The 72089-nt window shown below is 42.4% G+C and overlaps 2 protein-coding genes and 1 pseudogene across 2 annotated transcripts in view; 2 read left to right on the top strand and 1 right to left on the bottom strand.

The window, feature by feature from the left end:
* Positions 1-10006: 10006 nt before the first annotated feature.
* LOC115778263 (adhesion G-protein coupled receptor G5-like) lies at positions 10007-25617 on the bottom strand. Its single transcript, XM_030726321.1, has 10 exons — positions 25612-25617; positions 25401-25526; positions 25216-25261; positions 24946-25046; positions 12915-13039; positions 12333-12601; positions 12164-12260; positions 11709-11838; positions 10734-10890; positions 10007-10101 (listed from the first exon to the last, which is right to left on the bottom strand). Exons 1-10 carry the CDS (start codon positions 25615-25617, stop codon positions 10007-10009), a joined length of 1152 nt encoding a protein of 383 aa, XP_030582181.1.
* Positions 25618-31075: 5458 nt separating this feature from the next.
* Positions 31076-34109, top strand: LOC115778265 (uncharacterized protein K02A2.6-like; annotated as a pseudogene).
* Positions 34110-61106: 26997 nt separating this feature from the next.
* The window catches only part of mmp15b (matrix metallopeptidase 15b), a 24606-nt gene continuing 13623 nt past the window's right edge, over positions 61107-72089 (top strand). The window contains exons 1-4 of the mRNA XM_030722966.1: positions 61107-61226; positions 69484-69632; positions 70204-70326; positions 70621-70928. Of these exons, the coding sequence (XP_030578826.1) occupies positions 61107-61226; positions 69484-69632; positions 70204-70326; positions 70621-70928 (700 nt within the window). The remainder of the gene's footprint in view (positions 61227-69483; positions 69633-70203; positions 70327-70620; positions 70929-72089) is intronic.

Below are 72089 nucleotides of genomic sequence, written 5' to 3' on the forward strand. Positions count from 1 at the left end.
ACTGAAATTGAAAAAACATTGTCGTTAGCTAAAATAAATAAAAACTAAAATTAAAAGGAAAAAACGATAACTAACTAAAACTGTATTGTGAGTTTAAAAAACTAACTAAAACTAACTAAAATTATAGATAAAATGACCTTCCTTTTCTTGTTTGTCATTTTATTTAAAAGCCTTATGGATTGATCATTTTCCGCTCTCTGAGTTTAAGCTGGGAGCGCCGTCGGGCAGCTGTGTGCGCCTGCTCACCGCGCTGGTCCTTAAAGTAATGGCAGCGGTCTGCCGAGAAAGCGGCAGAGTCCCATATAGAGTTTCTTTGAGTCCGATAATACAGATAGAAGAGTGTCTTGTTGTGAATGATGAAAAATGTATGGAACACGTCTCAGTGAGGAAAAAACACCAACATCAAAGTCCACCTGAGATGCGCACACAAGGCAGCTACGTAAACCGCTCTGAACCGACAATCTGGCGTTCAGCTCCGGAGAAATGTGACTACTCGTCGCTGCCACGCAGCTGCAACATTGTGATGAACCTGTTCTGTCCTTGTGCGTTTCCGGCCACTTTATCAGTGAGAGAATTACAATCAGGAACAATCAATACAAGGACTCGAGGGAATGAAGAACGTGAAAAAAACAGGGACAAATATGTTTGCAGCCAAAAAACTGAGCACAAAGAGTGAGGACCAAAAGAAGTCCCAGCCAGCACCGCATATAAAACACCAGCACACGACCAAAAGTTAATGAACACACACAATCAAGCTACACAAGCAGAAATGCGACATGAGGCCACATATCGAGCATCTAACCAAGCTAGCTCCCAAACAGAAGCTGTTGTTAATCTGCTGCACTGACGCTGAACTTTATTGTAGAAGTTATTGTGTTTGGGAGTTCATGTTTTTGTTTCTCCCTGTTGATGTTCATGTGTGTCCTTAATATTACACACATTTAGCACGCAGTGCTGCTGTCTGTGAACAGTTGGTTGTTTAATATATTCCTTTAAAGGGTATCTTTGGTTGAGTTTTTATTACACAAGAGTTACTCTTGTACCTTGAATCTTGCACCTGACAAAGTATGAAAAACTAAAACTAATACTGAAACTAACGAAACTAAACTAAAACTAAGCAATAAACCCAAAATAAAAACTAATAAAAATGGGCAAAACCACTCTGAAAACTAAAAGTAAAAACTAACTAAAACTAAACGATAATGTAAAATCCAAAACTATTATAACCCTGGTCTGGACATGTGGGCAGGGTTGGCCCGGAAGTGCCAGAAGGAAGCAGGGTGAAGACATCATTAGCAGGATGAGTCTTGTCCTGCAAAATGCCATGTACACGGTGGAGACAGCGAGTCTTAAAGATGTCCTCCAGGGAAGACAGCGGAAGCAGACCTTATGACCCGGCTGAGAGAGTTCTTGTCCTTGCTTGTGCAGTTGACGTACCACGCTGTGATACAGTATGTGATGACACTTTCAATGCAGCAGTGGTAGAAGGACTCAAGCAGCTTGGGAGGCAGGTTGTTTCTCTTCAGTGTTCTTAGAAAGTAGAGCCGTTGCTGTGCTTTCTTGACTAGGGCAGTGGTGCTGTGTTTCTGTAGGGAGGTGTTTTGAGGGAAGAAGGTGAGATGACTGTAGTGAGGGGGATGTTATTTACAGTAAAGCTCTGAGTTGGTGCACAGAGGCTGTGTTCATGGTCAGAGTTACAGGTTACATCAGTGTAGCAGAGATGAGTTTGAATCAAAGCTGTTGATGCTGAGATTCATTCACTGAATTCAGGTTTTAGATGTGTCCCTGATCCAACACACCTGAATCAAATGGCTGAATTACCTCCTCAGTATGCAGTCAAGTTCTCCAGAGTCCTGCTAATGACTTCTATATTTGACTCAGGTGTGTTGAAGCAGAGACACATCTAAAACCTGCAGGACACTGGCCCTCGAGGCCTGGAGTTGAGGATCCCTGGTGTAGGGGATGGAGATCGGCCAAGAGAGCCTTTGAAATACTGGGTTACATCTTAGCTGGTAGAAACGTCCTCCAAAGAGCTACTTTTACTTTCTTACTCTGAGCACATTTCAGAGCCTGTACTTTTTTACTTTTACTTAAGTAAAGAATTTGAACCAGTACTTACACTTTTACCAAAGTATTTTTAAAATAAGTACTCATACTTCTATTTAAGTACAGAATGTCTGAACTTTTGCCACCTCTGCTCCTCGGCCTCCTTTAGCAGTAACAATACCTGACATAAATGTAGGCTCAGTGAACTGGAGACTCATCTCTGCACCTTGGAAAATCTGGTAGCTAGCCAGGCCCCTGTTGGTGTGGACCAAGGTAGCTTAGCCGGTGTTAGCTCTTCCCCAGCAGATCCAGAGCAGCTGAGAAAGCAGGTCAGCTGGATTACTGTGAGGACGAAGTGTAGTCCCCGATACACCACCAATCTGTTCATGTCTCTAATAGTTAATATAAATAATTAATATTAAATCAATGTGTAACTTTGCAAAAACAATGTCAAACTCTATAGTTTTCTCTGGCCCCCCTCCCTGATCGGAGCAACATGTATAGCATTTAGGGAACTATGCCCACTGAAAATAACGTTATTGTCATTATACACGCAACAAAATGAATCATTATACATACAACGAAATTCCAAAGTTGGAGTTTAAATACCTGATTCTCTGCACATTTTGGTTTGAGAACTGAACAAAAAGAAGCCCAGTCACCCTTTTTTCAAGCTCCAGAGACTCCTATGACCTGGATGACTGAGAACCTACACAGAAATATTTCTGGGAAAAAACTGATCTATGTACCACAGGATTTTAAGGTGGCAGTAATTAAACACCTACTTAAAAAGCCATCACTGACCCAGCCGTCTTAGCTAATTATAGGCCAATCTCCAACCTTCCTTTTCTCTCAAAGACTCTTGAAAGAGTAGTTGTAAAACAGCTAACTGATCATCTGCAGAGGAACGGTTTATTTGAAGAGTTTCAGTCAGGATTCAGAATTCATCACAGTACAGAAACAGCATTAGTGAAGGTTACCAATGATCTTCTTACAGCCTCTGACAGTGGACTCATCTCTGTTCTTGTCCTGTTGGACCTCAGTGCAGCTTGATACTGTTGACCATAACATTTTATTACAGAGATTAGAGCATACTATAGACCAGAGGTCGTCAACCCGTCGATCGCGATCGACCAGTAGATCTTTGAGACTTTACCAGTAGATCCTGAAAATAACAGGAAAATTAAATGCACCATCTGCGTACCACTTGTGTGCCCTCCCCTCCTGTAGCCATAGCGACCAAAGAAAACTTTGTGCTTTTTTTGGCTAATCGCTCACTCAATCACAAGACGCAACTTTGCAAGGTAGCAGGCTGCCAAAATGGCGGAGGCCCTGCGGAAGAAGTCAAAAACATACCATTTTCATCCAGAATGGGAGGATGAATTTATTTTTATGTTAGTTAAAGACAAGTGTATATGTATGTTATGTCACCAAACTCAAGCACTGAGTAAAAGAAGAAATCTGGAGCGGCACCACAACACAAACCACCCAAAATTCAAGGAACTCTTCCCACCGAAGGCTGCTATCCGTGTTAGGAAAGTTTTAGAGCTGAAATCGGAGTTGAAAGCCGAGCAGTCACTCTTCATTATACCGACTGCAGGAATTATAAATGCAGCAACAGAAGCATCGCTTCGTGTAAGTAATTTTTTGGCTAAAAACAAGAAGCCATATACATTTAGATTTAACAGGGAGCCAATGAAGAGAAGCCAATTATCTAATAGAGTTCAATTTTTTTCATGTAAATGGGGAGTCTTCTTCACACACTAAGGTTAATTATGGAGTTACACAGGGTTCTCTGCTGAGACCAATTTTATTTACATTATACATGCTTCCCTTAAGCAGTATTATTAGAAAGCATTGCATACATTTTCATTGTTATGCAGATGATACTCAGCTTTATTTATCAATGAAGCCAGATGACGCACATCAATTAGTTAAACTGCAGGAATGTCTTAAGGACATAAGGGCCTGGATGACCTCTAATTTTTTTTTTCTGTTTTAGCCTGTCATGTCTGAATCATGAGCCAAATGCAGTATTTTACCAAACGTATTTGCTTTTACAAGAAGAGCTCTATAAGTTCTCTATAGGCTATTCTTGATAATGTTTGTTTCTTTTATTTATTTTTTCATTTTGATTATTGTCCACAAAACATGACTGCCAGGTCTGACAGGCAGGTTGGAAAGAGTGAGAAGAAGAAGAAGAAGAGAGAGAGAGAAAAAGAGGGAAGAAAACAGAAGAAATAAGGGGACAGACCTAGATATACATACACACACACACACACACACACACACACAAGCTCAACAATGCCCCCCGGGATCTAAAGGTAAACAGGGAAAGACCCAGGGGACCTGGCCATTCACAGCCCACCTGGAGGTCAGGAGACCTACTCTTTGTTGTGGTCAGCTTCTTTTTTTTTTTTTTTAAAGGTGCAAACACATTTTCCCTCTATTTTTTTTTCACTTCTTTATACAAACTGGGGGGAGGTACACTGTAAAAAAAAATCTGTAAAAATACAGGACAATATACTGTGTAAATATGAACATATAAGTGTGGGGTTTTTGCTGAACACAACCCTTGTCAAGATGGCCACCCCATGGCTTGAGGTGCATGGAGATAAACAAAATGAGAGGTGACTTGATTATCCAGAGCTCTGTCTTTCTTTTACTTAGCAATTATTTACAGGCATTTTTCTGTATTTCATACCTACTGCAACGCATTGTGGGAGCCAGAACTCCAAAAGGAAGGAAAGGTTAGAGGGAGGGCAGCCAGTACACTGATTGGACTTTGGAGCTGAAGAAACTGCCTTCCCGTTGCCGTGGTAAATATTAAAACTTTTTTGTATTAAAATAATGTGTCTCCAAAGTCTTAACTCAAAATCATTTTTATTTAGAAAGAATTGTGAACTTTTGTTAACTGGTATCTGCTGCAACCAGTTAGAAATGCACTGCCTGGCCAAAAAAAAAGGTCACGCACTAATATTTTGTTGGACTGCCTTTAGCTTTGATTACAGCATGCATTCACTGTGGCATTGTTTCAATAAGCTTCTGCAATGTCACAAGATTTATTTCCATCCAGTGTTGCATTAATTTTTCACCAAGATCTTGCAGTGATGATGGCAGATTCTGACCACTGTGCAAAGCCTTCTCCAACACATCCCAAAGATTCTCAATGGGGTTGAGGTCTGGACTCTGTGGAGACCAATCCATGAGTGAAAATGATGTCTCATGCTCCCAGAACCACTCTTTCACAATTCGAGCCCGATGAATCCTGATATTGTCATCTTGGAATATGCCCGTGCCATCACGGAAGAAAAACTCCATTGATGGAATAACCTGGTCATTCAGTATATTCAGGTAGTTGGCTGACCTCATTCTTTGAGCACATAATGCTGCTGAACCTAGACCTGACCAACTGCAGCAACCCCAGATCATAGCACTGCCCCCACAGGCTTGTACAGTAGGCACTAGGCATGATGGGAGCATCACTGCACCTGCCTCTCTTCTTGCCCTGATGCATCCATCACTCTGGAACAGGTAAATCTGGACTCAGACCACATGACCTTCTTCCATTGCTCCAGAGTCCAATCTTTATGCTCCCTCGCAAATTGAAGCCTTTTTTCCCGGTTAGTCTCACTGATTAGTGGTTTTCTAATTGTTCAGTCCCAATCCCTTGAGTTCCCTTCACATTGTGAGTGTGGAAATGCTCTTACTTTCACTATTAAACACAGCCCTGAGTGCTACTGTTGTTTTTCTTCGATTTGATTTCACCAAACTTTTAAGTGATCGCCGATCACGTTCATTCAGGATTTTTTTCCGGCCACATTTCTTCCTGGAAGACGAAGGGTCCCCACTATCCTTTCAGATTTTAATAATGCGTTGGACAGCTATTTACCAAGTTTTAGTAATTTCTGCAATCTCCTCAGATGTTTTCTCTGCTTGATGCAGCCAATGATTTGACCCTTCTCAAACACACTGACATCTTTTCCATGACCACGCGATGTGTCTTTCAACACGGTTGTTTAAGAAATGAGAAGCAACTCATTGCATCTGTTAGGGTTAAATAACTTGTCGCCAGCTGAAAGATAATCGCCCATGCAGTAATTATCCAATAGGAGGCTCGTACATATTTACTTAGTTAAATCCAGGTGGTGACTTTTTTTTTTTGGCCAGGCAGTGTATTTTGCTGACTCATTTTGGAAATAATTGTGAAATAGGTTTTAATGTGATTTAATGGTACAGTGTAGTGAATATTAAAATTATTTCTGCCTATTATGCCACCAGTTTTGGCTTCCAGTGGCCAAACAAAGATCAGTATTCATAAATGGTAACGTTAACTTCTGATTTTCTTTGTTTACACAGCTGTGACTGCTAGCTAGCTAACGAGCTGAAGTCAGTGATGACTGGAAAAAGAAAAAACCTTATGTTCTAAGGTACAGACAGGAAAGACTGTAATATAAGTTATACAATAAAACATGTTTTACAGTTAACTTTATTTTAGATTTCACGCAGTTACACTCGTCCCAGTTTTAGTCTCAGACCTTCCTAACTGATGCTAAAAAATGCTAACGTTAGCCTCTTATTTATTTATTTTTATTATATTAGCCTCTTATTTAGATTGCTAAAGTAAAGACTGCTAGTTAACAGTTTACAGTGGTAAGTTCATTGAAAGTCCAGTTTAATTTTGTACTCAGCACTTTTATCATGTAGAAAGGTTTAGTTAATATTTTTAGACATAAGCTTTTTTGCCTTTCTGTAGCTGCGTCTTCACTCTAACTCTAGTTGAAAATGTTTATGTAATGCTGAGCAGGTCATTTTAAGTATGTGGCATATTTTTTGTGACATTGTTGAGCTGCTGTGTTCAAATCATAGATATATTGCAATTTAAAGTAAATGTTCACTGCTGGGTTAACTTAAGTAGTTATGGGACACGTAAATTATATCTATATCAAACTCTTAACCTAACAGAAAAGAGAGATATTTGTGTGACATTCAGATCCTTTTTTTTTTTTACAGTGTAGTTGGAAATGCACGGGAGGAACCGACGATGTTTCTCAGGAGGTGCATGTCTGGTTAATTTGTAAAACTTAAAAATAACTAATAAATATTAGGCCTAATATGTCTGCAGGTTCTCAGTCATCCAGGTCATTGTAGCCTGGAGCTTGAAAAAAGGGCGACTGGACTTTTTTTTTTTTTTTTGAAGCCTTTCAGATGAGAGGTGAAACGTCTTCACGAAATAAAAATAAGTCCAGTTGCCCTTTTTTCAAGCTTCAGAGATTAGGGCTAATAAAAATTTTAGCCCAAAATGAATTTGGGCATTTTTCTATAGCAACAGTCAGGGCTGACACTATCTGGTGACATATGGCTGCATAACATTTAGGACAACCATTTACTGCACTGGGCATCAATTAAAATCTTAACAATTAGGTTAACCGACTAGTATTTCTGGTACTGACTAGTGACAATAATGACGAATAGTAGTCTGGTCATCTAGTTGCGCACATCCCTAATTATCAGGAGCATCTGCATAGTGAATTACAGCTAGAATGGTCTGCTATCAAAGTGTGAGTAAATTGAAGTCCTTTCATATGTTATAAGCAGGGTTATAATAGTTTTGGATTTAACATTATAGTTTAGTTTTAGTTAGTTTTTACTTTTTTTCCTCTAATTCAGTTAGTTTTAATTAGTTTTCAGAGTGGTTTTGCTCGTTTTTATTAGTTTTTATTTTTGGTTTTATGCTTAGTTTTAGTTAGTTTCAGTATTAGTTTTAGTATTTTCATACTTAATCAGGTACGCTTTAAAGATGCCCTTTAAAGAAATAAATTCAGCAACCAACTGTTCACAGACAGCAGAACTACATGCTAAATGTGTGTAATATTAAGGACACACATGAACATCAACAGGGAGAAACTGCTAACAATATGAACTCCAAAACTCGATAAATTCTACAATAAACTCCCAATAAAGTTCAGCCTCAGTGCAGCAGATTAACAACAGCTACATGTGGTGTTTGACAAAAACAAACTCCTTGAAGGAGTCAAAGCTCAAATCCAGCTGCATCCTGATGTTCTCACCACCTGATGCTGCTTCTGTTTTGGAGCTAGCTTGGTTAGATGCTCGCTGATTACACTTGCAGGGTCTTTGCGGCCTCTGTAGCCTACGGAAGTGTCCGACCTCATGTCCGCAGTTATGCATGTATAGCTGGATTGCGTGTGTTAATTACCTTGTGGTTGTGTGCTGGGGGTTTTTTGGTCCTCGCTCTTTGTGCTCAGTTTTTAGGGTGCAAACATATTTGTCCCTGTTTTTTCACTTTCTTCATTTCTTCAAGTCCATTCCCATAGTTTCAGCAGCTCCCTCCAGGAATTTGCTGACATTTGTGAGTCCTTATATTGATGCTTTGATTATTAGTCCTGATTGTTATTATCTGACTGATAAAGTAGCCGGAAACGCACAAGGACTAAACACAACGTTGTGGGCTGCGTTGACCCGACGAGTAGTCACGTTTCTCTGGAGGTGGAGGCCGGGTTGCCTTGTAGGATGAGAGCGGTTTCTGTAGCTGCCTTGTGTGCGCTTCTCAGGTCTACTTTGATGTTGGTGTTTTTTTTCCTGACTAAGAAGTGTTCCGTACATCATCCACAACATCATCCACAACAAGACACTCGCTGCTATTTGTGCTATCATAGTAAAAAAAAAAAAAAAAACACCACATGGGACTCTCTGAGGAGCAGCGCGGTGTGCGCACGCACGCACATGCGCACCCATTTGCCCGACGGCGTTCCGAGCTTAAACTCGGAGAGAGGAAAAAAAGATTTCATATCAATCCACAAGACTTTTGAAAAAATAACAATATCTATAATTTCAGTTAGTTTTAGTTAGTTTTGTAAACTCACAATTCAGTTTTAGTTAGTTATCGTTTCTTCCTTTTAATTTTAGTTTTTATTTATTTCAGTTAACGACAATGTTTTTTCAATTTCAGTTTTCGTTATTTCGTTCGTTTTCGTTAACTATAATAACCCTGGTTATAAGTTGTTCTTAACAGCCTCCTCTCCCACATGTTGATATCACCATTGAATGTTTACCCAAAATTCACTTTTTGAAGTGTTCTCCACTTAACAAATATCCAGAGTACCAGTTTTGATAATTAAACTATATCACATGATAAAAGTTGATTAGTGAAAAAAAACAACTTTTTAACAAAACTGAGATTTTGGCTTTACAATGCAACACTTTGATCCACTGCTGAGTCTGTAACTCCTAAAATGTTACATGTTGTTTCAGTGATAAATCCGGTAAATCAGGCCTGTCAGTAAGAATATAATCATGCAATAACGTGCAGAAACAATGAAAGACAGCTTTTACTGTTATTATTGACACCACAGCCCTCAGAGAATTCACAATATGTTTTAATGTGTCTCCCTCTCATTCACACATTTATGCTGTCTTGCTGTACATGCAGTTAACAACAATCTGTCAAAGCAGGTGAGATTAATTTAAAACCAGGATCTGAGCTGTAATGCAGAAAGGTGAATGTGTGACCTGAGACAGAAAACAACAGGATCATTTCCTGTAGTTTAACCTCTGACCTCCGAAAGCAGCTGCAGAAGAAACATTTGATCTATTGTCTGTCTTCCAGTCATTCTGAGCTCTCTTTACTGCATCATTCTTTCCTCTTTCACTCTCAGAAGTGCCCAAAATGAAAAAGACTCAAATGCATAACCACCATGGATGATAGATAAAGCCCCATGCCACAAAGCTTCTGTGTACAAAACTTCAAACTAAAGTGGAGCTGTTAAAATGTTCACACTTAATATATTCAAATATATTCTTTAGTCTCAGTTGCTGCCTGATTGGATACATTGTTGCATACATGATCTTAGAAGAAAGAATGTTGATAGGTTTGTATTACATTATACATTTCAATGACAACAACACACACACACGGGCACTGCTAGTTGTGTGTAAGCTAGCTGCCAGTGCTACGTGTTTCAGTGCTCGTCATTGGTGCTGAGCTTTTAGCCTTTCTCAGTGACATCACAAACCAGAGGAAGATGAAGAAACCTGAGAGAGAGAGAGAGAGAGAGAGAGAGAGAGAGAGCGAAATGGTCAGACTGGAGATGCAGGGAACATGAACATCATGCAAATGAAACTGGTAACTGTGTCGGGTTGCTGTCTGCAAGTGGAAGCATCCACTTTAATAACACGCACTGTTCATTACTCACACATTTATTACTCTTTTCAGTGAAAATCAAACTTATTTTGTCAAATAAAGAGTTTCAGCTTTTTTCATTACAAACTCAATGTGGGATATTCCCAAACTATCACTATCATGAGGCGATCTTTGACTGCACATAAGCATGTTTTTCAGTCCTGAAACTTCCTGATACATTTCTCACCGTGATGCAGCAGAGTGGATTCATTTTTCACCTAAAATGTATGTGTGTGTGTGTGTGTGTGTGTGTGTGTGTGTGTGTGTGTGTGTGTGTGTGTGTGTGTGTGTGTGTGAGACAATGGTCATTTATTATAAATCATCTGTCTGCATGCATTACTTTCATGTCCCATGAGGGGGCCACAGACCACACTTTGGGAATTAAAGCTTCTCATTATATATTAATCACATAACCCTGTCAGTTACAATGACACTAATATCAGCACAGAGCTGACCTCAGCACACACAAAAAGGTTGTACAGACCTTGCAGTGAGTTCAGGATACAGAAGAGGTAGATGCCAGGTGTGGTCAGGTAACCAAAAGAGAAGAAGACCAGGCCCCAGGTAATGCCGAGCAGAGTCATGACTCCCAGCAGGGTACAGATGTCTTTCTTGGCTCTGTCACGGTTACTCTGCCCAAACTGATTTGACAAATATAAAATGACACAGGAGATTAGGGTCTGGGTCCTTGCACTTTTTGGTCATTTGTTTTTCGTTTTAAAAACAGACATTAAAAAAACCAATGGTTATTTTATATTCATTTCATACTCCAAATCCATATAATGTAAAACAAATTATTTCTTTTTTCCTTTTAAATTAATTTGTGATTATCTGCTTTATAAGTGGGCCGCAGCTCTTCTGACTTTGGGAACGGCTGCTGGAGGAGAAAGTCCCCTTCTTGTCATGTGTCCAGAATGTGGTTCTAAATCCATCCTAACAGCTCTGAAAACTGTAAACTGACAAGAGCAAGAATCAAATCAAAGTGAGCGCCTTATATTTACACACCTCGTGTTTCCTTCACGCCTGTGTTAAACTTCCTGTTTGAGAAAAATAATAAAATGCTAATATTTCTTATTCTTTGCCAATTTAAGTTTTGATTTCAGAGGAGAAAAAATAAATATAATTTGTTTTACATTATAGGTATTTGGAGTATGAAATGAAAAAAAAAAAAAAAACATCAGTTTTTTAATATGTTTTTAAAATGAAAAACAAATGACCAAAAAGCACACGGACCCCATCATACATAATACCTTTAAAAGGAAGCTGTAAACACTATACAAAAATGGTGACTAGAGAAAGTCAATATTTTCTTATCATATAAAACTACCACTTGTTGATAAAACCAATTCATTGTTGGTTTTTGAGTTTTCACCAGATACCTGGCAAACTTAACCCTTACTATACTTTTTTAAAAAAAAATTAAAGCCTCCTTTTAAAAACATCACAGATTGTCTTGTACCTCTGAGCTATTACGTAGAATCCAAATACGTCTGATTGTCACCCCAAACATGATGATGTTACAGAGGAACACCAAGCTGAACAGTCCCACTGTAGTCCCCATCTTCACCTTCTCATCAGTTATATAGCATCTAAAAGAAAGAGAGTGCAGATGAAACATGTTTCAGTTTCTCACACTGTGAAGTTAAAGACTTCATACTGAATTAGAAATATTAATGCACTGACTTAGATTCATGATGTAAAAGTGTACCTGAATCTACTCAGTGTCTCAACTTTTATAAATTAGATGTTTGGTGAAACAGTTTTTGTTGCTAGTCCCTTTATGGGACCTTTTCCATTTACACATGTAAATCTACAGAAACTCTGACACACATGCCAACAGTCAATGAGTAAATATGAAATATTAGTATGAAATATTACTATAGTATTTTGCATGCTGGCAGATCTGTTCCTTACATTGCAGTATCGTTGGAGTTAGACGTGTCCAGAGGGACACGACCATAAAACCCTCTGTTTATGATCACCACCACTGACAGAATGACTGCAGGGACACCTGAAAAACAAGAACTGAGCCGTCATTCAAACGTTAATAATAACAACTTCCTGCCTAAATGATTCCACTCACCCCATCCCACCACGCTGAGTTTGAGCAGGTATCTCTTGATATAAATGTTGAAGACTCTGACTAAGAGGAGGTAGAGGTGGAACCCCTCCAAGGCCATCCAGCTGAAAGTGGCCAGCAGAGAGTAGTGAAGGACAAGAGCCATATAAAGACAAAGTCCAGTGGAGGACCCTGCTGTCACATACTGACTGAGCAGGAAGTGCAGGTTCAGGAGGATCAGGGCAATTACGAGGTTGATGTGGACCTTCATAGAAACATCATCTCTGAGTTTTCTGTCAAACAGAGGAGATGTGATCCATGATAAGTGATAACTTTCATGCAGGTTTTTCAGTCATATCATGTTTGGAACAGAATTAGGCCGAATCCAATAAGGAAAGAAAGAATGGATAACATAAAGAAGGAAGGATGACATTTGCTGTAAGATGAAGGAGAATGATGGGATATGGAAGGAAGATTAAAATAATGGAACGTAGACAAAAAAGGGAATTAATTGACAAAGATATTTTGAAAAGAAAGAAAAAAGGATTACCATTTGAAGAAAGTCATACAGCAGAAATCAAATATACAAATAAACAAATAAATTACCTATTTGTGATGAAGAGCAGAACAGTGATGACCAGGGCGAAAAGAGAGAGACTACAGCCAATCAGAGAAATGTAATTTAAAACCTTCTGGTCTGTAGATGAGAGGGAATCTGAAGAAACAGGTAACTGTGGAGAAAATACACTTTCACATTATTTTGCTGCATTTACATTGTAACAAGTAGTCAATGAATTGACATTTTTTTAAAAAGAGACACAAACAGTAAAGCAATCAATACAAAATAGCAACAGGAATAGAGGAAGTACATGGAGCAAAAAAACTGGACTTGTTGCACAGGTGGCATCATATCACGGTACCACGCTGGAATTCACCGAGTTCCTGAGAGCGACCCATTCTGTTACAAATGTTTGTGGAAGCATGGAACAGCGAGAGTATATGGATGTGAACATGTTGTAATACTGAACGATGCCACAAGGTGGTGCTTCCTCCCTATTGTGGTGTACTGGACTGAGCACCACTCCAGTGAGTGCTGCTAGTTCGTTCCCTAGCCGACATCTTGGCGCGTGGACTCCATCCTGTGACAAGCTGGTGCAGGTTGTTAACTGTCATTACAAGCTGATGTAGAAACCTGCCATTGTCTCATGTTCTGCCAAATACAGGCACTGTGTTCGAATCCTGTCGGCGGCGTCTCTGAGCTAGCCTGGTTATAGCTAGTGCTAACAGCAGCCTCTCCACCCTCACCAGCTCACTTTACAAATTGGTGCCCAGGAATTATTCCTTGGACCTCTCCTTAAAATCCTAAGCGAGGTTTGGACTGGATTAAATCACTTTCTGGATCTCCCTGCCATAGATCAGAATCAGAATCAGAATCAGAAGGTTTTTATTGCCATATGGGTGAACAGGTTCACAGCATTAGGAAATTGCTGCGGTACTTCGTGCTTACAGAAAAAAACAAATAAGTATAAAAACTATAAGACAATATACAAGTATACAAATTGCAAATATACAGATATATTAGAGCTATAACTATAACACAATATTACAAAATTACAAAATATACTGTAACGTTGTAAACACACTTCCACAGTCGGCGATGTTCACAACAAAGGTCGTCTTTATTAGCAGAAAAACGGCTGCTGTAGGCCACAGCCACGCCAACCACAACTACAACAACGGAACAGCAACACACACACACAGGCAAGCTCTCTGTCTTTTCTCTCTCTCCATGCTGCCTTCACGAACCTCCCGAACAGTCCGAAATCCCACAACATCAACACGCTCTCTAACTAAGAGAATCGCTACATTGCCCCCCCTCACTAAATCCCTCGCCCCGAGGGATCCCGTACAAAGTCTCTGAGGTGACCTGGGGGTCTTCTCTGCCTCTGCAGCCCCCTTGTAGACGACACTTGGGGCTGTGTCTGCTGTCCTGCAGCACCCTGCTTTTGATCTGGGATGGGGTGCAAAAGTGGAGGAAGCTGTGGGGCAGTAGAAGGGGGCACAGTCAGTGAGTCTGGGGCTGTGGCTGTTTCATTTCTCAGGGGGGTCGACTGGACCGGGCGCACATCACCCTTATATGGAGCCAGCCTGTCTCTATGAAGGGCCACTCGTCTCCCCCTAGTCGGCAGCTGAACCCTGTACACCACTTCCCCCAGCTTCTCTACCACTACACAAGGCCCCACCCAGTGGCAGTCCAGCTTAGGACACCGGCCTTTCTTCCTCCTCGGGCTGTACACCCACACAAGGTCACCGGCCCTGAAGTCTTTCCCTTTTACCCTCAAGTCATAATTCCTTTTCTGTCTCATTCCCGCTTTCTCCAGCTGATCACGGGCAAAAGCATGGGCCGACTCCAGCCGGTCCTGCAGTCTCCTGGCGTATTCCGGACCCGGTACGACTACCGGAGCGTCCGGAGGCCTCCCCAGTGCCATCTCCGCTGGCGTCCGTAGCTCTCGCCCCAGCATGAGCAGGGCAGGCGTACACAAGGTGGAATCCTGCACAGCGGACCTATACGCCAACAAAACAAGGGGGAGATGCATGTCCCAATCACGCTGGTGCTCTGCAGTGAGGATGGCCAGCTGTTTCGCCAGGGTCCTGTTGAAGCGCTCGACGAGCCCATCACTCTGCGGGTGTAACGGTGTCGTCCGGGTCTTTCGCATCCCTAAGCGCTCACACATGACAGAGAAAACAGCCGACTCAAAGTTCCTTCCCTGGTCACTGTGAATGGTTTCTGCCATCCCGAACCTGGCAAACATGCCCTCCACCAGCCTGTCGACCACCGTCTCCGCCTCCTGGTCGGGTATGGCATATGCCTCCGGCCATTTTGTGAAGTAGTCCATGGCAACTAAGACATAACGATTTCCTCTGTCTGTGCGTGGAAAAGGCCCCATCACGTCCACTGCTACTCTCTCCATCGGGGCTCCCACTGCTAACTGCTGTAGCTGGGCCCGGGACTGGTCTGAGGGACCCTTGTGCGCTGCACAGAGGTCACACCGGCGGCAAAAGTCCTCAACATCCCTCCTGAGCTGCCCCCAGTAGAAACTCTGCCGGAGCCGCTGAAGGGTTTTGGAAACTCCAAAATGCCCCACCCCGGCGGTTCCGTGGGAGGCCTTCAAAACTGCCTCCCTCAGGGCCCTGGGGACCACCACCTGCCACCTCTCCTCCCCCGTAGCTGGCTCCTTCCAGGCTCTCTGCAGCACTCCGTCCTTTACTCGGAGAGCTGAAAATTTCACAAACAGTCCTTTAGTTGCAGGTGAGTATCCAGCCACTCCGCTCCACTGCGGTCTTTGACCAGACTCCACCCATTGTAGCACTGGCCGGAGGTCAACATCCTGCTCCTGTTGCGCTCTCCACTCGAGCGGGTCAATCACCTGTGCCACTCTGCAGGCCAGCTCACCTCCGCTACACCCGGAATCATGCTCTCCCCCAGCCCGGAGCTCCTCCTCCCGGGCTTCCCGCTTTTCGCAGTACCGGCAACCAGCTGGAGCACAGGGGCGGCGGGACATGGCATCTGCGTTGGCGTGGTGAGCCCCCGCTCGGTACTTCACTTCGAAGACGTATGGCGCTAATTCCTCCAGCCAGCGTGCAATCTGCCCCTCTGGCTCCTTAAACGCCATTAGCCACTGCAAGGCTGAATGGTCTGACCGGACAGTGAAGGGCAGGCCACAAAGGTAGTACCTGAAGTGACTTATTGCCCGTACTATGGCCAGGAGCTCCCTTCGCGTCACACAGTAGCGTCGTTCAGCCTTATTAAAGGTTCTGCTGAAGTACGCCACCACTCTCTCCCCCGCTGGCCCCACCTGGCTCAACACTGCCCCCATTCCGACATCGCTGGCATCTGTGTCTAGAATAAACGGCAGACTGGGGTCCGGGGTGGCGAGGGTGGGAGATTCTGTTAGGGCGTTTTTCAGCCGCTCAAAAGCCTGTTCACATCCTGCTGACCAGTCAAAGTCACTATCCTTTTTCTGCAGGCGGAACAGGGGCGCAGCAATACAGGAGAACCCCCTTACAAACCGCCTGTAGTAGGACGCCAGACCAAGGAAGCTCTTTAAGTCCTTCATGTTTGTGGGGGTTGGCCAGTCCTTCACCGCCTGCACTTTCTCCTCCAGCGTACTGATACCCTCACCCCCGATTTTGTGTCCCAGGAACTCCAGCTCTTTCCTCATAAAGCAGCACTTATCAGGGTGGAGTTTCAGGCCCGCTGCCGCTATCCGCTGTAGAATCTGCCGCAGGGATGCCAGAGCTGCCTCGAAGGAACTTCCGTGGACCAGGATGTCGTCCAAGTAGACCAAACATTCCTGTCGGGGAATATCGGCCAGCACCTTTTCCATCAACCTTTCAAACGTGGCCGGCGCATTGCATAGGCCGAAGCAGAGAACACGGAATTGCCACAGCCCCCTGCCTGTGCTGAAAGCAGTCTTTGGTCTGGCTGCGGGGCTGAGGGGCACTTGCCAATACCCGCTACGCAGGTCCAGCGAGGAGAACCAGGAAGAGCCGGAAACCAAATCCAGGCACTCATCGATGCGGGGCAGCGGGTATGAGTCTTTCTTAGTCACACTGTTCAACGGCCTAAAATCGACACAGAATCTCATTTTGGGGCTCTTCTTCTTTTTAACCATCACAACCCCCGAGGCCCAGGGGCTGTCGGAGGGTTCAATGACGCCAGCCCTGAGCATCTCCCCGATCGCACTATCAGCCGCAGCCTGATGCACCAGGGGGAGGCGGCGAGGGCGTGACTTCACAGGCCGTGCATCTCCCGTGTCAATGTCGTGCTGCAGGAGGTGAGTTAAGCCTACCTCGTCTTCTGACAGAGCAAAAATGTCCTTGAACTCCAGCAGCACCTGCCACAGCTCCTCCCGCTGTGGATGATCTAAATCTTGGCAGCTACGTGTCCATATGTCCCTCACTACTGCCAGTCTATCCCCCTCCCCCATTACAGTGTGCTGGTCTGAGGCAGGAGAACCCACCACGGTGGCTAAATCAGGGTCAGGGGACAGGGGTGCAGGGGGGTAGATCGGGGGCGGAAGGTGTGCCTCATGGTGCACCCCCGCTGCTCTCGACTTTGGCGGGTGCAGGTTCGGGGCCTGTGCGGGGCGCACCAGGTCAACCATGGGGCCCCCTGGAAAGGTCAGCGTGTTATTCCCCAGGTCTAAGACACTCTGTGAGGCCCGCAGAAAGTCCAGGCCTAATATGCAAACGTCCTGCACCGCTGCCACCCACACCTCCAAGTTCACTCCCAGGCCCCCCACCTGAATAGGGACCAGTCCTTTTCCCAACATCGGGGCTAACTCACCAGTCACTGTACGCAGTTTTACTGTAGTTGGTTCCAACTGGGTTCCTACCGGCACCACGTCAGGTCTCATCAAGGTCGCAGTGGAGCCAGTGTCGACCAGAGCTGTGCACGGAGCCCCTGCCAGGGTGATGGGGATGTGACAAAAATCCCCTGCAGGCGTCCAGCCCACCACCCTCGCGGACTCTGTGCTGTCGTCTGCTTCTGGGGGGAGCTGAGCCCCGCACCCCCAGCTGTACCGTTGGGCTCTGTCCACCGGCGCCCCGGCGGATTGGGACACAGAAGAAGGGGCCTGCGCCGTCCCGCCTACGCAGGCCCTGAGGCATTTCCCTGAACACCGGCACGGTCTGGGCATCGCACGCTGATGTGGCCCAGCTGTCCGCACGTCCAGCAAACAGGAGGGTCTCGGCGAGGACGAGCACCGCGGCGTGAAGATTGTAGAGACACGCCTCGAACCAGTTCGGTCAATTTGGCCGCCCAAGCTGGCACCCCCTGGCCCGGGGCCTCCGGCACCGCAGCCCTCACCACCGGGTCATACTCGCTATGGTCGCACCCCGCAGAAGCCACCACGGCCTCCCTCTCCAAGGCCATCTTCAGGGCCTCGTGCAGATTGCGGGGGTGGGAAAGTTGAGTCTGGATGCGCAGCTCACCAGGGATAATGGCGCGGATGAACTGGTCTCTGGCCAGCTCGTTCTGCACGTCGATGGGCATGTGGGCATATGCTTTCTTCGCTAGCATCTCAATGTCATTAGCCAAAGCGCGAAGCGGCTCACCCGGTTGTCTCCGTCTACTCGTCAGTTCGGACCGCAGGACAGCAGGCTGGCCACACTGCCCAAACCGCCGCTGCAGAGCACCAACCAGAGCCCTGTAGTCACCCCTCTCCGCTGGGCTAAGCAGCAGCAGGCATGCCAAAGCGTCGTCAGTGAGGCACAAGGCTAGCTGGAGTGCTTTAGTGTCTGTGGACCAGGCCGCAGCATGCGCTAACAGTTCAAATTGAGCATGGAAGGCCTCCCAGTCAGCCTTACCGGAGTACTTGGGGGTTTTCACATTTGCCTGGCAGGGCCGGGCGCCACTATCGCCAAGCACGGGCCCCGCGCTGTTCGGGGCGGGCGTCTCCGCGCCCGCGTATATTCCTGCAGTCGATGGGCTAAAGCCAGCGGCGGCCGCCAGGCCTCTGGCAGTCCGTCTGAGGCGGGCCAAACGCTCTCCGGCACTGTCCGCTCCCTCAGGACCCAGCGTGCCCCCAAAGTCACTGTCCATAGCCTCTCTCTTGATCTTCGGGCGGGCCCCGGCCACATCTCGCTGCGCTGCCATAGTTAGCGCAGGCTGTCAACTGAGGTAGCCGAAGCAGGGCTAGCCGACGGTTAGCAGTTTGACTTCTGACACCAATGTAACGTTGTAAACACACTTCCACAGTTGGCGATGTTCACAACAAAGGTCGTCTTTATTAGCAGAAAAACGGCTGCTGTAGGCCACAGCCACGCCAACCACAACTACAACAACGGAACAGCAACACACACACACAGGCAAGCTCTCGGTCTTTTCTCTCTCTCCATGCTGCCTTCACGAACCTCCCGAACAGTCCGAAATCCCACAACATCAACACGCTCTCTAACTAAGAGAATCGCTACAATACAGTGCAGAGACTAATTAAAAGATAAAAGAATGTAAACTATATTCCACTAATATGTACATCAGTGCAATCAGACAGGTGCATAGACATAGGGTCATCAGCGTTTGTGGAGGGTGGTGGTAACAGTCTTAGGGTTATTGTTCATGAGTCCAACAGCAGAGGGGAAGAAACTGTTCTTATGGCGGGAGGTTCTGGTCCGTATGGACCGTAGCCTCCTGCCTGAGGGGAGAGGGTCAAAAAGTCTGTGCCCAGGGTGAGAGTGGTCGGCTGTGATCCGACCTGCACGCCCCAGTGTCCTGGAGGTGTACAGGTCCTGGAGAGATGGGAGGTTACAGCCAATCACCTTCTCAGCAGAGTGCACAACGCGCTGTAGTCTCTGTTTGTCCCTAGTGGTGGCTCCAGCGTACCACACAGTGATGGAGGAGGTAAGGATGGACTCAATGATGGCAGTATAGAACTGCACCATGGTCCTTGCTGGCAAGTTGAATTTCTTCAACTGCCGCAGGAAGTACATCCTCTGCTGGGCCTTTTTGACGACAGAGGTGATGGTGGGCTCCCACTTGAGGTCCTGGGTGATGGTAGTTCCCAGGAAGCGAAAAGAGTCCACTGTGGTGATGGGGGTGTCAGTCAGGATGATGGAGGGTAGAGGGGCTGTGTGCTTAGATGTCTGTAAGTGGATAATTAGCCTTTATTTTCCAGACCGTTCATTAAGGCGCTGCTGAAAGCTAACCTCCCCTGGCGATGACCATGACTGTATATGTTGGACTATAGGATCGCGCCACACCAGATATTCACCAAATAACTTCTTGCATGTCGGAGAGAATGAAGGAGTTTGTATTTTGACGAGTACATCAGAAGTTTTCCTTTGTGGTGCTGGATTTAAGAACCATTCTGGAACGTTCCACTGCAGCACTGAGTGACTGTTTATGTGGAGTGTACGAAGTCGTGTATAGCTTAAAAGACAATGTTAAGAAGGTTAAAGAAAGGAAGACATTTGTCCATTAACGTTATTTTTTTACGATAATTTTTTTACAGCATAGGAAAATCATGTCCTAAAGAAATGGAAAAAACCCAACACAGGACCTAAAAGATGGATTTGGCCCTTCAGTTGATCCACCTGCTAGTGATGGGATGTTCAGCTATTTTCAGAGAGCAGGCTCTTTAGGCTCGGCTCCCAGAGAAGAGTCGGCTCTTTCAGCTCCCAAACGACTCTTTACTTGTTATCATTTGTAGCCTCAAATTCTAGCCTCAATAAGCAAAAATGAATGTTTTGTGTGCTGAGAAGCCCTTTTGCCTTTAGTCTTTTTATGACAAACTTCATAATGGCTTTATTTTGTGCATTTGTCCTATTTTTAAAAAAATCTTACCGTATTTTTCGGACTATAAGGCGCACTTAAAATCCTTACATTTTCTCAAAAATCGGCAGTGCGCCGATACGCATTATGTATGAATTATTGTTGTGCTTACTGACCTTGAACCAATTTTATGTGGTACACTGTGATATTAGACAGGAACAAGCTGTGAGTGCGGCGCAGCAGGTGTGGAAAGCAGCCAAAGCCGCCAGAGATAAATTCAACAAGAAGTGGAAGCATTGTTCCAAAAATGTGAACCGTACGCAGTAAACAGCAGAAAACAGCAGAAAACAATGATGGATTTGGTCTATTTTAATCTGTGCTGGCCCGGATATTTGTGCGTAATCTGGTGATTGGCGGCCGGCACTTTTGCGCCACAAAACTCACTGTGGATTGTCTCAAAAGTCACTAGAAGTAGCGAAAGGATGAATCGAGGTCCGGGGCTGTGTGTGCTGTCTCCCTCGGTGCCAAAGAGAGATCCAGGCGATGCCACAGCGTATGACGGGACGCAGTACGAGCGCTGCATGTACACAGAACACGGTGACAGCGGAGTTTTCAGGTTTCCGGTGTTGTGTCAAAAAGGGATTTCCTTTTTTCTTTTTTTAAATGTTTTTTCTTTGCTTATATTGGTAAATATACTGGTGCACAGGATTTGTGAAGGGCTTATATATAAAATGATTTGTTCTTACCCTCATTAATAAAGAATATATTGCAGCGTCTGTTAAAACGTTGAAGAAGATGGTGAGAGATTGCCAGCAAAAGTTGCCCTTTTATTAACAATTAAATGGTTGCTGTGTGCAGCAAGCAATTTGATGGATTTGTGGAAGATGAATGATTTAAAATGTGAGGGTATTTTTCTGTATTTGCTTCAACTGAACAATATTCTGAGTTATTGTGAATTGTTGAATAAAGTTCAACTTACCTGACGCTTTTCTTTCGCTCTACATATGTTTTATCGTGCGCCTTATGTATGAAAATAGACCCGTTCATTGATATTGCGCCTTATAATGCGGTGCACCTTATGGTCTGGAAAATACAGTACTTTTTTTTTTTTAACATTTTAAATAATCTTTTAATGGAACACAGGTCAAACAAACACACTGACTTATTTTGCTTCATGCTGCAGTAGTATGAATTGTAGTTGCAGTTTTGGGGAGGGCAGTGGATGCTGCAACAGTTGTTGGTTCGGGAGTAGACTCATCAGGGTCAGTAGACGGAGACCTAGCTTGCCCTCTCTCCTCCAACTGCACCAAGGGATGGACAGTATGTTTGTGTTGGAACCTGCTCTCGCTGTAATTTTCAGTTTGCAGTGATGGCACTCTGATCTGCTATTTCCAATTCCCTTAAATTGCACATAAATGCTGCTTCTTTTAAGGGGGTATCATTCATATTTACATGCTTCTGCACTGCTGTCTGTCCCTGGGCTTTGCCTACACACAGTGGAACATCTATCTAACTCTGATATAATCCCATGTCCCCCTGTGTGATTGTGTGCCCATCAGTTCTGCCCTGTCCTCAGGTTTGTGAGCAGAGCTAATGAGAAATTGGGGAACCGGCTCTCATTCAATGGGAGTCGTCGCTTCTGATTCACTACCAAGCATCGACTCTTTTGCGAATGACACATCACTACCACCTACTGTTGGTTAAAGTTTAATCAGAAATGGTCCCACTGAAAGTGTGGCTTTCAAGAAGCTATTCTTGAGAAAAGGTGGAGGTATGCCAAATTACTCAAGAACTGGACTGAAGGTCAGTGACCACAGCTCTCATGGAGTGATGAGATTTTTGGTTTAATTTTTTGGTATGGATGAAGTCAGGAGAAAGATACAACAGTGACTGTGGCCATCTGTAAAACATGGTGAGGTCTCTCATGGTTTTAGACTTCAGCCGGTGGTGTTGGGAATTTTATAAAAGTTTGATCATACCAAATATTGAACTTCAAGCACTTTAGTATTGTATGCATGCATATGTATATTTTTTTTCAATAGATTTATGGTTAATTGTAACAATTTTCCTGTGGGTTTGATAATGACTTAAAAATTTGCTCTTTCCTTTTTGCAGCTCAGCAGACATTTTTTAGTAAATGCCCAATAAAGGGCTGAAATAATCAGTTTTATTTAAAACTGGACTTCTTCTGATGGTTAAACTTATGGTTAACGGGCTTAGGAATAGATTCATTTCAGCGAAACTCACATGTATTTCTATGTTTGCCAGTTGTCTACACACACAGTGGTCACTCCACACAATTTTTATTCAAACCATGAGAACCACTTAGTTAAACCCTTAGAATTATAAGGTTCTATCTGTGTTCTGACCAGTTTTGAGATATTAAGCTTTGAAGTTTTTGCACTCTGTATAGAGAAAATTACGCACACATTTCCCTTTAAAAGAACTAGAAGAAGATGACGCACGACAAAGTTTCATCTTTGAACGATTCAATGCTACAACATCTCCATCCATCCATCCTCTTCCACTTATCCTGTTCAGGGTCATGGGGGGGCTGGAGCCTATCCCAGCTATCATAGGGCGAGAGGCAGGGTACACCCTGTACAGGTAGCCAGCCCATCGCAGGGCCAACACAGAGAGACAGACAACCATTCCCACCTATGGGCAATACAGAGTGGCCAAATAACCTAACCCCAGTAACTGCATGTCTTTGGACTTTGGGAGGAAACCCACACAATCACGGGGAGAACATGCAAACTCCACACAGAGAGAGAGGGCCGGGCCAAGGTGGAATCGAACCCAGACCTAGAGGTAATCTAGCTGTGAGGCAGTGTGCTAACCACCATGCCACCGTACTGCACATCTATTACACAATTTTAAAATTGTACAATTAAAAAAAAACCTTTTCATTAAACTCGTGTTGGCAGACTGAGCCCTCTTTTTCCCATCCTTTATTTTTCCCAAGTTTGCGTAAGATAACTCAACATAAAAATATATGAAAACCAACAAGTAAAAATAAAATTTATAATAAAAATAGAATAAAATAAACATTTGATATAAATTTAGGAGGGGTATACTTTGATATATAAATAAACTCAAATTTCAATAACATTTTTACAGACGCCAACAAATTCTGGATAATTTGCCACAATGTTTTTTTTTTTCCCATTTAGCCCAGATCTTTTAATTTTACAAGCTGCAATTTACCTGGAACAGTCATTCTTTCCATTCTTTAAAATACTAAATAAACAGTTAAACTCTCAGTCCATGTCCACTGTGTACAAAAATCTAAATAAAAACTCATCCCACTTAAAAGGTAGACTTTTAAACTTGGCTCTTTAATCAAAATCATTTTGCTATAAAAACGTATTTATTCAGGAAAATGTAACAATTTTCTTTGATGTCCCTTTTCTGGTGTTTTTGCTTCTACTTGCTCTTCTGGAATTTCATGACAGAAGTAAAAATAGAGCTCACTAACATGGTATCACTGCTAAGTCATAGAATATATTAAAATCTTAAGTCATTCTTCAATCAATAATATTTTACGTGAGGTAACTTATATTACGACCTCTGACTATTATTGTCAATATTGGCAACTACATAGTTTGTTTCTTTATGTTAGCACTAACCACAGACAAACAATACAAAACTAGCGTTAGCTCACTAGCTTGATAGCTAACAGTGCAAGAAAAACAAAAAAAACAAAAAAAACAGCTCTTGTGATCTAAAATTATCAAAAGTTCAGAATTTTCCTGCCATTAATATTTCTGTCTGTTGTCACTTCATTTTTGAAATCCTCAACCTTTAGATGTCTTGTAAACAGTTCCAGCTTCCCATGAAACATTTTCTCCAGCATCTCCTCTGCTCCTCTGCTTGACATTGTGCCGGGAACCAGTATTACAAAAGAGAAGCAACCTGATTGGCTCTCTTGTGAACATTTCAAGTGCCTATTGGTTCACAGATAGAACCTTATAGCACCAAGTTAAAGCTTGATTTTGCAGATAGAACCTTATTATTTTGTGAATAAAATGGCCAAAATTATATCTTACATATTGTTGATAAGTGGTCAGAGAATAAGAATAAGACAATAAGTCAATTTCATCAAAAATGTCAGATAGAACCTTATAATTCTAAAGGAATGCCATGTTAAACTCAGCATGGACTTCCTGGATCACTAACAATCCACCTGCCAACTCTGAAGTTGGTCAGAAAATGTTTGTTGAGGTCGGTGAAGAACAGATGGACTAAGAGAAATTTCTCATTTTATTACTGAGGTATTTGTTAATATTTTGTTGATGATAGTCCCCTCAGGTCCAAAGGGATTCAGCCCCTGAATTCCACTTTGTATAATTAAAAGTCGACTCCTACCATGAGCACAGCAAAGTATGTGAGGTGGTCACAGGAACAGGTGACGTTATTCTGACCACGTGTCCACTGGGTGATGCAGCCATCCACACTAAAATCTGGTAAGTAAAACAAACAGATCCATCATACATGAGAGGCTGTCACATCCAGGTGATCAGCTCACCTGTCTGTGCTTAAAGGAAACCACAAACAGCAATAATTTCAGTTTATTAAAGAAATAGTTGTGTTGTACATTATTGATGGAAGATGTGATGTTTGGTTACTCACTCTTTGTTGAGAAGTTAAAGAACTGACAGGAAGGTTTTTGGGTTTCCTATGAAACAGAAATATTGCATGTTTACATGTTTTTAACATTATACATGCCCAATTTTAAGTAACTTTTATTGAACAAACTGTATTAAATAATATAAATACACAACTAGAGTAAATGAGATAAATTAAGTTGTAGTTACATTTGTTTTCCTGGTAAGGTTCACGGTGATGTTGACACGCTGCTGTAGTCCTGATATGTTCCTGCCCTGCACACTCAGGCCAATCAGTCTCTGATCATACACTTCATATGAGGCTCCTAAAATACTCTACAATATAACACACATTCATCAGTTGGTTTGATAGTTTGTACAGGAAGGATTTATGTAAGATTTGTCTGTGAAATATGTTTACTGTCATTTTCATCTTATTAAAAAGTTGTGATGATTCTTCCCTGGTGTAACAGCCTTCCTACATAAAAATGTATATTAAATTGTGTTTACTGTATTCACATTTTGTGTATTACTGCAAAGAGCTAAAGAGCATCTATGCCTGCACAGCTGTGTTTGAATATACTTCTTCCCGTTTTGTAAAAAAAAAGTTTCCTCTTATAGTCCAAAGACATGCAGTTACTGGGGTTAGGTTCATTGGTCACTCTAAATTGCCCATGAGTGTGAGTGGTTGTCTGTCTCTCTGTGCTGGCCCTGCAACAGGTTGGCGACCTGTATAGGATGTGCCCTGTTCTTGCCCTATGACAATTGTGATAGGCTCTAGTGGAAGAAATTGGATGGTTGGATTTCAGCCTGTGTGATAGTTGGATATTGTGACAAACTCTTATTATTTTCATAAGTGAAAGAAATAAATTTAAAATAAATACAGAAAAACAAAACAACCCTAGTTGTGCATTTCATTTCATTTCAGTTTCATTACATTTTATTTATATAGCACCAAATGACAACAAACAGTCACCTCAAGGTGCTTTATATTGTAGGTAAAGACCCTACAATAATACAGAGAAAACCCAACAGTCAAAACGACCCCCTATGAGCAGCACTTGGTGACAGTGGAAGGAAAAACTCCCTTTAACAGGAAGAACCTCCAGCAGAACCAGGCTCAGGGAGGGGGGGTCATCTGCTGAGGGGGAGGAGAGAGAGATTAATAATAATTAATGATTAAATGCAGAGTAGAGTATAAGAGAAAAAAGAGGTGAATGAAAAGAAACAGCAGCCTAGGCCTACAGCAGTATAAGGATGGCACCTGATCCAGCCTTAACTATAAGCTTGATCATAAAGGAAAGTTTAAAGCCATCCATCCATTCGCTTCTGCTCATCCTGTTCAGGGTGGCAGGGGGGCTGGAGCCTATCCCAGCTGTCATAGGGCAAGAGGCAGGGTACACCCTGAACATGTTGCCAGCCAACACAGAGAGACAAACAACCTTTCACACTCACATTCCAACCACATTTTATTGCCCATATATGGGCAATGGAATGTGGGTGGAAACCAGAGTGCCCGGAGGAAACCCACGCAAGCACGGGGAGAACATGCAAACTCCACACAGACAGAGGGAGAGGCCAGGGCCAAGGGGGAATTGAACCCAGACCTTCCAGATGTTATTCTAACTGGCAGCAGTGCTAACCACTGCGCCAGTTTTAAGCCTAATCTTAAAAATAGAGAGGGTGTCTGTCTCCTGAATCCAAGCTGGGAGCTGGTTCCACAGAAGAGGGGCCTGAAAGCTGAAGGCTCTGCCTCCCATTCTACTCTTAAGTATCCTAGGAACCACAAGTAAGCCAGCAGTCTGAGAGAGAAGTGCTCTGTTGGGGTGATATGGTACTATGAGGTCTTTGAGATAAGATGGGGCCTGATTATTCAAGACCTTGTATGTGAGGAGAAGAATTTTAAATTCTATTCTAGATTTAACAGGGAGCCAATGAAGAGAAGCCAATATGGGAGAAATCTGCTCTCTCTTTCTAGTCCCTGTCAGTACTCTAGCTGCAGCATTTTGGATCAGCTGAAGGCTTTTCAGGGAGCTTTTAGGACAGCCTGATAATAATGAATTACAATAGTCCAGCCTAGAAGTAATAAATGCATGAATTAGCTTTTCAGCATCACTCTGAGAAAGGATGTTTCTAATTTTAGAAATATTGCACAAATGCAAAAAAGCGGTCCTACATATTTGTTTAATATGTGCATTGAAGGACGAATCCTGGTCAAAAATGACTCCAAGATTTCTCACAGTGTTACTGGAGGCCAAAGTAATGCCATCCAGAGTAAGTATCTGGTTAGACACCATAACATCTTATTAAAAAGTTGTATTTCTTCTTATCACTAAAATTAGAGCTGTTCCCATAACTGTCTTTAGATTTACTAGTTTACTAGTATAAAAGTTATTTCTATAATACCCAGTGCCTGATGAAGATGATCAAACAAGCCTGTTCCACAGAGGCTCCTCCCACAGCTGACATCACCAATCACAGGACACCCTCTGAGCTATTTTGGCCACATACGATCCTAAACAGCAGGTAGCTGCTCAGTGTAAATGGTTTATGTTTTTAGCTTTTTAGGTCTGCAGTTCCAAATAGTTTGAACTGCGTTTCCGTGGTCGCCGCATCTGTAAGGGATGCAGGCAGATTTTGATGGAGGTTTGATGAAAGTCTGTCATCAAGATGATGAGAAACTGTTCTTAATAATAAATAATATTAAATAACCAGAGGGTCAATTACGTGTTGGTCTATGGAAAATAAAACAATTCATTTTTAAATAATCTTATTGGGCTAAAACAATCAGAATCAACAATGAATGGTGGTTCAATTTACAGTACAAAATTAAGCCAAATACAAAATTCACACCTTTATATAACAAAGTGTAATCTCTGACCGTGTTTGTTTCAGGCCACTTAAGCATGCAGAACACAATCTTGTTGTTCGGTCCAGGCTTCAGTTCTTTCGGCAGGTGAACACTCACTGTGCTGCTGGGGAGAGGGCTTTCTGATGTTTCCTGTATTATCAGCCAAAAACAGGGAGAGAAACACTGCATGTGAATACCTGTAATAACACAACGAATCTCAGCTAAGGTTGATGGAGATGAGTTTTGTGTTGCAGAACAAGCTAAAATGATGACATGTCAGTGATGATCAGGACAATGGCTAAAACTAAATTTCATGGGAATCCATCACTGCTGTTTAGACATTTTAGTCCAATGATGCCAAATTTATGGTGGTGCTGGAGGACAAGTCATTCAGATTCATAGTCTCTGAAATGTGAAGCAGCACCAAACTTTAATCCATACAGCAAATACTGAGGTTGTAGTATAAGTAATAGTATAAGTAGTATATCTCTGGTGGCCCAACTGCCCCCCCCCCCCCCACTACACACACACGGTGCCCATTCATGTTTGTGCATGTGCGTGTGTGTAACCCTCAAAAGTTAGTGGCCTTGCAGGTGCATGACAAAACGTGTTCTAGTAACCCTAATTTAATTAAAATAAAACAAATATTACTAACGTGATCATTAATTAAAATAGATGTTTAAAATGTAGTGCATACAACCCCAAAGCTGTGATGTGTTTGAAACAATTCTTTGTCTTGAAGTTTCGCCCTGGTGCTGAGACAGTAGCGTTTGCTTTTGCGTATTTCTCTCTCTCTATTTGATTGTTACAAACCTGGCTAGTAAGAAAAAGCCTTATACGTAGTTTTAGGGATTATTTTTTACTCAATGAATAAAGGACAAATGTTTAAAGGTAAACTCCAGTAAATTAATTAATAAACAGTGGATCAACCAAATAATAAACAAATAATACATTAGACCAGTGTTTTTCAACCTTTTTTGAGCCGAGGTACATTGTTTTAATTGAAAAAATCACGAGGCACACCACCAGCCAAAAATGTTAAAAAATGATACTCTGTAGCCTATATTAATAATATAGTCATTCTTATCAAAGTGTCTTGAATAGGAATCAAATAAACACAAAAAAGAACTTTATCATATAATATATATCTTCTTTCAAATAAAAAGTGCACTTAACATGTCCACTTCAAAAACACAGCTTGAACATAACAAATGCCACAACAATGTGGTCTTATAGTAGAAAACTTGAGTGTTTTGCAAACTCTAATTCTGTCCAACAGCATTCTGTTACCAGGAATAACACAACACAACACAATACATGAGATAGAGACAAGCTCACAGCTCATGACAGTTTAATATCATCATCATGCACAAGTCCCCCCGTACAATGTTTTAATGGATGAAGGTTATCATTGCTAACTATAACCCTATACCACCGAACATGTCATAATCGGCTCAGTGTACTTCAAAAAAGCCGCCGTTTGCAGAGTTACAGCAACAATTACCGTAATAACACCACAGTTGTTTGTGAAGTGCAGTTTCTCAGCTTTCAGAAACCATTTGAATTTTTCCGATAGGTCGCGTTATTACGGTGTCAAAGTGTGATGTATGAACCTAGAGATGTCCTACCAATACTTACCACAGGGGGGCAGACCGCCACTAGGGCATATAGGGGTTCTGATAGCAACAGTAGCATAATAAACAAATGAGTGAACCAGCAAGAAGTTGTCCTCCATGCTCTGTGTGTCGAGTAATAATGTTTACTTAGTGACACTATAAGGGAGCAACATAACATAAATTGGCGACGAGTCGTGTATTTCGGAATACTTTTCATCGACTGGCTGTGAAAGTTAAGTCAGCTTTGTGCAAGTTTTTGGACCGAAATGAACACCCGCGTTTTTGGATAGCTAATGTGCTGATCAACTATGAGCCAACCATCATCGGAGGGCCCGAGTGCAGCTAGTGTTACATCTGCGGATACAAGGACATCGAGTGCTTCGAGTTCATCTACAGTGCACGTAATCCCAGAAAGACGTATGATGGCTGGAATATATGGACATATGGACATTTTCGATGAGTCTGGTGAGCAATGGGCAACGTATATTGAACGTTTTGAGCATTACGTGGTGGCTAATGACATTCATGAGGCTAAGAAAGTTTCAGTACTGTTCAGTGTGATGGGACCTAAAACGTATGGACTGCTTCGTAGCTTAGTAGCTCCCGTGGCACCTGGCACAATGACTTACAAACAGGCTGTGACTGTGCTTAAAGATCACTTCACACCGAAACCGCTCGTTATAGCCGAGAGGTTCAGGTTCCACAAGCGAAATCAGGGGGAAGGAGAAACGGTAGCACAGTATGTAGCAGTGCTCAAGAAGCTATCGGAACACTGTGAGTTCGGGGCTTGCCTAGAGGACGCTCTGAGGGACAGATTTGTTTGCGGATTGAAATGCGAAGCTGTGCAGAAACGCCTTCTGACTGAGGAAAACCTCACGTTCAAGAAAGCTGTTGAACATGCAGTGTCAGCAGAGACAGCAGCACGCGACGTACAGCAGTTAAGTAATTCCCTGAAAGTAAACGCAGTGTTTTCGCAAGGTGAAAAATGCCGCCGCTGTGGGAAGGGAAATCATAGTGATGATGACTGCTGGTACAAAGACCGCGAATGTCACCAGTGCGGGAGGAAGGGCCACACGAAACGAATGTGCAGGAGTAAATCAAAAAGCAGTCATGAAAGAGAACATAAACACAAAGATATTAAGCCTGAACAGAAAAGCCATGCACACAAACGCAGCGTGAAAGATAGAAAGAAAAAGATCCATCATGTCGAGGCGAATGAAAGTGAAAGTGAAGGAACGAAATCGGATAGTGACAGTGACTTGGGACTGTATGCAGTGTCTCAGAAAGGGAAATATTCACGCATATCAGTAGTGCCAACCGTTAACGGAAAGAAAATGGAGATGGAATTGGATACAGGGGCTGCAGTGTCATTGATTCCTTGGGAACTGTACAAACGAAAGCTGTATAAGTTTCCTCTGCAACCCACTGATATCATACTAAAGACATACACAGGAGAGCCTTTGGCACCAGAAGGAGTTGTTAAAGTGCAAGTGGCATTGAACAAGCAACACGCTGTCTTGCCACTGTATGTGGTGAAGGCGGATGCTCCACCATTATTTGGCAGGGAGTGGCTGAGAGCCATTCAACTAAATTGGAGAGACTTAAAGACTGTACATGCAATTGAGTACAGACAGACAGACAGCTTAGAGACAGTGTTAAAGAGACACTCCGCTGTTTTCTCCGATAAGTTAGGCACCATGAGAGGAGTGAAAGCCAGGCTCACTCTAAGACCAAACAGTGTACCCAAATTCTGCCCACCACGCAATGTGCCATATGCTCTTCGACCGCGAGTGGAAGCTGAGCTGACACGCCTCACTGAGCTTGGCGTCATCTCACCTGTGGCGCATAGTGACTGGGCTACGCCAGTGGTGCCCGTGAACAAGAAGGACAGCGCCGTGAGACTCTGCGGGGACTTCAAAGTCACCATCAACCCAGCTCTCTGCATCGACAAGTACCCAATTCCACGTATTGAGGACTTGTTTGCTTCTCTCGCTGGAGGTCAACGCTTCAGTAAACTGGATCTATCTAATGCATATCTACAGATGGAAGTAGAAGAGAGCTCCAAGAAGTTGCTGACCATCTCAACACAGAAAGGACTGTTCTGCTTCAACCGCTTGCCGTTTGGTGTAGCGTCATCGCCCGCCTTGTTCCAGAAGGCAATGGACCAGGTGCTCCTGCCACACACTCACTGCTACCTGGACGACATACTGGTCAGTGGTCCTGACAAGCAGACACACCTGAAAACTCTGGATGCAGTACTCAGCAGGCTAGAGGAATACGGCCTGCACCTCAAGCAAGAGAAATGTCTCTTCTTCCAGGAATCCGTGGAATACCTGGGCCACATCATCGATGCTGCTGGGCTCCACAAGTCACCGGAGAAGGTACGTGCCATCGTGGAAGCACCAGCACCAGGCGATGTAAGTAAACTTCGATCTTTCCTATGAATGCTAAACTATTATGGATGCTTTATCCTGATCTGGCCACTGTGCTAAAGCCGTGAATGAACTGCTGAACAAAGAAAAGAAATGGCAGTGGACGTCAGCCTGTGCATCAGCGTTCCAGAAAGCCAAAGCACTCCTGGTATCACAAGAGGTGCTCACACACTACAACCCTGAGTTGCCGCTCCGTCTCGCTTGCGATGCTTCACCCTATGGGGTCGGAGCTGTTCTCTCGCATGTCATGCCGGATGGCGATGAAAAACCCATCGCCTATGCATCCAGAACTCTCAGCAAAGCAGAACAAAACTACGCTCAGATTGAGAGGGAGGCGTTAGCGATAGTCTTTGGAGTACGCAAGTTCCACCAGTACCTGTATGGCAATACATTCACGCTACTCACTGACCATCGCCCGCTTACAACCATCTTCAGTCCAGTGAAAAGCACACCATCTATGGCTGCAGCTCGCATGCAACGCTGGGCGCTCATGCTTTCCGCTCACAATTACACCATTGAGTACCGCAAGGGGGCCCTACATGCCAACGCTGATGGACTGTCAAGGTTACCGCTCCCTCATGCCCCCAGTGAGAAACAAGGTGCAGTGGAGGTGTTCTACACGTCACAGTTGGACACATTGCCAGTCAGCAACGCCGAGATCAAGCGTCACACCATGTCGGATTCCACCCTGTCCCGTGTCATGGAAATGGTCACAACTGGTCGTTTTCCAGCTGCAAAGGACGCAGGTGAGCTGTCTCCCTATCTCCAGCGCCGCCATGATCTCACTGTGCAGCACGGATGCCTTATGTGGGGGTTGAGAGTGATTGTGCCACCCAAACTGCGCCCCCGGGTGCTGACAGAGCTACACTCAGCACACCCAGATGTAGTAAGGATGAAGAGCTTAGCTCGTAGCTAGGTTTGGTGGCCCAGCATCGACTCCCAGATCGAGCACCAAGCAAAATCATGCCACTCATGTCAACGAGTGCAGAAAGACCCTGGCCTAGCACCCTTACACCCGTGGATGTGGCCATCCAGTCCTTGGGAACGGATACATGTGGACTTTGCAGGTCCATTTGAAGGGCACATGTACCTGGTCATAGTGGACGCACACTCCAAATGGCCCGAGGTGCACATCATGGATAGCACCACATCCAGCAAAACCATCCAAGTGCTTAGGGGACTTTTTAGTCGCTATGGCATTCCACACAGTCTTGTAAGCGACAACGGCCCTCAGTTCTGCTCTGAAGAATTCAGCACGTTTCTGAAAGCCAATGGAGTCAAACACATTCGCTCAGCACCATACCACCCTGCCTCCAATGGCTTGGCAGAGCGATTTGTGCAAACCTTCAAGCACGCTCTGAAATCTTCCAGAGGAACTACACCAGTGCAGCAGCGTCTGGATACGTTCCTCCTGACCTACCGTAACACCCCCCATGCAACAACCAAGGAAAGCCCTGCAATGCTGTTCATCGGACGCAAGCTGCGTTCTCGACTGGATTTCCTGAAACCAAGTATGGCTGGAACAGTGCACCAGTCACAAGAGGCTCAACAGCAACGACGCCAGCTACACTCTAAACAGAGACAGTTTGAACTTGGTGAGCCAGTGCTCGTGCGTGATTATAGGAGGGGGGAGGATAAGTGGACGCAAGCTGTGGTGATCGAGAAGACCGGACCAGTGTCCTACAAGGTACATGTGGGTACACAAGGGGTCTGGAAGCGTCATGTGGACCAGATGCTGACTCGGCCCGAGTCAGACCCACCAGAGACTGCAGGGAGTTTTCCTGTGAGTTGTCCGCTGTCACTTCCTCAGACAACCACACCTGACCCAAATACACCTCAACAGAAGGAGGATACTGATACAGTGCCACACACACCACATGCACCACCAAAAACACCCAAAACACTCAAGACACCACAGTCCACAGAAATGACACACACAGAACATTCAGAGACAACAGGGACTGTACGACAATATCCTGTGAGGATCACACGTCCGCCGGTACGTTACAGGGATCAGTAAACTTAACAACCACGAAAAAAAAAAAAAAAAAGAGTTGAACAATGTTGACATTCCAAGATGTTGTAAAAAAAAAAAAAGAAAAGAAAAAGTTGAAGAATGTTTAAGAATGTTTGCTTTTGTAGAATGTTGTTAAATGGTTCTGAGTTTTGATATTTGAAGTGATTATAAGCTGTGACATAACTCTCCTATTTTCTGGTAATGTTGTGGAGAAGTAAAGAAAGAAATAATCTCATGTAGTTTAAAAGGGGATATAATGTCTTACGTTTGTTTCCGAAGAAATGTTTTTGTTACTGACAACAAATCTTAGTGGGGAGGAGATATGTGATGTATGAACCTAGAGATGTCCTACCAATACTTACCACAGGGGGGCAGACCGCCACTAGGGCATATAGGGGTTCTGATAGCAACAGTAGCATAATAAACAAATGAGTGAACCAGCAAGAAGTTGTCCTCCATGCTCTGTGTGTCGAGTAATAATGTTTACTTAGTGACACTATAAGGGAGCAACATAACATAAATTGACAAAGTTTCTTTGATCAGCCGCCTCAGGCTCTGTACTAACCAGCTGTTCGGCTAGTAGCGGCGATTGCCCAGCAGTATAGGGTTATAATAAGTATGCTGTGTGTGCGTTTCAGATGGCTCTCATGTTGCAAAACTACCGCTGAGAACTGTCGGTCTGGGCATTCAACCGGTGCTTTGCATCCCTCCAGTTTCTTGCTGTCGGGTTTTAAAAATGATTCTGGTGAAGGAGTCGCTCTCATGCCTCCGCTAGTGACGACACTCCCAGGCCAATCGGTGGCATGCTGTACTCGGCGTCACATTGTATCGCCTTGGATCGCTTAGAACCTCGGGTGAGTGAGTAAGGAAAAAGGACCAGCAAAGTGTCAGCAAAAGGACGCCATTTTCTAAAGGAAATGCCGTCAAATCACGGGGAGTCGAGTCGACCCGCAGCGAGTCGTTCCGTATGGAAACGCGGCTCAATTCTCTTGTCTCTATGTACAATGCAATTCGCTATCTGCTGCTGTCTAGTCTAGTGATATGGAAGAGTATTACATGATTATGCTCCAGTCACTTCTACAGCACAGACACTCGTGGCATATTACGTGAAACTGGATGATTTCCCACGGCACACCTGACGATCTTCCACGGCACACTGGTTAAAAAACACTGCATTAGACAGAGAGCAACAGTTCAGAAAGTTCTAGACTAACTTCTCTGTTCAGTGCATCTTATCTTGAGGCTCGGCCACAGAACGTACAATTAAAACATCACCAATGTCACCATTGTCACGTGAGTTGAGATCTTGATTACCTGGTACCAAGTGGACAATCATAATTTAGATTATAAAGATTGTTAGAGAATGAATTGTATGTCTTAGAATCAAATAATGAGTGTATGAAACGCAGATATGATAAGTTGAAGGAATGTATTAGGAAATTGGGAAATCATGGAGCCAGGGTAAAAAGAGGAACTCGAAACTGTTGCCTAGAGACGAGTAGGAGCAAAGTTGAAAACATGTTAAAAATGTCCCAAAGTGGAAAAGTGCCTAAAAAACCCATATATTAAATAGAAATGAAGTAATGCTTAAGTCTAAACACCCCAATTGGTTAAAGGCAGTGGGGTGATGGTCTGTCATGATGAAGTATGGAAACTAGGATGTGTCTTAGAATTAAGGTATAAAAGATGATGTGCAGAAACATCGGGGGAGAATTTCAGGAGCTTCTTCCCCGCACCAGGACTGCTCTGCAGAGAGGATCGGACCAAACCCTCTGTCGATTACTAATTCGACTTTGAACAGTTCTGCAGTTCATTCTCCCTGCCTAACAGTTGGAGTTGGAAGTATCTTCGCTGTCGGAGTTCTATTTTTTGGATTTTATACTGATTCAGAGAGGACTTCTGCACAAAAGGTGAAGATCACAAAGAGGACAGTTAACAGAAGGACAGAAACATCGGCCTTTCGGACTTCTCCTTTTCTTCCCCCACTTCACTGAGGCAGTTCCTACTACGACTGGAGTAGGGTGTGGTCGCTTCGGCCGAGTGACTCACTCGAAGCCTGTCCTTCCAAAAGGATTTATTAACAAATTGGACATTTTCATTCTCCCCTCTTCAACAACCCAGCTCATAAGTAATTCCTTTTGATTGAGATTTAACTATTTTGATGTAAGCTTTATGATTGATTTTAATTGAGTCTGAATTCTGAATTTTGAGTTAATTTACTGAATTTTAAGGGTTGATTAATGATTGATTTGGAGCTTTGAAAATTGCTTGAGCTGAACCTGCAAAATAAAATTTGACTTCAAAAAGTCAGAATAGTTCTTCTGAGAAGTATTGCTCCCCGTTATGGTACACTTAGTCTCATGATAGTAAAAGCTAGGCAATTTAGCTTTAACATCTAGCTCTGTCTTGGTCACACTAGTCTAGTATCCACTTAAAAAACTACTATATGTCCCTAGGGCTTTCTGCCTAGCCTTTAAATTTTAACCTGGCACGTAACAAGTGCACAGATCCATTAGGGGTAAGCCACCACATCTGATGGGACTGAACTTTGGACCCAGCTGCGGGACGCCTCCCTGACTGGCAGTACCGGAGGAGCAGAGGAAGCGGATGTCAGGATTAACGGTGGTAAGAAGCCAAGCGAGTTACCCCGCCACAGCTTTAAGTAGTGTTACGGTGAATCAGTTGGGGTAATATTTCGCTGACATGTAGCCAGGACCCTGTTTAAACGGAGAAGCTGTCACAACTGAACCTGTGGGATCTAACACCATGTTCTATCATTAATCTGGACAAGATTTCTCTATGACAAATTAAAACATCTGTTAGATGATGTGCTTATGACTCCACAGCTGAGGAATCTGAGTCATGAAAACCAGCTTGAACAAGACTGAGTGACGAAGGTCAACTCATAGCACTCAGAGACTGTTTATGTTCAGATAAGAGGCTGTAAGTATAAAAATATTTTGGCTGGACAGGAACACGGGCTCAGAGAGAGAGAGCACACACACAGGCTGTCTCTTCTGAGTCCCCACATCCATGTGTGTATATTTTCTGATTCTTTAATACATTAAATGTCTTACTTTTTAATTAAAGTGTTTCAGGTGTCTTCCTTCATAAAAAAAACCTGTTTACCTGTCAGTAGCAGTTTTTGCAGCGGATGGGTGAATGTGTCCTGACAGGGCCTACTAACAGATGAAAATAAAATATCTATTACTAACGTGATCTTTAATTAAAGTAGCTTTTTAAACTGTAGTGCATACAATGATGAGTAGTGCAATGTGTTTCCCATGTTAAACATGGAGTGTCTGCTGTGTGATCAGCTGACATGGAGTTTTTGTTGTTTGGATCAGATGACTGTACAAAGGCTCTGTTTGGGACTGTTCGTGTTGGTGTTTCTGTGTTTAGTTACAGTGTTATCAGTTATGTTGTGTCTGTCTCTCATTGTTATTATTAGTTTGAGATGTGAATTACACACGTCTGGTATTGAGGGTGCTTTAGTAATGGGACACTGTGACTGTGATGGCTGTAGCCGCTAATGGCCTACAGTCACCATAGCTGTTTGATGGCACGTCTGTGCATTCTATGAAAAATCTGAAGTTTCTGTATACAACCAGTGAGTGGAGGTCAGGAACTGAAAAGTTAACTCAAAATCTCAGTTTCTTTTGTTTTACTGGAGTGTGTCACAGGATTTTTGTACCACTTCAATGTATTGCACAATTTATTTTTCTGTTTCAAGTACAGAGCTCAATTGATATTGATTCAGGAGCATCACTGAAACTGACCTGAAACCATTAAAAGTGATGATTCACAGAATGGGTGAGTTCAGTTTCAGTGATGCTCCTGGAACAATATTAATTGAGCTCTGTTCTTGGTTTGTAAAACGAATGTAGATGTTGGATCCTTCATGATCAAAAGCCCTTATCATATCATCAGTGTAATATTTTGGAAAAATACAATATGCTCAATTTTGAAAATGTTATTAAATTTAAAAATAGCTGCTTGATCTATAAAGTTCTTCATGGACTAGCTCCAGTTCCACTTTCAACATACATTAATCAAGAACTGACCGAGGTTTTGGCACCAGAGCCTCTTCCAGAGGAGACCTTGAGATCCCCCGTAGAAAAACAACCTTTGGACAAACAGTTCTGTCAGTCAGAGGGGGTCATTTCTGGAATACTGTACCGACTAACATCAGAGAATGCTCCACTTACAGTACTTTTAAAAAGCACCTTAAGCAGTTCATTAAAAGTTCCCAGACATGTTCGCACTTTCACTAATTTTTTTTTTTTTTTTTTTTCTCCTTTATTTCTTTTTCCATTTGTATATTGTTTTAATGTTTGTCAATGTGTTGTCTTTTACTACTATTGTATATTCATGACGTTTTCTGTTGTTTGTCCTTCTGCCTAGGGACTACAGATGCAAATTAGCAAATATGCTATAATCTGGCTCATTTACAATCTGTACTAAGTATTGATTGTTTTATTAATGTGCATTGTCCCAAATAAATAAAATAAAATAAAAATGAGGTTTGTATAGTTTGAGCATAGTTTAATCTTTTTAATCCAATCAGTGATGTTAATGGTTTTTATAGAAAAGCAGACCAGAGAATCTACCTCTGTGGTATACAAGGAACTGTTACACACACCAGTAAAAGAAAGTAACATGGATTTTGAAATAACTGTTGAAATCCTGACCTCTGCTCAGTGATTAAGTAGAAGCATTGCAACTTTAATGCCAAAATCAAGATATACACTTAAACAGCTACAGTGACTGTAGGGGATTAGCAGCTACAGCCGTCTCAGGAACGGTGTCCCATTACTGTCCACCCTCAATACTATCAATACTCAATAATATCTCTAAAACTAATATTAACAATGAGAGATGAACACAACATAACAGATAACACTGTAACTAAACACATAAACACCAACATGAGCACTCCCATGAGCCTTTGCTCTGATGGCCTCCCCTTGACTGTCTCTATAGCTTAACAAATTCCCATATTTTACCCCTCTGTCCCAGCGTCATCCCGTATTTTTATTTTCCCGTATTTTCAGTTTTCAATTTTTTTAAAGCATTCCTGTGCCGCTCAAAACTGAATTGTCACTATCACTAGGTTAGTGCTGACAGCCAGAACAACCCCATAAAAACAACTGGACCTCAGTGAGCCCTTTTCACAGAGTTCGGTGACGTGTTTCCAGTTTAGTTTAGCTGGCTAGCAGCGTAAAGAAAGCCACGCTAGGGCTCAGTGTTGCCAACTTAGCATTTTTTTTTTTGCCCCATAAAGCAATAAAGCAACAGCAAAATCCTGCGCTGTCACCGTGTTTTGTGTACATAAAGCCTTCCTACTGCTTCCCTTCCTACGCTTTGGCATCTCCCAGACCTCACTTTGTCTCCACCCTCCAACCCCCGAACCTCACTTAAACACCGAGCCGGCCCACCCGCTCCCTCCGCTCCCATCCCCGGTCCTCGCTTTGGTCTTTCTCAACCTTTGAGACAGGTGACAGCGAGTTTTCTTACACAAGTGGCAACAGTGTCCCAGATAAAGGAGGAGGGTTGGATGTAGTTAGCAGTCTCACCCCACAGTGTTTTCGTTAAATTTGATACATTGAACAATACGGGACAAAATTGATCTATGTGGGTCTAGGCAAAGCATTAAAGTTATTTCATAAAGTTCATTTGTAGTTCTAAACATATTCATGGTGGGTTTTTTTTCTTCACTTTTTGTCTCTCCAAAGATGTTTTTCCTCTCTTCTGCAGCCTCAATTGCAACTACAGTACATCCAAATGAACAATTATGCAAATTAGGTGATGATGTCATATAGTGACCTCTATTTTCAGCAGCGGAAAATTTCCCGTATTTTTAAATACAAAACTTGACAGGTATGCTCCGAAAACGGCGGAGCACTTTTTGCAATTAAGCGATATATTGATAAAATGAGCTGATATTTGAGGTTTACACATTTACGTTCTGAAAACATTTTAAAAGTGTCACAGAAACAGTCATTTTTCAAGCTTTTTGGCTGCTATCCTCCGCCATTTTTATGTTTGAGTTTTGGTGCACAATGAATCATGGGATATGGTAGGCCACGAAGGATACACCTGACCCATCCTTCAAATTCGAGAAAAGAAGGATGCATTCGTCGACCGCATTTGGAGAAACCTTAGAACTTGGACAGCCTTCGTCGCCTCGCTGTGGCATAATCAGCCTACAAACGTGGCCTTCGAAGGACGCGGCCCCTGAATTTGGACACAGCTCTTGACTGCATACTGAGGAGGTAATTCTATGGCAGGCCATTTTAACATAAAATCCGATTCACCCCACTTACATTCCAGATATCTGAAATTGATTTATGACTAGTCGTATTAGTAAATTGAGATATCTCTAATTATGTTTTGACTAGTCAAAATACCTTTTTGAGATATCTCTAATTACATTCTGACTAGGGCTGCATAAAACGATTATTTTAGTAATCGAGTATTCTATCGATTATTCCAGCGATTAATCGAGTAATCGGATAAGAAATACTTTTTTTTATTAACAGTTTATCTGCATATTTTAACTTCCGTAATGCAGTTTCTCGCCATGTAAACAAACAGCGGTGAATGGAGCAGCTACAAAGTTCTCTTTTCTTCACCTTAACACTTGCTGATCAGGTGCTTGATGAAGGACCTCCAGCTGTTTCACAGACTTAATGGTGGTTACTAAAAGAAAAAGCTGCTGTTTTGGACGCTGGAAAAACATTTCCTTTTTCACTACTTGAGCTCACCGTCACAGCTTCGCCTCTTTGCGCTTGCGCAGTTAAAACCGCTGCCTGCTATGAGTGTTTCCAAAAACTAGTGGCTGCGGGAGCCATGGCGCATGTGTGAGTAATGGTGTAATGCTTTGTATTCACAAGCATTCTCGAAAATACATTTCTACTGCAGGTCTATATTTAGTCACTAATAAGGGATTAAAGTATAAAAAATATTTTGAAGGAGCCCCTCGGTCCTGGGGGGCGGGCCTTCCGGTACCGAACCATCGCTAGTGCTAATGGCCCGCGCTCGCTAGCAAAGCAGTTCTGGTAGCTACAGCTGAAGTAAAGACAAAAATAGCAGCTGAAATTCTCAGCAAGCAAAACACACACAGACACACAGAGAGCAGTGGAGGCGTGGAAATGCATGTCAGCGACAGTTGCCACCCGTCACGTAAATTACGGAACACGGCATGTTACGGAGCCGTATTCCACGGAGTCCCGTAACATACGGGGTTCTGTATTTTACGAGACAGGTGGCAACTCTAGTGATGATCCACTCTGTGTGAAATGAAATCCATCGCAGCGACGGAGAGCTTTTTAGAATGTGTGCTTGTGTATACGTGAGTGATTCACACTCCAGTCCAGTAGGTGGCGGTAATGCAGTTCTATGTTGGTTTGCCAGCCCCCCAATAAACCCACAAAAAAACGTCAGCACTAATGCTGCTAATGCTAGTGAGGAGCGCCGCTTACACCGAGACAGCTGAGCGCTGCAGAGTTTAAACGAAGCATCGACACAGTAAATTTGTTTCGATAAATTTTTAGAATCGATTTAATCGAGTTAATCGATGAATCGTTGCAGCCCTAATTCTGACTAGTCGAAATGACGTCAGATTTACCATTCGTTTGTATGGTGGCTTCAATTCAGGATCTGAAACTCACATTTCAGATATCTACAATTAAATTATGACTAGTCATAAAGTTAATTCAAGATATCTTGTTTTTTATTCTGACTAGTCATAATTCTAATTAAAGATATCTAAAATGACACCATATTTCAAGATATCTTAAATGTAATTTTAGATAGGTGATAAATAGTTTTGATTAGTGCAAATTAAATTCTAGATATCTTGAAAGCAAATAATGACTAGGCAAAACTAAATTAGAGATATCTAGAAATGTAATTGTGACTAGTCAAAATGCCTTTTAAGATATCTCAAAATGAATTACAGATATCTTGAATTAGACGGCTTTTCTATTTAAGATATGTTAAATTAAGTCAGAATGACTTTCCCCCGCTTACAGTGCTGTCCGCTTACAGTGCTGTCCTGAGCTCCCTTCCCAGACGTCTCAACCCCCATTCACACCTTTGTTCCAGTGACCTCAATAGGCCACAGGAAACAATGGAGCGGAGTCCTAAATTGGTTTCAACTGAAACCACTGATTAAATATGACCCACGCCCCCTTCACACCTGGGCACATGTGTTCACGCACATGATCAATAGAGGGTCATAACCACCTCCAGGGGACTACGCCCACAGGGGTTTAAATACCTGGGTCTCTCCATCATTTGGTTGAGAACTGAAGAAGCCTTTCGGATGAGAGGTGAAACGTCTTCAAGAAACAAAAAGAAGTCCAGTCGCCTTTTTCAAGCTCCAGAGACTACTATGACCTGGATGACTGAGAATCTACACAGACAAGTCAGAATGACGTTTGAGACATCTTGAATTACGGAGCATTTTGGCAGAATGTTTATAAGGCAGTTTGTTAAAACAGCCTGCCATAAAATCAGAGATTCTGTGCAGATTTCTGAAGCAGTCTTTAAGTACACGATTCTCGCGCTCTCCTCATATCCCATACTGAAGAGCTCTTTCTATATTGTTGTATTTTATTACAATTTTGTCCAGAACGGCCAGCGCCATTGCAACCACCTGAAATTCTACACAGGCAATTGTTTGGACAGCTCAATACAGCACAAGGGGGCTTACTTGCAATCAATTCAGATATCTAAAACGTAATTTTGACTAGTTTGAGAGATCTTAAATTGTAATTAGGGATGTGTGACCTGTCAAATGACAAATCCGGTGACATCATTTGCGATATCTTGAAAGGAATTTTGACTCGTTGAAATTTAATTGAAGATATCCTGAATTATTATTCTTACTAGTCAGAATGTAATTGCAGATATCTTAAATTACCATTCTGGATAGTCAAAATGTAGTTTTGTCTAGTCAAAATGCAGTTTTTTAAATGTAATTACAGATAAATGGATTTTTTGTTAAAACGGCCTGCCATAGTAATTCAGCCATTTGACTCAGGTGTGTTGGATCAGGGACACATCTAAAACCTGCAGGATTCCGGACCTCAAGGCGTGGAGTTGAGGATCCCTGTCCTAAACCTTTGCAGGCTGCAGGCACAGGGTTTCTAGTACTGTTATTTTATATATAAAAAAAAAAAAGGTTATTTAGGAGTGGGAGATTTTGTAAATTGATTTAAACATGGTTGTTGATTTGATGTGTTTTAGCAACACCCTTTAATCAACTTTATTCTGCTGTAGGCTATTGAGTTGCGTCTGTTGAAGAAAAGCTGGGCAGAAATGTTTCAGTAAGACTTAGAATCTCTGTTAATGATGAAAAAGTATAGAAACATGGTTAATGGGTAAAGTGCTGTATCATTTTGACTTACAAACAAAAAGGATTTTTATTAAGGTATGCACAAAAACTGAGACACTGTGTCAACCTATGTAATATCGTGTTCTGACTGTGAATCATGCTATGGGGTAAACCTGTGTGGAACTTTATAAAGTGGTCAGAAAAGAAAGAGATTCTGTAGCTGTAATGTTTTCAACAAACTGACAGGTTTTATCACGCTCAGTTGAAACAGCGTTGGTGCTAAAACAGAAACAAGGATTACATGTTTAATTTCCAAATGACCTGGAGTGGTGGCCTAGGGGAGAAGAAGAGGGTTCATCACTGAGAGGACCCTGGTTCAAATCCTCGGGCTGGCATCACTGTGGGTCCCTGAGCAAGCCCACCCCCCCAGGTTGCTCCCCGGGCGCCCTTCGGCTGCCCCCTGCTCCATGCTGTGCTGTGTGTACTACATACTCCATGTGTGTGATGGGTTAAATGCAGAGAATGAATCTCACTGCATGTATATGTATGTGACAAATAAATAAATAAAATAAATCTGTTTAAAACTGACAGACCCATACAATAGATGAACATGTGAGTAAAACAGCTGTTTGAGTAGGTGCGCATTCTGCGCTCTGTGTGAGGAATTGGTGAAACACATAATAAAGTAGCCAAGATGGCTGCTGTTTATGATAAGACTACACACTTTTCTTACTAGACTAGTTTGTAACAATGAATCCAAACAACAAAAACTCAGCCGATCACACTGTGACCACTCCATCCTTTTAACATGGAAAAAGATTTAAAAAAAAAAACATTCTACTGCTCAAAAGTGATGCAGACGGTTATGAAAACCAAGAAATTGTGTGTTTTGCCTTCAGCAAGAAGAATGTTGATGTAGGGCTTTTCATGAGGGTTGCATAGTTTGAGTATAGTCTAATATGTCTGTGTAGATTCTCAGTTATCCAGGTCATAGTAGTCTCCGGAGCTTGAAAAAGGCGACTGGACTTCTTTTTGTTTCTTGAAGACGTTTCACCTCTCATCCGAAAGGCTTCTTCAGTTCTCAACCAAAAGGTGGAGAGACCCAGGTATTAAACCCCTGTGGGCGTAGTCCCCTGGAGGTGGTTATGACCCTCTATTGATCATGTGCGTGAACACATGTGCCCAGGTGTGAAGGGGGCGTGGGTCATATTTAATCAGTGGTTTCAGTTGAAACCAATTTAGGACTCCGCTCCATTGTTTCCTGTGGCCTATTGAGGTCACTGGGACAAAGGTGTGAATGGGGGTTGAGACGTCTGGGAAGGGAGCTCAGGACAGCACTGTAAGCGGGGGAAAGTTGGTGACGTAATCCACTTCGACCCATTATCAGCAGTATAAACTCGGTCACCTACAACATTTCCAAACACCTCGCCACCATCTTATCACCGCTTGTTGGCATCACACCCCACCACATTGAAAACTCTACAGATTTTACTAACAAGGTCCAGAATCTTGTACTGGATCCAGATGAAACCATGGTGTCCTTTGATGTGGTTTCACTTTTCACTTGCATACCTACAACTGAGGCAGTGGAGACCGTCAGAAGACGACTACAGGAAGACGATTCCTTACTGAACAGAACCAGCTTCACCCCAGATCAGATTTGTGCACTTTTAGATCTCTGCCTTACCACAACATATTTTAAATACAATGATGGATTCTACAGACAGAAGCATGGATGTGCCATGGGCTCCCCAGTGTCTCCCATTGTAGCCAACCTTTACATGGAGGAAGTGGAAAGTAAAGCTCTTGGTTCTTTCAAAGGGATGGCACCTAGCCACTGGTACAGATATGTAGATGACACCTGGGTCAAAATCAAAACCCAAGAAGTAGAAGCCTTCACTCGTCACATTAACTCAGTGGATAAATACATACGTTTTACCAGGGAGGACACCAGAGATAACAAGTTACCATTCCTGGACTGTGCGGTGCTTATCGAGGAAGATGGAAGCCTCAACATTGAAGTTTACCGGAAGCCCACACACACAGACCAGTATCTCCTCTTTGACTCCCACCACCCTCTGGAACACAAACTTGGGGTGATCAGGACCCTACAACACCGTGCGGAAAGTGTTCCCTCTAAGGCAGAAGGGAAGCATAAGGAACACACACACATTAAGAAAGCCCTCAAAACATGTGGTTACCCCAACTGGGCCTTCATCAAATCAGCTAAGATGCACAGGAATGAAGGCCAAACACAAACTACAGAGAATGGGAAGGACAAGAGGAACAACATTGTCATCCCATATGTGTCAGGCTTGTCAGAGAAACTCAGAAGAATTTTCTCCAAGCATGACATCTCAGTATACTTCAAACCAAGTCACACCCTAAGACAAAAACTGGTTCATCCCAAGGACAAACCCGCCAAACACAAGATCAGCGATGTAGTGTATGCTGTTCAGTGCAGTGAAGAGTGCTCGGACCTCTACATTGGTGAAACCAAACAGCCTCTTCACAAACGAATGGCACAACATAGAAGAGCCACCTCGACAGGACAAGATTCAGCAGTACATCTGCATCTGAAGGAAAAAGGGCACTCTTTTGAGGATGCCAATGTTCACATTTTGGACAGGGAAAACAGATGGTTTGAAAGAGGAGTGAAAGAAGCCATCTATGTCCACTGTGAACAACCATCATTGAACAGAGGAGGTGGATTACGTCACCAACTTTCCCCCGCTTACAGTGCTGTCCTGAGCTCCCTTCCCAGACGTCTCAACCCCCATTCACACCTTTGTCCCAGTGACCTCAATAGGCCACAGGAAACAATGGAGCGGAGTCCTAAATTGGTTTCAACTGAAACCACTGATTAAATATGACCCACGCCCCCTTCACACCTGGGCACATGTGTTCACGCACATGATCAATAGAGGGTCATAACCACCTCCAGGGGACTACGCCCACAGGGGTTTAATACCTGGGTCTCTCCACCATTTGGTTGAGAACTGAAGAAGCCTTTCGGATGAGAGGTGAAACGTCTTCAAGAAACAAAAAGAAGTCCAGTCGCCTTTTTCAAGCTCCAGAGACTATGACTGTGACTGTAATTTAGAATTAGTCTGAAATCTGATTCTTTTTAAATACCTGATCATCACTGGCATAAACACTGAGGCCTTCAAAGGGACCACTGGGTTTATGCAGGTAGGCAACAATGTTGCCAGATTTTATTGCTTTGGTGTTGCTTGTTTCTTCTTCCCCTAGCACATCTTCCAGACTCTCAATGGCACTTGTGGAAAAGGACAAGAAAATATTAGCATGTCTCATTTTGATATAAAGCCTTTTTTAATCAAATATAAAATTCTAAAAGATTTTTAAAAAATGCTGTGATTTAGAATTAAAGTGTTTACTTGATAATCTCATGAAGGCTTCCATTTTTCAAAGTGTCACCTACGTGCGTCACACAGCATTTGGCACGCTCTGTAAATTACAATAAAGGAAACATGAACACATTTTAACAAGTTAATTAAAAGTTCTACAGCATGTACCTCAGTTTCACCTCAAAGTGCAGGATTATTTAATAAGTGTGTGTGTGTGTAGCATTAAAACTAGAGTCTTTGGTCCACATCAATGTTGGACCCACCAGGAGAGTCATTTTGACTAGAAGCACTCAGAGAGCGCAAACCTCCGCCAAGGCCATAGGGGCACTGATGCTGTAATACGTGTATCTAAATACTGTGAAATAATCTTTCATCTTTCCCAGACAACAATAACCCCCTATCCCGCAATAGTGAAGAATCCTTAAAAAAATTGGATCCAGATCGTGATCCGGATCACCGCCAAAATTTAATCACTTCTTCCTCTTGTCATTTCCAACTACTCCACAAAATTTCATTGAAATCCGTTCATAACTTTTGGAGTAATCCTGCTGACAAACAAACAAACCAACGTGACCAAAAACATAACCTCCTTGGCGGAGGTAACAAACACTTCATTTCTTGATGATGTTCATTTTCATCAGTATTTTAGATTTAGTATTACATGATTTAGATCTTTTTTTTTTTTCTTACAGATTGTAAAGTAAAACACAGATTAGGATAAACTACTAGTAAGTAAAGAGCACAACAAATAACACAACAGCTAACACATCTCATAAATGTAGCTATTATAGAAGAACATAAAGAGATTTTGATGTTAGTTATGCAAAAATAAAAGTATAAAAACAGCACTCACTGTAAAACAGAATGACCAGCTCATTGCCTGCATTTGAAAACTGATCTCACAGGTTTCAACATTATATATATATATATATATATATATATATATATATATTAGGGGTGGGACTTTAACGCGTTAATTTCGATTAATTAATTATGGGGAAATTAACGCGTTAAAATTTTTAACGCATTTTAATCGCACTTTGCACCGTGGAACGTTTCTCAGTGCACGAGTTCCCGGCATACAGATTATATCGACGCACAATGTCCAAATTAGGGGCCGCATCCTGCGAAGGACCCGGCCCACGCAGCCCACGAACACCAGCACAGCTGTTTAAAAGCAGCTGTTAAACGGAGAACGAACTTTTTCTCCTTTTTGTGGTTTAATTTTAAGTCTTTAATTCAAAATAAGCTGTTAAAACAAGCATAACACATTTCAACATCAAGGAATACAGCTGAGCGAATGATTAATTTCCAACTATAACAAGTGAGACATTAATGTTGAATAAAACTATCCAGTTATGATGCTTAACTTTAATTTCAGGAGTTTGCTTATCACAGGAGAACTTCCACCCTTCATTGGTCTGTGTAGTAGACTGGTGGGAAAATGAACAAAATTTTGAAGTTTAAGCTTATGTATATTGATTCATTCATCAACTAAACTTAAATTAATATTTCTCATGTCAAATATTGAAATGCGATTAAAATGTGATTAATTTCGATTAATTAATTACAAAGCTTGTAATTAATTCGATTAATTTTTTTAATCGAGTCCCACCCCTAATATATATATATATATATATATATATATATATATATATATATATATATATATAATTGTAAAAAAGTCAAAGTTTATCATCAAACACAAACATTAAACAAACACAAATAGAGAACCTAACATTACATTCACAGGTGGATGGTGAATACAAAAATTTAAAAATGGGATTTTTAGGAGATTTTTTTGTAAACACATGGATGTTAATAACTGCTGTATGTGTGTCGATGTTCATGCAAAGCTTCATTCAGATTGGCCCACTTGTTAAAGAGGAGATGGGGCACATACAAACATATACATACAAATGCTACGATCATTATAGTCAGATTTTTTTTTTATCCCACAAGCCCCAAAATTTACTATCTGATGAATAAGCACATTTTAGGAAAAGTCATGAAATATGAGACAGTGAGGTTTTATTTGAACACAGTTATATGATTTTTAAAATACCAAAGAGGTCAAAATGACCCATTTGGCAGTTCTAGTGTTAAAGCATCTTACCATTTGAATTACATTTCTTCTTGCAGGAACCCTGATTGCTTGAATTGTTGCTTTGATCACACACGGCATGTGACATAAAAACCAGCCACCAGAGAAGCCACCACTTCATTCTGTGAGGTGGAGAGAATTCATTTAAAACAATAAAGTATCTGTGCTTTACAAACAATCACAGGGTATGAAAAAGTTGATCCTTAATCAAACCAAATACTGCCTGATGAGTTTTAAGTTTTATTAAGATTTAGAAGAACATAAGACTTTTGGATTTAAGAAACAAATTTGTGGGATGTCCGTGTGAATTTAAAAGGTTTCTTCTGTAAATCTGTGTGAGGTTCATTTCATGTTTCAGTACTCTGTTACTGTAGTACTGGTACTTTGTTGAAGTGTTACTGAGTAACCCCCCCCACCACCACCACCAAAAAAAACAAACGAAAAAAAATTCAATAAAAACAGTCAGAAACACTAAAACAATATTATTGCACATGTTGCATTCCCACATACATTCCTACAGTGAGCAAGCCAACAAATCAGTTAGCTAGAGCATGACAAAAACTATATGCCTACTTTATTTAATAATCTAATTGATGTAGGAACAAATGAGTTTTTAAATCTGTTCAGTCTACAAGCCAATGTTCTAAACCATTACCAGATGGTAACAGTTCGTATTGCGGGTTGAGGATGTGAACGGGGTCGGACAATACCCTCCTAGCAAGCCTGAGCACAGACTCTTCATAAATGGACTGCAAGGAGGAGTTATCATTTTTACTTATCACTTTCATTGCAGTTTGTACCATACGGCTGAGTTTGGTTTTTAATTGCACGGAGAGATTGCCGTACCACACTGACATTCCAAACCTGATGATGCTGTCCGATACGGCCTGATAGAATAAAAACATCAGTTTCTGATTCACCCCAAAGACTCTTAGTCTGCGTAAGAAATATAATTTCTGTTGCAGACGACAGCACAACTTGTTAACTTGTAAACTGAGATATTTGAACTGAGTTGCCTCCTGTCTTTTTGTTTGATGCTATCATCTCCAAACCATCCATCATATCAGGTCTCACTACCATCTTGTAACCCTTCCCTTTCACTTTTGCTGCTATCTGTCTGTCAGAAATCACCCCCCCCCCCCCCCCCCCCCCATACTCACCTCCACCCACTCCACCCTGTTTTCTTCACCTCTCTTGTGTACTGTCCACTTGTTGCTCTGGATGGTTGACCCCGGGTATTTAAACTCATCTAGCTTCACTACCTATGTTCACCTTTCTCCATCCACTCTACTCTCACTACAGATCACAGTGTCATCTGCAAACCTCAAGTCCATGGAGATTTCTGCTGACCTCATCTGTCAGCCTGTCCATTAGAATAAGTGTAGAGAACATGGACGACCCTGGTGTCTGACTGCAGTACAGGTCATAACCCCTGTGAATTTACCCTGACTACAGAAATCACTCTATGGTGCTTGAATATTAATTAAATGTTGGTGCTGTAGTTCAGACATTAGCTCTGCTGCTCTGACTGAACTGAAGGATGTTCAGACCTGCAGCAGGTAGCTGAACATGAGGCTCTGAAACCATCAGTCATCGGGCTGCTTAGTCACTAACTCAGTTTGTTGGTAACACAGCTGATGTCCACAAAAGAAACGGGTTTAATAAAAAATTATATAAAAATGAGCAAAGTCTAATATTAAAGTGCTGAAACCAAATGATGAGGTCCAGAGTCTGTGATCTTTATCTGAGGATGAAGTGCAGCACTCCTAACAATACACAAAGCAAAGGTCACTATCAGACTGTTCGTGAAGTGCTGAGCTTCCTTGGTGGAGGTCTGAAGAAGATTTCCCCCTGAGGGAGCTGCTGGTGAAGATTGTGAGTCCTGCTTGATCCCTGCAGTGAGCTTCAGTGCTCCTGATGTTTCTGATGTGATGTCTGCCTCTGTGGGTTAACCAGAAGGCTCTGCCTCCCATTCTACTCTTAAGTATCAGGAACCTTAAGTAAGCCAGCAGTCTGAGAGCACTCCGCTGAGCTCCACAAAGACACAGTGAAGCTCCTTCTGGCCTTCGCAGTACCTGAACATTCTCACAGCAGATATCACATCTGTGGAGTTCTTTCTCTGCTGCTCATTGGCCACCATCTCTCTTTTTAAGCTAGCTTCAACTACACTGGTGACCCCTGTGGTAGTAAAAGGGGTAAGTTTACAATAATATGCTATGGAAGGCACATGATACATACACACACACACACATACGAAGGATCTAAAGTTTCTTTGTAGGAAATCTGGGGCAGGTATAACATGTGTATGCGTGACCCAAACACACTCCAACAGTGAGCCAGTGATCCCTGGCTGTAAAAGGGTTAATTGTAATGATGGCAACAAAGGGCCATTGATCGTTTCCTGTTTCTGATCAAAAGCTATTTCTGTAAATGAATATTTTTTTCCTAACTATCTGTGCTACACTTCCTAAACACTGAATCAGGAAATGCATCTATTGGTCACATTCAAAGGACATGGACAAACAACTTGTTGTGACTGGTGACTCACAACACATTACAAATTTTAATATTATTTACATATAATTCACATGTAAAGCAGCAGACCTTCTCACACTACAAGTATCAATGCCACTGCTGTTAAAATCCATTCAGAAAGCTTTTTATAGATAGTAATAGTGTCTCGAATTCTGATTCTATTAATGGAAACACATTAAGCCTGATTAGTTCCAAGGAAGGGAAAAATGAGGAAGTCCAACTAGAACGAAACAGCTCAAAAAAACCAGCATTCAAAGTTAAACAGGAAATGGCCAAAAAAAAAAAAAGCCTACTGCACTACCACCACCAATAATAATATTAATAATGGAATATCTGATGTGGGGTCTTGTTCAGAGTGATGGGAGAAGGGAGCGGGAGATTGACAGATGGATCTGTCTGTCGTGGTAAAGAGGGAGCTGAGTGTCGTTTTACCGGTAGATCTACGTCCCTGCCCCCACCTATGGTCATGAGCTTTGAGTAGGGACCAGAAGAATGAGATCACGGCAGAAATGAGCTTCCTCCAAAAGACATGTCCTAAAGGGAGGAGGCCCCGGGCCAGACCCAGGACACGCTGGAGAGATTATATCTCTCGGCTGGCCTGGGAACGCCACGGGGTCCCTCTGGATGAGCTGGAGGAGGAGGCTGGGGAGAGGGAGGTCTGGGCTTCTCTGCTTAGGCTGCTGCCCCTGAGACCCAGCCAAAGAAAATGGATGGATGTCTGATGTGAATGTTAAATAACGCTACAATAATGTGTGTGTGTGTGTGTGTGTGTATAATAAGATATGCAACAAAATATTTTTGCACCAAAAATAATAGTTTGTTTGCTGGCTAAGGCTAATCGTAGATTTGGTAAGATCATTATTCACGTCGGCAGTAATGACACCCGGTTACGCCAATCGGAGGTCACTAAAATTAATATTGACTCGGTGTGTAACTTTGCTAAAACGATGTCGGACTCTGTAGTTTTCTCTGGGCCCCTCCCCAATCAGACCAGGAGCGACATGTTTAGCCGCATGTTCTCCTTGAATCGCTGGCTGTCTGAGTGGTGTCCAAAAAATGACGTGGGCTTCATAGATAATTGGCAAAGTTTCTGGGGAAAACCTGGTCTTGTTAGGAGAGACGGCATCCATCCCACTTTGGATGGAGCAGCTCTCATTTCTAGAAATCTGGCCAAATTTATTAACCCTCCTAAAAACTGACTACCCAGGGTTGAGACCAGGAAGCAGAGTTGCAGTCTTACACGCCTCTCTGCAGCTTCTCTCCTCCTGCCATCCCCCCAAAACCCCATCCCCATAGAGTCGGTGCCTGCTCCCAGACCACCAAAAACCAAAGCTAAAATCAGCAAAAAGCTATTTAAGCATAAAAATTCAAAAACAATAAATAATACAGCTTCATCAACTGCACCAAAAATAAAACAATTAAATGTGGATTATTAAACATTAGGTCTCTCTCTTCCAAGTCCCTATTAGTAAATGATTTAATAATTGATCAACGTATTGATTTATTCTGCCTTACAGAAACCTGGTTACAGCAGGATGAATATGTTAGTTTAAATGAATCAACACCCCTGAGTCACAGTAACTGTCAGAATGCTCGAAGCACAGGTCGAGGAGGAGGATTAGCTGCAATCTTCAATTCCAGTTTATTAATTAATCAAAGACCCAGACAAAGTTTTCATTCTTTTGAAAGCCTGACTCTTAGTCTTGTCCATCCTAATTGGGAAAATCAAAAACCTGTTTTATTTGTTATTATCTATCGCCCACCTGGTCCCTACTCAGAGTTTCTGTCTGATTTCTCAGACTTTTTATCTGATTTAGTGCTCAGTTCAGATAAAATAATTATAGTGGGTGATTTTAACATCCATGTAGATGCTGAGAATGACAGCCTCAACACTGCATTTAATCTATTGTTAGATTCAATTGGCTTCTCTCAAAATGTAAAGGAGCCCACCCACCACTTTAATCATACTCTGGATCTTGTCCTGACATATGGCATAGAAACTGAAGACTTAACAGTATTCCCTGAAAGCCCCCTCCTGTCTGATCATTTCTTAGTAACATTTACATTTACTTTAATGGATTACACAGCAGCGGGGAATAAGTTTTATTACAGTAGAAGTCTTTCTGAAAGTGCTGTAACTAAGTTTAAGGATCTAATTCCTTCATTGTTATGCTCTTCAGTGCCATGTGCCAACACAGTGCAGAGCAGCTACCTAAACTCTGCTCCCAGTGAGGTCGATTATCTCGTCAATAATTTTACATCCTCACTGCGTATAACTTTGGATACTGTGGCTCCTCTGAAAAGGAAAGCTTCAAATCAGAAGTGCCTGACTCCGTGGTATAATTCACAAACGCACAGCTTAAAGCAGATAACCCGAAAGCTGGAGAGGGAATGGCGTCTCACTAAATTAGAAGATGCTCATTTAGCCTGGAAAAAAAGTTTGTTGCTCTATAAAAAAGCCCTCCGTAAAGCTAGGACATCTTACTATTCATCATTAATTGAAGAAAATAAGAACAACCCCAGGTTTCTTTTCAGCACTGTAGCCAGGCTGACAAAGAGTCAGAGCTCTGTAGAGCCGAGTATTCCTTTCACGTTAACTAGTAGTGACTTCATGGATTTCTTTACAAATAAAATTTTAGACATTAGAGAAAAAATTATTCATAACCATCTCAAAGATTATTCTTCATGTTCGGCTGCTTTCAGCACTGCTGGTATTTGTTTAGACTCTTTTGCTCCAGTTGATCTTTCAGAGTTAACTTCAATAGTTACTTCCTCCAAACCAGCAACATGTTTGTTAGATCCCATTCCTACTAGACTGTTCAAAGAAGTCTTTCCAATTATTGATGCTTCAATCTTAAAAATGATCAATCAGTCTTTATTAGTTGGCTATGTACCACAGACCTTCAAGGTGGCTGTAATTAAACCTCTGCTTAAAAAGCCATCACTTGACCCAGTTGTCTTAGCTAATTATAGGCCAATCTCCAACCTTCCTTTTCTCTCAAAGATTCTTGAAAGAGTAGTTGTAAAACAGCTAACTGATCATCTGCAGAGGAACGGTTTATTTGAAGAGTTTCAGTCAGGTTTCAGAATTCATCACAGTACAGAAACAGCATTAGTGAAGGTTACAAATGATCTTCTTAGAGCCTCTGACAGTGGACTCATCTCTGTTCTTGTCCTGTTGGACCTCAGTGCAGCTTTTGATACTGTTGACCATAACATTCTATTACAGAGATTAGAGCATACTATAGGTATTAAAGGTACTGCACTGCAGTGGTTTGAATCATATTTATCTCATAGACTCCAATTTGTTCATGTAAATGGGGAGTCTTCTTCACACACTAAGGTTAATTATGGAGTTCCACAGGGTTCTGTGCTAGGACCAATTTTATTTACATTATACATGCTTCCCTTAGGCAGTATTATTAGAAAGCACTGCATCAATTTTCATTGTTATGCAGATGATACTCAGCTTTACCTATCAATGAAGCCAGATGACACACATCAATTAGTTAAACTGCAGGAATGTCTTAAAGACATTAAGGCCTGGATGACCTCTAATTTCCTGCTTCTAAATTCAGATAAAACTGAAATTCTTGTTCTCGGCCCCACAAATCTTAGAAACATGGTGTCTAACCAGATACTTACTATGGATGGCATTACTTTGGCCTCCAGTAACACTGTGAGAAATCTTGGAGTCATTTTTGACCAGGATATGTCCTTCAATGCACATATTAAACAAATATGTAGGACCGCTTTTTTGCATTTGCGCAATATTTCTAAAATTAGAAACATCCTTTCTCAGAGTGATGCTGAAAAGCTCATTCATGCATTTATTACTTCTAGGCTGGATTATTGTAATTCATTATTATCAGGCTGTCCTAAAAGCTTCCTGAAAAGCCTTCAGCTGATCCAAAATGCTGCAGCTAGAGTCCTGACAGGGACTAGAAAGAGAGAGCATATTTCTCCCATATTGGCTTCTCTTCATTGGCTCCCTGTTAAATCTAGAATAGAATTTAAAATTCTTCTCCTCACATACAAGGTCTTGAATAATCAGGCACCATCTTATCTCAAAGACCTCATAGTACCATATCACCCCAACAGAGCACTTCGCTCTCAGACTGCTGGCTTACTTGTGGTTCCTCGGATACTTAAGAGTAGAATGGGAGGCAGAGCCTTCAGCTTTCAGGCGCCTCTTCTGTGGAACCAGCTTCCAGCTTGGATTCGGGAGACAGACACCCTCTCTATTTTTAAGATTAGGCTTAAAACTTTCCTTTATGATAAAGCTTATAGTTAGGGCTGGATCAGGTGACCCTGAACCATCCCTTAGTTATGCTGCTATAGGCCTAGTCTGCTGGGGGGTTCACATAATGCACTGTTTCTCATTCACCTTATTTACGTTGTTTATACTCCACTCTGCATTTAATCATTAATTGATATTAATCTCTGGCTCTCTTCCACAGCATGTCTTTCTCTCCCCTCAGCCCAACCGGTCGCGGCAGATGACTGCCCCTCCCTGAGCCTGGTTCTGCTGGAGGTTTCTTCCTGTTAAAAGGGAGTTTTTCCTTTCCACTGTCGCCAAGTGCTTGCTCATAGGGGGTCGTTTTGACTGTTGGGTTTTTTCTGTATTATTGTAGGGTCTTTACCCACAATACAAAGCGCCTTGAGGCGACAGTTTGTTGTGATTTGGCGCTATATAAATAAAATTGAATTGAATTGAATTGAATTGAATTGAATTGAATTGAATTGAATTAATTGAATTGAATTGAATTGAATTGAATTGAATTGAATTGAATTGAATTGAATTGAAAAAAAAGTACGAATGGATTAAAAACAAAACTAAAACAGACAAAAAACAAAACAAAACAAAAAGCAGACACAACATTTAGATCTTTCCATATTAGCAAATGTTTTTTAAAAAGATAATATTACAGCCATAATCTTAACATTAATACAGGAAGCTAAATTAGATGTCTAACATATAGAGAACCAAAGCATAGCCTACCTTTGCATGTTGCTGAGTCCCTGTTACAATGATTTGAGAAGAATAGAGAACACAGCTGATGTGACAGCAGGAAAAACAGCAAATGAATAACGTGCTGAAATAGAAGAGATTCATAGGAAGTTGTTGGTATGTCATGTAAATGACTTTCTGAATAAGAGGAAGCATCAACTGACAGAAAACAAAACATACATTTATCTCATCTTTCACTGAGTGCACAGCAAATACAGGCTGAAAGCAAATTACTGGACTCTGCATATATGCTCTGTTCACACATTCAGCACTAAGTTCTCTTTTTAGAAGCTAATTTATCCTGAAAATTAAAACAATTTATCTTTGGCTGATTGAAGTATGTCACTGCTATGACCAGCAGATGGCAGTAGTGCATTAAAAAATAAAGTTGTCCATAAATAAATCATCGAGTCTTGAGTAGAGATGAGGTTATGGTGTGAGATATATGGACATATCATAAGAACCTGAATTCAACCAGCTCAAGTCTAATGTAGATTCATAGACAATCATATTTATTGACTGTGTGTTTGCTGCACTTCACCTCAGTGGAATAAATGTGATCATAATGAGTAGAGGAGACTGTGTCTGTATTTTCTAATGTAAACTGTTGTCTTACAAATGTATGTGTGATACACATATTACATAACTTGTGTTAATTAGTGCAATACACAGCAGGTAAATCCACTACAGCGGTTCATTGGTTAATTTGTAACTTATCTACTGTGTGGTTTTAGGGCAGCACAAAATAATATATGCCAAAAACACTTCATCTGTGATCCATTGTGTTTTGAGTGATTCGCATTCCAAAGATGACAATTTTATTTTGTGTGTGTGTGTGTGTGTGTGTTGATGCCAGCACAGTTGAATCAGTGTGTGGGAGGGGCTGACTGTTGATTGATTCTACCTGTGACGAGCCACTGCAGACTGCTCACCTGGAGGATGAAAGAGCAGTGACCCAGCATGATTCACACAGAGCAGGTGTTCATCTTTATTAGGACAAAGTGGGAAAAAATTGTGTAATAACACATTTTCTATGGTAAAGTCAGAAAAGGGGCCACTTATTTAAAAAATAAGTGTGCAAATTTGAATTTGTTTTGGGTTTTCTCTAGTCTACACAGGCTCAAAAATAGGCTCAATATATTATTTATATAGACTCATTTAAATCTTTTAGTAAGTGGTGCTAAAGTTTCTACAAAGTCTTTTAAGGCCAAGACCTATTAACTTCTCACAGGTGAACATGATCATCTATAACTGGTAGTTTCTCTTAAAAGGATTCATTGGACAGAACTCTTTGGACTGACCAATGCTCAGAGCAATGGGAAAGTCCAAGAAACTCAGTGAAGATCTAAGAAGGAGAATTGCAGATTTACACAACCTGGGAAAGTCTGCCATTTCTAAACAACTGCAGATTCCAGGATCACCAGTTCAAATAACCAAAGGGAAGTTATTTGGATGTGTCACCACTTTTATCAATCTCTGGAAGAAGACCCAAACTGTCACCCTCAGATGAGAGGAAATGGATTTGGATGTTCAGGAACAACCTCAGAGCCACTAAGACTCAAACCTGCCATAAACTGCTGGAACACCATCATCACTGTTCACACTGTTACATCTTCATGAACTGAGGGGGTGCTGACCAAGAAAGAAACTGCTGCTCCAAAACTGACACCATCAGGTTTGACTGAAATTTGTGTGCGAGCCAAATGCCTTCAGATGAGACAGAGACTGAGCTGTCTAGTTTGGAGAGTAACGGTGAGACTTTCAAACCTAAGAACATTACCAGCTATCAACTATGGTGAGGTTAGCATCATGCTCTGGGCTGTTACTGCCAGTGGTACTGGTACACTGCACAGAGTGGATGGAATAATAAAGGAGGAGGACTACCTCCAAATCATTCAACATCTAAATGGTTGAAACTTGGACACAGTTGAGTGTTCCAACAGGACAATGATCCCAACCTCACATCAAAGCTGCATTTGGACTGGATAAAGCAGCCTAACATTAAGCTTCTAGAACGGCCTTCACAAAGCCCCGACCTCAACCCTGCTGTGGACTACGCTTTAAAGCTGGGTCTGTGACAGGAAACCAACCAATTTAAACAAACCTTAATAATTCTGTCAAGAAGAGTCATCAAATATCCAGAATTATAGCAGAAGCTTGTTGATGGCTACCAAAACCATTTAACTGAAGCACAATTTTTGAGTGATATTTAATCAAATCTCAGTGGAGGTGTAAGTATATATCCAAGTCTGTATATATACGTTTGACCCTGTGTAGATTAAAGAAAATCCAAAATAAATTTAAACTTATGTACCTAATTCTTTCTTTTTAATGCTGTTAAAGCAGTATGGTGTAAGATTGTACCACCCTGGAAAAAGAACAAAGAAATTATTAAATGCTCAAAATTACCATGACATTCATGCCCATGATGAGTGGATGTAAACATCTGATCACGGAGTAAAAACTTCCTCCATCACAGATTACAGGAAAAAGTCTTATGTCTGAATTCAAATTTACTACAGGTTCAAATTCTGAAGAAAAAATTCTTTACTAGCAAACTCTGTGCAAAGTGAATGGAAATGCTGCCGCCTCCCAAACATAGACCTGTGGCTCAAAGAGCATTGAGCTGTTTCGTTAGCCTACAGTATCAAGCACTGCATGAATATCATATTTTTAAAAACATAATTTAGAATAAAATAAACTAAATAAGACCCCGTGAACGCCTGATGTTTGGCTTTGGGAGTGTTTAAGAGTTTTATTGTTGACTGAGTGATGTAAGCATTCAGCAGGGAGGTATTTCCTCTTGTCTTAGATTGGATCCACTGATAGGACCATCTCTGTCTAAGCGCCCCCTCTGAGTGATGACAGGTGCTTTCATCTCACCTGCTGACAGCCCGCCACACAAAGCGTTTTTACTACTAACAAACAGAGTTTCAGGATAATGTGCGATTATTGCTGCAGATTTTCACTGAATGGAACTTAAAATAACGATGACGTCACATTGGTTAATGATTAGTGAGTTTATACTCACCTTATCAGACCTCATGATTGTTTTACTTTTCATATCTTATCAGCATTAGATAATGTGTGTGTGTGTGTGTGTGTGTGTGTGTGTGTGTGTGTGTGTGTGTGTGTGTGTGTGTGTGTGTGTGTGTGTGTGTGTGTGTGTGTGTGTGTGTGATGTAGTCAATTATCTCGTTTTGGTGGGAAACCACATCCTGGTAAGAGCTTTAATTAGTTTAGAGAAGCTAATACTGGAAATCCGTTGCCTTCAAAATAAAATGTCTTTTTTTCTTTCTTTTTTTTTTTTTTTAAATGATCTGTAGCTTTAATTAACAGATGAACGTGTAGTCTGCAGGTGGGCTACACTTCCCGTTGATGCACAGGTCAGATGTTTTATCACATTTATAAAATAATTGTACCTTTAAATTATCTTTTCTTTTTCGTTTTGACTCTAATCCAAAAACCATCATCCTGCCTGAAACTTAGGCTGTCAATGACTGAATGCCACATTTGACAATGGACCCAAGTTCTTATGTTAATTAATTTGTAGTATTTGTGTCCTTTTTAAATGAGTCAAACATAAATTAATTTGTTCTTTGTTCTTAATATTCCAGAGTTTATTTATTTTTATGTTAACATAAGGTTTTATTATGAGAATAAACGAGAAAAATTGGAGCTTGTTGTAGGTTTGCAGCGCCTTCCCCCCTCCCCCACAGACAAGCCCACTTATTTGCGTTTATTTTGAAAGGCATGACTGGAACACGCCGTGGGCTTGCTGCTGTGTGATCCAGGTGCAGAGGACCATTGTCCGTCCCGGTCCCAGAGGGTGACACCACGGGAGCCGTTTCAGGACAGGACTGAGGGGAAACCAGCAAAGTACCGGCTTCCGAGAACGTTTCCTCCGAGAAAAGGGAAAACTGGATACTTAAAGGGCGAAGAAACGGTGAAATATATGTTTTTAAAGGACAGGTCCCGATCCAAAGCATTCACATTCGTCTACAGTTTATTTCTTACAGCTACTGCTGAAGGATCCGGTCAAGTGCGCTGAACTTTGGACTTTGCAACTTTAGTTAATTTCAGCTGCACTTTTTGGGGGCATTATCACGAGACGTATTTATTAAGTCACCGGATCTGGACATGTTTGCAGTAAATTTAATACCAAGAACTCGCGTGGCAAACCCAGTTTCCTGATAGCGGGCATTGCCTTTTCTTTCTTTCTTTTCTTTTTCTTTTTAATTTTTTTTCTTTTTTGAAGTGCACGTTGGATGTTACTAAGAGCGACTTTGGTTTAAATTAAATGAGGCGTGCGCTCTCGTGGGCAACTCCCGCTACTGATAAGAGAGCTCAGTACACGCAGGAAGGTGACACCCGTGATGTAAAAAAAAAAAAAATCTTGGAGGAGTGAAGCTGCGTGGACTCAAGACTGAAAACATTTTGCTCACTTTTATGTATAAATTCTAACTGTATCTGAGATGGAGCTCAACCACAGTCCGCGGATGCGCTCTTGAAGACTGTTGCAGTCTGTAGGGACTAAAGTTTCCTCAAAGCTTCTTAATTGCAAGTCGAGTAAAACGCGACTAAGACGTCTCATTTAACCCTCGGGATCGACCCACGACGCTCCCCTCGCGCCCGCAGCATGGCCACCACCTCGCGGGACGGCTGCTTCTGGTTGCTCTGGAGACGCACCCTCTTTGCGCTCTGGCTGTGTGCGGCAGGAGCGCGTGCAGCGGAAGAAGAGAGCGCTTTCAACGCAGAGGTAAGATGGCAAAGAAGGTGAACGTGAGAGGTTTGAGTGCCTTCACTTAAAGTGGAGCACGTGGAAGTCGCTCTACAGCAGATTTGCGCATCAGACACTTAATTTTCTGCATCTGGAGTTTTAAAAATCTTTTTATTACACCTATTTGTGCCGTTTCCATCAGTTTATTTTGAACTATTCAGCACAGCAGGTGACAATTCAATACCGGATGGATATGATGAAAATAATTCTGAAAATGAAAAATATATTCTCCACTTCTCTCATCTAATATTATCCCTGCAACACACACGTGTAGGGATGGTTTTCTGTTTGCCTGGTCCAGATGTGTGCAACAAAGTTGATGGTTTTGGCTGATGTCAGGCAACTTTGGGGTCTTTTGTTTGGGGAAAGGTGAAACCAGAAATAAGTATTAATAAACAAAAATGGAGGGGCCTGAGTATAATTATCAATTGGTCAGGTCCTTCTATTCAAAACTTTTTGCTCATTAAATACACGTCACACATATCCGTGTTTGGGTTGTCTTAGCTATGCTTTAAGGCTGGCTGGTAACAGTGTGCTAGTTAGCAACAACAACACTTCTAAACTGTAAAAAACTCTCATAACGAACTTTTTAGACTTTTGAGAAGAAAATTGTCCTTGTATTGGACCTCCTGGTTTCTGACCTGTCAGCAGGAACACGGTGCTCGAGGAGATGCTTTACAACTGATGACTGAGAAATTGCAGCTCTTTTTATAAAAGGAGATATTGTAGTTTTTCTGTCTTGACGTCCTTCTTTAATGATTGCTGTCCTTGAATTTAGGAATATTTCCAATGAGCTTAAGTAAATGGTTAATCTTAAGTACACACATGCAGAGATGCTTTGACCAATCATTACCTTTGGAGCTGAGGTTTCATAAATTGTTTTGGAAGCCAGCTCATTGCTCAAATATCCACTGGGCTCTTTCCTCTGTTGTAGGTATCGCTTCCGTGTAGCTAATAAGGCCAACAGCACACATTTATCCCGTGTGTATTCAGGTGTGTCAGTAGATGCCAGAGCATCGAGTTGGAACTTGAACCGGGGGTTTTTGCACCCTTGCTTCATCAGTCCAGCAGTTCATCATCACACTTTGTTTGTTTTGAGAGACAAACAAAGGTGATCAGTGCTGTGGCGTCTTTTGTGTGAAGCTTGAAGAAGGGCGCGAGGCAATGACAGACACAGGGAGGTCATTAGAGAGCTTACATTACCAAACTCAGTGACCTTGGTGTGTGGGTGTGGGTGGGTTGCTGTCTGGTTGTCGATCAGTTTACAACATTTCCTGATGGACTGTTAGCATAGCTGTGGTGTGTGTTTGTGTATGTAGGTGTGTGCTAATACATCTCGCTGAGCCTAGAGACAAAGGGTTTCCACATTATGTGGAGTGATGAGAAATTCTTAACCACTTGTTGCTAAACGTGCAGGTGTGTGTTTGTCACAGTTGAACTCGTGTTGTGTGTTTAACCTCCAGAGTGCTCGATACATGCAGAGGTCACTGAGGGTATGGAGGTCACATCTTGGACAAGGAGCTCTTCTGCTTTTCTGAAGCACATGAAGTCTGAGTCTGTGGAGAAACGCTTCCAGCTTAGGATATTAAAAAATAATAATTCATGGCTCAGAGAAACTTAATATGTATGAAAATGAAGCCAGTGATAAGTACCGTTAACCCTCCAAGTCAAAAAATAAATATAATAAAAAATATATATATATGCACAAACATGCACAGCTTTTCTGATGAAATAAAAAGACACAAAAGCAATTTTGAAGTTAAGTGTAACACAAGGACACTTACAACTGATATTAATTAAATAACTGAAGCAGTGAAAAGCTCAGAGTAGCGGCAGCAGTTCTCCACCTGCTACAGGTTAGAGCAGGCCTCTTCAACTCCAGGCCTCGAGGTCCGGTGTCCTGCAGGTTTTAGATGTGTCCCTGATCCAACACACCTGAGTCAAATGGCTGAATTACCTCCTCAGTATGCAGTCAAGTTCTCCAGAGTCCTGCTGATGACTTCTATATTTGACTCAGGTGTGTTGAAGCAGAGACACATCTAAAACCTGCAGGACACCGGCTCTCGAGGCCTGGAGTTGAAGAGGCCTGGGTTAGAGTGACCTTGTGAGCACAAAGCTAATGTAGAAGTGCTCCAAACCTGCATTCTTTCAATGACCAGCAGGGCGGCGCTCCTCTGGTTACAGTAACACTTCCGATTGTATGAAATCCAAAGTTTTAGGCCCTCAGTAAACTCTTTTCCTCATCTCAGCTGGAGGTTTTGAGTAATGTTGAAAACAACAGGAAGTTGATTTAGTAAATTGTCACCTGTTGACATCCACAGTAGTGAAGCTGGACTGACTGAGTCTCTGTTGGGAGGCAGGTAAGAGTCATCACCACAGTGAGTGGGTCAGCCTGCTGCTGGGGGACAAGGATTGCTCATTACTTAAGTGATCATACTGTTCACTCAGATGACTGAAAAAAAAAAGATCATAAAACATATTTAGACCCACCCAAGGAGCTGCAACCAAAGTCTGCGATCCATCGAGTCATTTTCCAAGAGTAAAACTGCTGCTGCAAGTGTAAAAATGATAATAAGCACCCGTCACATGGAGCTTTCCATCATTCCATTTGACCAGCTTAGAGACACAAAAACTGACAGCTTAGTTTGAAAATAAGAAAAGGTCTTTTAAATCTGGCAGAGTGGACGCTGCCAGATTACAATCTGAGCGTTAAACCTTATGAGAGGAGCTGCTGCCTGTTGATGAGTCTGCTAATCCCTCACACATGTTCATGGGAGGCAGGAGCTTGTTTTTATGTAGTCAGTAATGGACACGCTGTGTCTCTGTGGCAGATGAATGTTTCTCTAGTCTAAGAACATTTCTTATCACCCATTATAGATTTATGAGTTTCTTTTTAATGTTTGAATGGAAAGTATGCTTAAATTTCAGTAGTAATAACATAAAGTGGCTGATAGAGAAGAGATGATTGTATCCTGTGCTTCATAATCAACATACAAAATTAAATAAGATGATTTTTAGTTTGTTTTAAGGAAGCTCACCTGTGTTGTGTTGTATTATAACTAAATTAAACACCTGTTATACCATTAATACTCGTACTGAAATACTCTCTCTGGAAGTCTGATCCTCTCTTCAGGCTGTGCTTTAAGAATTTGGCCTGAAACCTCGACTCCTACTCTGTCTGAGCAAAAAGGATGAAGTGGGAGGTTAAAAGAAAGGAGGAAAAGGAGAGGGATAATTAGTGTGTGTGACCAGAATCTGGAATATTTTGACTAACAAAAAGGAAACAAGGAGAGAAATCTGATAGATTTGTTTATGACAGAGGGAAGGAGGGACGGAGATGCAGAGGGTTGATGGGGAAGGTAGCGGTCTGTCTCAGCTGTGCAGCATGTGATGGCTGAATGTGACAGCTGTTCTCTAACTGGGACACACACACACACGCTCACGCACGCACACACAGAAACTCTGTGCACATGCATGGGACTCCAAGGCATCTCAGGAAATACAATAGAGCCTCTTGTCTGAGGAGAGGGAGCTGTGAGAGAAAACTTTTGAATAGGAGGCAGAGCGAGCGGATGAGGGAGTGCAGAAACATGGACACGATAAGAAAGCCTGGGTTTATAGACAGAATGCAAAATGTGTTCCACAGCAATTTGTAGCTGAAACAGTGAGAGTGGGAAGAGGAGGGGGTAATAGATGACTTATTGCAGCACACACGTCGACCGCTGTTCTCTTTGTAGCCATGTAATCTGCACTCCACCATCTCTTCACATTCTGCACACTTTCCCTCCTCTTCCTCCTGATTGACTGTCGTATTCACAGAGATTCGTGTTACTGCCGTGATGGACGAGGAAGGGGAATGATGTTTCCTACAATGTATTAGGGACTTTGTGCATTATGCATATGTTTCTGTGCATTTCCTGTGTTTACACACAGACGGTAAGTGCTGCCATTGATTTCTGTTTAATTGTTTGGTGTAAGAAATATGGGCCATAGTAGGCTATGTTAACCTAGCATGTTTTTCAATAGTGAGAGAAACCAGAGCTCCAGGTGAAAAGATGAGAATAATGGGGAGAAAGTGCACTTACACAGGCCCCTCCCTCTTTTTGAACCCACGACCTTTCAGCAGTGCTGAACATCAAGCCGAGGCGTGGTGGACGCCATCGTGGCTTACTCGACTTATCATTTTATCGCTGTTCACACGTGAGCAGCAGGTAGTCCCAAAAACATTACTGCTAACATGCTGGCTGGCACCGGACCCTCCTCAGAGCTGCAGCACAAGCTTTCCTCTGTTTCAAACCACAGATGTTTAAGTCGCCTCTCAGAAGAGGAGAAACAAAGATCTGAATGAAACGCAGCCTGGGCACTTAGCATCTGAATGCTGCATCCAACACTGAGCAGCCTCTGCCAGACCTCCACTTTGGTATCGCGTGAGCTGCATCTTGTGGGGAATCCAACCCCCCCCCCCACACACACACACAAAAAGATGTCAGTTTCATGTTCAGGTGTAAAATCGCTGTTTGGTTCATACAGTTTGTACTTCAGGTTAAACAAACATAAAACTGAGTTTATGATTGTCAGGTGTTTGTCAGGGGAAGTTCTTCATTGCCAAAGCAAAGGTGAGAGCTAGTTAGTTTATGTTAAGTAGCTAGTTATCTAGCATTGATCCCCTGATATGTGAACAAACCGAGCCCAAAGACAAGCTCGTATTACTTTCTTCCATTTCTAATCTGTTCCACTCCGTATTAAACTCTTCCTCCTCCTCCTCCTCCTCTCTGTCCGTCTCACTTCTCATTTACTTATTCGTCCCCTCGGTGGGACTTTAGGAGGGAACACATGGCAGCAGACCAAGCCTCGGAATAAAAGCTGTTAGTATCTTGGCTGACATTGTGGTGGACCCACACACTAATGCGCTCTCTCTTACGCACACACTGGCAGGTTTTACAACTCCTTGTATATTGCTGGGTCTGGTTTTGGCAGGTAAGCTCAAGGACTCGCTGAAAGACCATTTAATAGACGAGGCCCAGCATGTACACACACCCATACACACACACACACACACACACGCAAGCCGTCTCCTGCTCTTTGTGTTGTTTTGTATTCAGCTCAGCTGACGAGGGAAGGTGAGCGGGCAGACTGAAGTGCTTTGCGTTAGATGATGGAGGTGAGGGTTCATATGCCACAGTAAGTCTTCTTAATAGCACTGAAACGCTGCCCTTGTACCTGACAACAGCCTGTTGTAAATATATATAAAGACAACAGGACAGAGAAGAAGTGTGTAGAGACAACAGCAGCTGTGTGCCACAAATGCTCAGAACACAAAGATACAAACACAAAGACATGAAGGCAGTTCCTGTATTATTATTATTATTATTATTATTATTATTATTACAGCAGCCATGTGGAGAGACAGAAGCGAGACACTGGGATGTCAAAAGACATGTTGGAAGGCAAATGTTGGTGTTTTTTTCTTTGCGTTGCAGCGTTTCTGTCACTGTGTTGTGTTGTCGATGGCCTGCCTGGCCTGAGCTGAACCCAGCTGGACCCAAACACCAGGGATACAGCAGGCTGTGACGTCTGTGAGCACTGCTAACTGTGACTCAGTGTTCTCTCACTGTATAGGCTACAAAGAGGGAAATAAACTCTCTCTCTTTCCCACATCACCCACTGTTTGTGTGCTTTTATTGGAATTCAGAGAGTAATTGATATTTGTCTCCCACTGCTGCTTCCTCTGTGTCTGCTCTGGTTAAACGTCCTTTACTTGCAGTGTTACAGTGTTGCAAAGGCCTTCGTTTCTTTTGATGGACAGTTTGAAACGTCTCTTTGGGGGGGGGGGTCTGTTTTTGCCATTTAATGTTTAAAATATGTTCATCAGAGAGTATTTGTGCTGTTGCAGAAACTCCAGGTGCAGCCTGGAGAGGCAAAATATTCTCAGAGCCTTCTGTAACCGCAGATGCACGAAGTATAATATTGGTGTTGGTCTTTGCTTAATAGTGAAAACATGAATGCTAAAGTTATTATAAAAGAAATGAGTGTCTTTTGAACCCTGCACCTGTTTTCTTTGCCCTGACTTTGTAAGAGGGAGGGAGGGAGAGTCCTACGATAAGTCTTTCAGGAAGTGTATGTTTGTTTGTGTGTGTGTGTTTGCAGTTTCCTTATCTTAAGGCAGAGGTGGGTCACAGTCACGTCCAGTTCAGCTCTCTTTACACCTCTTCCTGCTCCAAAACACAAGCACGGACACACACACACACACACACACACTCACAGTGCTAGCACATGGCATTACACGACTCCACTGCCAGAAGCAGCTGTTATTCTGGGGTTTGGTTCAGTTTCACACAAAAGAATGTTGTCAGTGTGTATATTGTAAGTATTAGATCACAAAGGCTTTGGATAACGCCCAGGAGAGTGTGAATGAAGAAGCTCGGGCTAAATTCTCCAGTGTCTGAGAGCTGAAACACTTTGGTTTCTCATTCTTGATCTCCAGCTGGTCATTAAGCAGACAGACTACAGCACACAGACACGAGCGCTCAGGTGCAGCATAACAATCTGTCTGCCTCACTGCACTGTACCTTTGAGCGCCGGGATGGATTATATTAGTTATTTTAAAGGTGACTTTTTTCTAACTTTAGAGGGAAACACGTAACCCGAGCATAGAAATATCAGAGTCTTGCTGAGTTCCATCCATCCATCCATCCATCCATCCATTTTCTTCTGCTTATCCACTTCAGGATTGCAGGATGGAAGTGGGAGGGGGGATTGGAGCCTATGGCAGTTGCCGTAGGGTGAAAGTCAGCGTACACCCTGGACAAGCTTATCACAGGGCAAACACAAGGAAACACACAACCATTCACACCTACGGCCAATCTAGAATCACCGATCAGGGCAAACAGAGCGGCTCAATAGAGAAACATTATTTTAATTTCACTGTGGGGAAACATACAGCAAATAAAAACTTTTATTGTGGGGAGTTGTCCTGTTTGGTGGAGCAGTTATTACATGCAAGATGTTTATAAGATGTGTGAGAGAAAAAAACAGTGAAAGGCGTGGGTCTGTGTTATTCCTCTGAAGGAGTGGGTAAGTAAATACAGACCTTTATCAGGTAATATTTTACATTGTGAAAGATGGGTGTGATCTGGAGAGCTGAAACAGAGACACAGATATAGTATCTGCGTGACCAAACATGCACGCACACACACACACACACACACACACACACACACACCGAGTAACAAACACCACTGGGAATGTGGCGATGTGTGTGTGTGTGTGTGCTATCACAGACTACCCCAGTATGCAGCGGATTTTCGGTGTGTGTGCGGGTGTGTGTGTGTGTGTGTGTGTGTGTGTGTGTGTGTTTATGATATTGGGTTTCCACATAACAGGTGGGACAGACTTTGCGTCATCTATGATTGGGTCGAGTATCCTGCTTTCTCCCTCAAGTCTGTCATTAAGCCCCTCCCCCAGCCCTGCTGTAATACATCAGAGGCTGAGGCCTCACTGAGGTCTCCACGCTGCCTTCTTCATTTTCATTACCAAACATTAAATACAGCACAACTCACAGCAGAATACATTTAAAAAGAACAGTTTACTTTCTTTAAAGGTTCAGGTGTAAAACCAAACCAGAGCAGGTGGGACGGGGGGGGGCAGAGACGCGTGGGGGAGTGTGTTACCCACTTCTAACATGGCACAAACACACCAAGTCTCATTTGACCCTGTTTGCACACAGTAAAGAATGATTTAGCCTGCTTTGAATAGGTGACATAAGTGAACCGTTATCAGCTGAACAGGTAAAACAGTATTAGGTCATAATGTAGGAAATCCAAGCTAAGAAGGTACATTAGCACACTTAAACAAACAGGTGGTGGGTTACTCCGGTTTGATGCACTCACAGAAACCCTGAGATAACCAAAGCAAACCTGAGTGTCTGCGATGCCATCGAGCTGCAGATGAAGTCTGACCTCATGGTTTTCAGTGCTCTTAGCTTTAATCAGCACAAACTGTTGATATGCTCATAAAACAGCTGTTGCTGTTTCCAGTGCAATGCTCTTGTTTCTCACAAGTCAAAAGTCTCTTATTCCGTATGCTTGTCTATGTAGACTAAGCTGTTTTTGGACTAACAGCTTCTTGTGATCATATTTAGTCTTGTGATAATACTTAGTTCTTACTAATGAGCTTAGATTCAATAAATCCAGCTTCAGATGACATGAATTAATTTTTATTTCTGTGTTTCCTGTAGGGATGGCTGAGGATGTATGGATACCTGCCTCAGGCCAGCAGGCAGATGTCGACCATGCGATCAGCTCAGATCCTGTCCAACGCTGTCAGCGACATGCAGCGATTCTACGGTTTAGAGGTCACAGGACACATCGACGCTCAAACCATAGGGTCAGCATGACTTAACACCTAACATGCTTTTGTATTATATCCATAAATGAGCTCTAAATAAACTGGCTGTTAATTAGTGTTCCAAAAATTTTAGCTTGATTTAATCTTTAATTTATTAGATTTGTCCCAGAATGCTGGTAAAAACATCCTCAGTGGTACAAAGGAAACCAGAAGGTTTAATGCAGGGATCCTCAACTCCAGGCCTCGAGGGCTGGTGTCCTTCAGGTTTTAGATGTGTCCCTGATCCAACACACCTGAGTCAAATGGCTGAATTACCTCCTCAGTATGCAGTCAGGTTCTCCAGAGTCCTGCTAATGACTTCTATATTTGACTCAGGTGTGTTGAAGCAGAGACACATCTAAAACCTGCAGGACACCGGTCCTCGAGGCCTGGAGTTGAAGAGCCCTGATTTAATGTAATGCTTCCCTTCATCGCTTCACTTGGTTGCTTCATCCTTTCAACATCAACACACACACACACACACACACACACACACACACACACACACACACACACACACACACACACACACAAACCTCTACCTGTTTCTGATGTCTTTCATCTCCTGCAGTGCCATGAGGAGACCCCGCTGTGGTGTGCCTGACAAGTTTGGAGGCCAGATCAAAACCAACGTGCGGCGGAAACGTTACGCCCTCACTGGACATAAATGGAACAAGAATCACCTCACTTACAGGTATCAACAAAGAAGATCTAACCCTCTGCAGACGTGCAGCACAGAGAGAGTCTTTGTAATCTTTGTCTGCGTGGGGCTGGAATAAAGTCAGCTTTTATACGTTTCTGTATTAAGGATGCATTTGCCATGATGTGCTAGAGCTGAAGATGTTCATTCTTATCTTCTTCAGGCTTGTCAGACACTGAAAATTGCAGTGCAGTAGCATATGAATGGAAAACATTAATGCTTAATGCATTTTACTTCAGACTTTTGTCACTGTCCTTTGAGATCATTTTTTTCTCTCTGTCCCCAAAGTATTCAGAACTACACTCCCAAAATTGGAGAGTATAACTCGTTTGAGGCCATCAGACGGGCCTTTAAAGTCTGGGAGAAGGTCACCCCGCTGAGCTTTGACGAAATCCCCTACCACGACATCAAATATGGACGGCGCAAGGAGCCCGACATCATGATCTTCTTCGCCTCAGGTTTTCATGGAGACAGCTCCCCTTTTGATGGGGAGGGGGGCTTCCTAGCTCACGCCTACTTCCCTGGACCTGGAATGGGTGGAGACACGCACTTTGACTCCGATGAGCCGTGGACCATAGGAAACCATAATGTGCAAGGTAAATGATTCTTTTCAGTGTGTTGCATTGTGGATTTTATGGATTTTAACCCGTTAACTGGCCGCACCAAATCCAAAAAAAAAGTTACGTGACGCCCTCTGGTTATTATTTCATATCGTGTTAACTGGCCACCGTATGTAGTGCATTTTATATGGCAGGCTAGACCCTCCCATTTTGATTGACACCTCATTCAGTCGATGATGTTATTGCCTTGGTGTGAGTTGGTGTGTAGTGCGGCCACACTGACAGACTGGTGATTTTGTATTAATATCACCGATATCATGAGGGAGTTATCTGGTTACTTTGGAGGACTGAGGCATCTTTGTGAAGGCCCAGCTGATGAGCAGTTTGCAGCACTTGGGTCTGGCATGTTGTGCAGGTTGTAATGCAGCATTATAACAGCATTATAACTGTCCCCGTGGATTTCCTCCACGACTGAGTGGAGCTGGCAAAGCTCAGCCAGTTACATCGTCTCTCATTTGTCAGGCTCCACTTACCTGTCAAAGTGGACTCTCTGTGACACCTCAGTCTTTACCCCAGTTCAAATATATCCCCAATGATCTCGTTAATAATCTTCTACTGACGAGGACTATAACCATCCAAAAAAACATGGCTGACTGAAATCAGGCATACTTAACCAGCTGATCCGTCTTCAGTAATAAATCTTATATTTCTTTATGATTAACTCATAAATAAATTATTAATCACCCTAAAAAGCGACTCTCTGCTGTATTTGTAACCATTTTATCTTTGTTACTGTTAGACTGAATGACCCCAACAGCTGGAGAGCTGAGCGGGATATTCATGTGATTTTGAAAATAATACCTTATCAGCAAATGATCTCATTACAGGATTCACTGAGGACACAAACAGGCCGCATGTCCACAGGGAAAAAAATCAAATCCACAAGTCACCATAATGTAATTGTTCTGTTTTGATGAGAGCCGAGGCTTCGGTCTGGGTTGGTTTGCTGCTTCGGGGCAGATATTGCCTTTATAAAAACAAATTATTAGGCCAGTCATATTGAAGTATGTCAGATATTTTATGTTCACACTTAAGCCCTCAGGCTTTAAATGGAAAAGCTGGCAGAGCAGCGAGCTCACAGTTTTTGGGTGATTTGTCATGTTTGTTGTTGAGCTCTGAGTTTGCACTGATGACTTC

The sequence above is a fragment of the Archocentrus centrarchus genome, chromosome 3, assembly GCF_007364275.1.
Source record: "Archocentrus centrarchus isolate MPI-CPG fArcCen1 chromosome 3, fArcCen1, whole genome shotgun sequence".
Lineage (NCBI taxonomy): Eukaryota > Metazoa > Chordata > Actinopteri > Cichliformes > Cichlidae > Archocentrus > Archocentrus centrarchus.

Bases quoted from the DNA above. Each gene is read 5' to 3' on its own strand.
- LOC115778263 (XM_030726321.1), bottom strand. The intron at 25,262-25,400 runs GTAACTACAACT...TCTGTTTCATAG, and splicing joins ACCTTACCAGGAAAACAAAT to GAAACCCAAAAACCTTCCTG. The intron at 12,261-12,332 runs GTGAGTGGAATC...CTTGTTTTTCAG, and splicing joins ACTCAGCGTGGTGGGATGGG to GTGTCCCTGCAGTCATTCTG.